The 72,089-nt window shown below is 39.5% G+C and overlaps 1 protein-coding gene across 2 annotated transcripts; it reads right to left on the reverse strand.

Moving 5' to 3' along the window:
- Window positions 1–14,077: 14,077 nt before the first annotated feature.
- CD34 (CD34 molecule) lies at window positions 14,078–59,296 on the reverse strand. 2 transcript variants are annotated; one of them, XM_044446866.1, is made up of 9 exons: window positions 59,285–59,296; window positions 55,851–56,134; window positions 37,643–37,903; window positions 34,469–34,656; window positions 32,090–32,173; window positions 25,453–25,582; window positions 24,005–24,057; window positions 19,262–19,426; window positions 14,078–15,953 (listed from the first exon to the last, which is right to left on the reverse strand). In XM_044446866.1, exons 2-9 carry the CDS (start codon window positions 55,924–55,926, stop codon window positions 15,765–15,767), a joined length of 1,146 nt encoding a protein of 381 aa, XP_044302801.1. In that variant the 5' UTR covers window positions 55,927–56,134; window positions 59,285–59,296; the 3' UTR covers window positions 14,078–15,764. The 2 variants fall into 2 exon arrangements, with proteins under 2 accessions (XP_044302801.1, XP_044302808.1); XM_044446873.1 differs by lacking the exon at window positions 14,078–15,953 and adding an exon at window positions 18,693–18,857.
- Window positions 59,297–72,089: the final 12,793 nt, after the last annotated feature.

Raw genomic sequence — 72,089 nt, forward strand, 5'->3', positions numbered from 1 at the left:
CCCATCCTAAGCTAATCAAGTAAACCCAATTATTATTTTTTAAATCTCTCTTTCTCTCTGTGTGTGTATGTATGATGATGTCAGACTGTTTATTATTATCATTTATATTTCTATACCACCCATTGCCAAAGCTCTCTACGTAGTTCACAACATTAATTCACCCATTAATTCACCCATTAGTTCACAACATTAATTCATCCTTTCAGCAAGACCTAACCTTGCTTAGATTCCAGGATTAAGTAGGATCAGGAACTTCAGGCTATCCAGAAGCTATATTTTTAAGAGGTTTAAGAAACCCAACACAATTCAGCTTGGTATGAATAGCAAAGTAATCAGGAAGTCAGCTTGAAGTGATTGACCTCAAATAGTGCTTCCTCTTCTCCATTTTGTCAAAAGATTTATTAATCAAAATAGTCCGTATTGATGTGAGTGACATGGCCTTGAAATTTATCGTTGCTCCCTCAACTCCCAAATCAGCCCTTAGAGAGAACCTTTGTCAATGTCACTTCAGTCATGTGGGGCACAGATACAAAATAGTAGATTCAGGGTCCAAATCTGGTTCTTCGAGGGTCCTAATCTGGCTCTCTGTGGGACCCCAGAAGGCTGTGCCTCCCAAAGTGTTGTGGGAATATTTCATTCCCTCAGTGACTCACCAAATCCCCGTGGGAATACCACAAGCAGCCCACAAGTTCAGGAGCGTCCCCTTGTGTCCCTCAGCAACTGATGCTCAACAGCACATTGCTTCTGATACTGAAGGTAATGTACTGCCATCATGACTAGTAGCCATTGATAGTTTTATCCTCCATGAATCTGTCTAATCCCCTTGTAAAGCAGTGAAACTGGCAGCCATCATTATGTCTTGTTGTAGTAAATTTTACAACTTAATTATATGCTGCATAAAATACTCCTTTTAGAAACTCCTGAATTTCCCACACTTGAGCATTGTTGGATGACCCTGGCTTTTAATATTAGGGAAGACAGAGATAGAGAGCAATTTTACTCATCCACCTTCTCCATGCTATACATTATTTAATATATCTCCAATCATGTCCTCTCCTTGCTTGCCTTTTTTTCTAGATATGGCAGCTATCCAGATATGGTAACTCTTCTTCCAATGGGATTTTTTCCAGTCTTTTGACCATTTTGATTTCTTTTTCTATTACTTTGTACCATTTTATGAAGGCATCATGATATTTCCAGTTTTATTTTCATTGCTTTTCTAATGATTGCCATCATTAAATTTGCTCTTTTCACAACAGCCACAGACATGGTTGACATTTTCACTGAGTAATCTACCATAATCTCAAAATCCTTCTTCTGGTCAGTTACTGCTACTTCAGTCCTCTTCAGTGTATGTACAAAGTCAGGATCCTTGGGGACCCTATTACTATTTATTTTTGTTTTAACTACCCTAAGGATAAAATCCAATGTGGATATCTGTCACCTTCCACACTTGGACAAGTAAGAACATCCTATGCATGGAGGCATCCTATGCTAAGCAAATCACCTTGATGGCCAGTTTTAGCTGTCTAAATGTGGCACTTCAGAGGGAAAGGAAAGGAGGTTGAGACACCACAAAGATGTGTCATACCTTGGCAGTGCTGGTCTTGACCCTTCCATGCCCCCAGGAACACCTCTTAAACCCTTCTTTGAGGTTGTACAATTTTGGAGAGACAGACCTCAGATACTGGAATCCAGGCTGTGTTTAGGGGCATGAGGACTGCTCTGTTAAGGGTCATTTGCAATCTTGATCATCTATAACTCTCGATCATTTAAGTTTAAAATCTGATCCTAATACAAATCCTTGGAGGATCCTGCTATTTCCATCTCTCTATTGTGGAAATCATCCATTTATTCCTACTCTTTGGTAATTGGTTATAGTACAAAAAACAATCCATAGGAGAACTCAACTTATTCTAGAAATTTCAGACTCTGTTTACTTCAATTTCTTAGACTCTGTTCTTGCAATGAGAGTTCACATGCTGGTATCTGTACTACCTCCTCCCCAGTGGAGACAGATATGGAGAACTGACTGACTCATTCAGCTTCTCTGCAATCATTCCTTTAGCACTCCTTTAACCCACCAGTTGTCTTCCAATTTCCTGCCTCTAAGGTTGTTTAAGGGCTGTTCCTGGGAGCAGGGAAGGGTCAAGAGCAGAACTGCCAAGATATGACACATCCTTGTGGTGTCCCAGCCTCCTTCCCTTTCCCTCTGAAGTGCCACATTTAGATAGCCAAAACTGGCAGTCAAGGTGCTAACCCGAATCCTCTCCCCCTCCCCACCTTGCTCCTCCTACACATATCCTAGGTGATACTGTAGGAGTACTGAGGTCTCCCTTTTCCCTTGCACTGCCATGGGCCATCCTGGGCTCACTGTGAATTGCCTTTTCCTTTTAAATTTTGGGGAGACTGTAAAAATGGGGTGTCGGGTCAGATGTTGCAATCCCCATTTGGGCAGCTATGAGCTTCCCCTCCAGTTTCCCTTAAGGTACCTTAGAGGGACTGCCTGTGCTTGCCCCCCCCCCATTTTTTTTTAAATCAGCCCATGCATAATTAAGCTCTTTCTTTTTAACCCACTGGATTTGCACAAAGCTGGCAGGGCAGGGCAGTGTTGCCAACTCTAGAAGGCACCCATCCTGTGTAGTGCCTAGCTCAAGCTGCAGGTATTTCACCCCCTTCACAAGCCTGCATCAGGTGTCAGATGCTGGCCTGTCAGAACTTGCAAAGCTCCAAGAGCAGCTTATCTGTGAACATTCCTTATTTCCTTTCCTATGAGGACCCTCAGGTGTTTTGTTTTTTTGGAGGAGAGCAAGTGTTTCTAGTGCTCTCAATTTTGAATGTGTTACCCCAATGCCAGTACTGACAAAACATTCAAAACTAGAGAGGATTCCCTCAGCAGGAGCTCTGAGTTTTAACACCTGTCAAATGGAAAGTTCTATTTTTGAAATTGGATTTCGAGGGACTTATTTTTTGACAGGGCAGTGTACAGGTATGTTGTTGTTCTATATCATCAAGTGACACTATGAATGAATGAAAGCCCTCTAGAATGTCCTTTCCATAAAATCATGGAATCATTTTACCTGTACACTTGCCTACCAAAACAGAATTTTATACCCTTTGTAAGCCTACCTTTGCAAACTGTCAACTCACATTTACTCCTGTGAATGGCAGTTGCCCTGCAGTTTTTCCAGGTCCCTGAGATGCTAGCAATTTAGAGTCAATTGCAGAACTGAGGAGACCATTGGGACATGTGAATCCCCTGAGCCCCCCCCCCCCCCCCACCAAGCATCCTGCTGGAAGGGGGATGAAATTGAGGGGCTAGTTCCAGATCACTCTTTTCTGCAAGATCCTTGGAGACTGGGGGTTGCTAAGTGTCCATGGGTTTCTTCACTTGCAAAAGCTATAGCAGTCCATATGGACATAAGCACCCGCCCCCAGACAAAAATTCTGCTGTGAAGGGTAATCAGGATCCTTTTGGGAGTACCACCTTCTTGCAAGGTGCTGGAAATTAGCCTTTTGGAAGATACATTATTTACATGTCAAAAAGCAATGTTTTTCATATGTACTACCCTGTTAGGAATTTGTGGAAACTCTGAAAAATCCTGGCTTAGCACTTGACTGACCATCAGGTATTAACAGTTGATCAGAGCCCTCCAAGTTAGCGATATAATCTGTGCATGTAATCTACATTATTTACAGATACCAATTTTCACTTACCACATTTCCTAGATGTGTCCCTTTCCCTCCCTTGTAGACTCAAATAAGAACATAATCCAATATAGCAAGCCCATCTAAATATTATATTTCAGGATTCATTTAAAGCCCCAAGCAGGAGGAATGTCTAACATGAACAAGCTATCAGTGATCAAGTCATCAATGCAGATATTTGATGAACTGTCGTGAGACAATGAGGAGTGTGGCTCTTAGGAGGTGATTGTTTAAGGAATGTGGTCTTCTGAGTCATTAGAAATTGACACCCTGAACATCTGACAGCTGGACTGGGCTCAATAATAGCAGCTAGTTTAGTAGCCCCTTCCTTCACACTAGTGCAAAAGGCAGTGGACTAACAGCATAGATCAGTAAGTACTTGGCACGTAGGGAATAGAGGAGGGGGTGCTATCATGCAGTTTACCGCAGTTTCAAACTAAATAAATGTCTTCACAGTGCACTCCTATTCATCTCTGCTCAGAAGTAAATCCCACTGAGTTTGATGAGACTTAATACCAGGGAAGTGAGAATAGCATTGCTGCAGCAGTATCTAGTTACACTTCTGCACTCCACTTGTGAAAGGTGAGAAATCTGGGGGAGTTCAACACCTCCCCAGACTTGAGTTTCCTGACAAGCTTGTGGAGTTTTTCAAAGGGTTATTTACCCAGAGATCAAGCTATCCAGAACAACACTGCTCTGGCACCCCCCTCAGCTGCCTACAGATTTTATCCTGAGATCCCAAGCCAGCTTTCTTCTTCCGCTCCCTTCATACTCTCCAGCTGACTACCTGCTGAGCCTCAAGCATAACAGAACAAAAGCTACGGATTCAAGAGCTACAGAGGTGAGAGGGAAGGAGGAATCCTGAATCACTGCATGATTAGAAGTACTGAGTTACAAGGAATCTCTGAAAGGCAATCTGGATGGCCGCCAAGCACACAATAATATTTTTACTAATATAATGTGATTGCTTATCCTCTTACTGCACAGTGTTAATATTTCCATTCAGCCTGTCTGTGTAAAATGTCTGTTATAGCTTTTGCAAAGCCTATAAACACTTGAGCCAAATGCAGCCAAGGATGGAAATTCAAATAAGAATTCCAGAGAAGTTTAAAATAATTTAGGTGTAACCATGTGGTCCCTTGAAGGTGTCCCAAGGGCTGTTGGATGCTGCACAGCTTTGTGGACAGAGAGGATAGCACATTGATAACTTTTCTGCTGCTGTGTCTTTCCCACCACTGAAGCCAAAAATGAGGTGCTTTTTTGGGTAGAAAAGTGTTTTGGGCTCTGAGGATCTGCCTCTGATACACCTCAAAAAGAGCCCAGACTATTCCTCCCTGACAGGTGGTTGAGTAAAAGGCTGTCAAGTCAAGGGAACAGCCACCTTCTTGCCCTGGCTGGTGTGAGCCAGCAGGGCTTAGAAAGTGGAAGTTCCTCTAACATGAACCCCTTTCCCACCATAAGGTCGCTCATCCCACTGATTCTCACGTATTTTATCAAACTATAAAGGTGATAGCCAAGAGCAGGCAGCAGATGGCAGTATTGTACTATACATCAACTGCAAGTCTGGCTGATTTTCCTTTATCAGACCATTATTGTAAGCAAATCTAAGCCTACCTTTGGAAAGAATGATGCTGATTATAATTGACTAAATTTGATACTTTGCTAAGACTCTCAGAAATTATGTTAAATGTAATGGGCCAGGGAGGTGATTCATGCTTCTGTATGAGAAGGAGTGGTCCTGGGCCACCCTGAAACAAGCAGTGATGAGACCACTCCTGAAGAAATCATCCCTAGACCCAGAACAACTCGATAATTTTAGACTGGTGGCAAATATCCTCTTCTGACTTGTTTTGTTTCTATGTTTCTATGCTGAAACAGTGCCTGGCTGTGACGATCGAGTGGATGAGAGTCGACAAACTGAAGCTTAGTCCAGACAAGGCTGAGATGCTCTTAGTGGGTGGTTCTTCTCACTGGATGGAGGGAATTCAACCTGTGGCAGATGGGACTGTGCTTCCCTTGAAAGAGCAGGTTTGCAGTATGGGGGTGCTCTTGAACCATCTTTGTCACTTGAGGCCCAAGTGGCTTCACTGACTTTGAGCCCCTCCCACCAAGGTTCAGCTGATGGGCCCTTGCTATGACCCTATCTGGACAGAGATTGTTTGCTATCAGTGATCTATGCTCTGGTAATCTCTAGGCTAGACTATTGCAATGAACTCTACAACCCTAATTCTAGAAAATTTCTTCTCTCTGATCAATGGTACAGACAGCCCTGCTTCAGCCTTCCAAATGCGACGTGTGATATGGTTAAAACCTAAGCCCAACTGATCACAGTGTGTCTTAAGTATGAGTAAATTCGGTTCTCATAATTTGTAAACCACACAGTGAGGAGCCACTATAAATTTGGCTTCCTGCAGAAGACACACTACTAAGCTATATATGAAACTGGTAAACACACTAAAGTTGCACATCACAGATATGAAAATCAACAATTTATGAGATGGTAAATTGCAGTTCAAAGCTGCCCTAATTTCCTCTGGGTTGTCAGTGCTCAAATCCTGTATTTGTGGCTCTGCTGTTGTTCTAATATTTATGGATCCATTGACTTCCAGCTCACATGGAGACTTAAATTCAATTATCCAATTCAAGTCTAGTCACAGTTTGTTCTAGTCTACATCTGCTGGGGGAAAATTCTTGAGCCCAGCCATGTACTTTATCATAAGTGCAGATGTGGTTCTAAAGATACAGCTCATTTTGTAGCTGAGCCAAGCTGTACAGAGGAAAATAGAATCGTGTACTCTTTAAAGGAAATCTCCCTTTCTCCAGTATTCTTTGTTTCAATATCTGAAATGTCCGGAAAGCAGAGGCAAAATCAATTTAGTATACCATGATCTCAGATAAAGACTGAGAGCACACCTGGCAGGAAAAGGGTTTGGTATTCCTTGTTAGTGGCTCATGTTTAATTAGCTTCTCTCCTCCTTCCACCCCACTGTGCCCCCTGTCTTAATAACAATGGGATATTATTCACTGCTGTGCTCCTGGACCACAAGCCTAACTCTGTCAGTTTATTTAGACAGAGAGCAATGACAGCCCCCTAACATACAGAACTTGCTCGGTAAAACTGAATTCCTGTGAGTTAGGCAGCTGTTAATGGCACAGGATCCCCACCAGAAAAACAAGATGGGCAGCCATATACAGCTCTCTCTAACAGCAAGGAAAATTGCAAAAATAAGGCCTCAGTTCCAAACACACCTACTGCAAAGAAAATCTCACTAAACTACACAGGACTTACTTTTGAATAAACACCTGTAAGATCTGCATGGTGGACTACAGTTCCCATTGATTATGGCCTATTGGCTATTGTGGCTAAAACTGATAGGAGTTGAGGCCAACAATATCTGGATGGCCACTGGTTTTCCATCCCTGCAGTTGTGCTGTAATATTAGTTAAGACAATAAGATCATCACAGCTCAAGTAAGATTTATATCTGAGTAAATATGAATAGGATTGGGTATAATTCTGTTCTCATAAGAAAATGTATACAGTACAGAGATACAAAATAGTTGCAGCTTAATGAGCCCATCTTATGGAAACATAGGCAATCCACTTGTTTTGTGTAAGAATTCCAGACTCCCTGTTCACACCAGCAAGGGGTGGAGTACTTGTGGCCTGCCAGAAAACACATTTTATGCATGAGTTCCAGGCTGGAAATGATTCTTTGGACAGTGTTATTAGCAGGCTCTCACAGACATTCAGTTACACCCAGCTGATGAACCTTAATAGCCTTCAGCCCCACCAATAATAAGGGCTATTGAGAGTTTCCAAAGAAACAACGAAATATGTTGTTAAGTGCTGTTCCAAACAGATTTTAAGTTGGATTCTATCAATTGGCATCAGGTTAAGACCATGTAGGCATTGGTCATTTATTCTTAAACTTTTTAGTACCTGGCAAGTTTCTGGATTTCACCATTCCTGGTTTCTCTATCAAGCTCTAGAACAGGTCAACATGTTGTACACTTACCTATAGAGTCTAATGGACTAATTCAAGTTATTCAGTGGATTTCCATTGTAGCTGCATGGATAATGCTCATTGAGCTACCCTATCAAGTACGGCCAAAGTTAATGGTTCTTGGTCAAGGTAAATGATACATTTCTCCTAAAACCAACAAAAGCATTATTTTAATAGATTGAAGAAGTAGCTGGAATCATCCTTATAAGGTAAGGATCCATGGCTGAGCTGTCAGTCAGATCAGCTTTTGGGGCGGACTGGCAGCAGAGAATTTGAGTGATTAATTTATACTAATTATATAGTATAATATAATTCTAGTGATTTAATTTGGAATTAACAAGATGGTCTAGAAACTATACAAAATTCCAATGATATAGCCACCAACTTATGAAGTAATAGCTGTGTATTTTGTTCACAATACTTTATGAGAAACCAAGTTCTTAAAGAAAAATATGCAAGCCACTGAATACTTCTCATACTACATATAAGGTACTGCCTTCTACTGACTCAGAAGATAAGCTTATTTAGATGAAAGTTATCCATTGTGATTGCAATTTACCAAAGAAATCAGAAATTTCTTCCCCAGCCCTGCTGTTTAAGATAATTTAGGTGGACATGCACACAACTCAGTATGGTATCCTCTCTATTTATCATCTCTGCTACTGAGTTCAAGGCCACCAAACCATTTTGGGGTTAATAGGCAAATCGGGCTTTTCAGGTAATATTTTGGGCACCTCCACAAAATGGCTGCTGCAGAAGGGGTTAGTCTTTTATAAAATGCTGCTATGATGGGTGTCACCAGTGACAAAACACCAATTTCCTAGAAGTATACTGGTGAAGCTAAAAGTAAAGTAACTTACACAAGAACAAGTTCAAGGCAGAAGTGGGGTCTGAAAGCCAGAACACAAAACCATTCCTTCCAGCCCACAATTTTCTGTGCCAGCAGATCAGAATCAGAGGCAAACAAGGTGGTGAAAAATGCTTCATGCTTCCCAGAGGCATTTTTGGAAATCAAGATCGTACTGGAGGCAGGTAATATTGCAGCATCCTAGCCGACCTCTCAGTTTCTCTGTGTCGGGGTAAAGATGTACCTCAGGAGGAGCTGAGAGCCTGCTTACATATCCATGTATGCCATGTTGGAGGCCTCCAACACAGGATAATGGAATAGTGTTTGAACTTTTAAAACCCATTTGATAAAAACAGTTCTTGGCTATTTTCCATGTACATAGCAATAGATACCACATTATTTTTTCACCTCATTTAAATGAGAAACTAGGCTCTTACAATTTAATAGAAGGGAGATTTTCAGAAATCCAAACATGATGTAGTGCTCTTTTGTGCTTGTTACTTTCCGTAGATGCTATAGAACTGTTAGAGATTTCGCAGGGTTAAACTGTTATCAGCATCCTGACTTTTAAAAGCAAGAGATTAAGGAGACATTTTTGCAGGAAAATGCGTGTAGGTTGATAAGGAAAGAGTAATAAGTGCATTCAGTTTCGCTCAAGCTGCACTGAGTATGTTTACTCACTTGGGGAAAACTTCCTGTAGCTATGAGCAGAGCCTTTCCGGCCTGGAGTTCTCTCATGTTCTGCACCTCTGCTGGCACCATGCTTGGTATTTCCTTTGGCTTCAGACAGTTTGGGAACAGCTTTTGTTTTCTTACGCCGCTACAGGTCAGGGCATATTTTTTCTTTGTCAAAGGGATTGTTTTAATTGTGAGGAAAAGTAATACAGCCTCCCAGGAATTCCCTTTATTTCCCTATACTTGCAGCCTAAAGTCATGGAAGAGGCTAGATTTGCCCATAGCAGCTCCTAAAAACCTTCACTAAGTGTCTGGCCTGTTGGGGGTATAATCTTTTCTCATTTCCCTTTTGATGATGTGTGCTGTTAGTGGGTGGATGTGTTGAACATGGAAACTGGGGGAGGACGAGGGCAAGAGTTCCACTGCCCTACTGGAACGGGGACCCTAGAGGTATACAGCATGCAGGAGAAACTTCAAGTTTTGCAAAGCACTTCACTTCTGCTCCACATAAACCAGACGGAGAGCATTGTGTCTAGATACTGAAGGCAGTGAGCAAGTGTCGGCTGTCAGCTAGCTGTGTATGTGAGTTCAGTTGAAGGGATGCAAGAGACCCGCATGCCAGTCCAATTTTTCCACAAAGCCTACTTTCTCTCTACTGAAAACTGTAGTGGCCACTTCCTGCCTTGAGCAAAGCTACCCCCAAGGCTAGCTCTGTGGGAATTAGATGGTCTAACTGTATTAGGTTAAATTAGGCTAGGTCAAATCTATATGAGTGATTGTTGCAGTTTGAATTTGTCACCCAAAACCTGTAAACGGGAGAGTAATTTACGTCCGCTATGAGTTTCTAAGTACTCATGAACAGTGAGGAAATATGATCATTTGTGTTGATTATGAAATAAAATCCATTAATACAATTTCCCTTTCTCTGGCACAAGATATATCAAGGCCCAGTGTCTCCCCATTTCTTTACTGAAATCATTCTAAGTAGGTCTAAAGCTTTCCATTATTCCCATTGTGTGGCTTACCCTTTGCCTTTACAACCTGAAGGATGCCCTGCTTTATATAGCCTCACATTCTGTCTTAACCTTTTCCTGGCAACCACTCCTTCTTGGCTTGGAAGACTGTAATTCCCAACCTCCTTCTCTTCTCTTCTCTTCTCTTCTCTTCTCTTCTCTTCTCTTCTCTATTGTTAATCTGCCAGTTCATATGCTACATTATTAGTATTCCAGTCAAGAATTATTTCCTTTCTGTAATTTTTTTTAATGGTAAGGATATCCTTTGGAAGCAATTGAATTGTGCTGATTGGGACAGTTTTGGGAGATTTCAAAGCAGACTGAGTCTGAATTTGAACACAGCTGAAGATGATGAATTCTGATACATTTCTTCTCAAGTTTTTTGTATAAAGAAACCAGCAGGATGGAGAAGGGACAGAACGGGGTGTAGTTTTGTGACTGACAAAAAACTTTTAATAACAAGTAAACAGTTTTATTAAGACTCTGCAATCTCAGTGCTCTTGGTGGAGGGATGATGAGGTGATATATTGCAGGACTGATCTAATGCTCTTTGCTAGTTCTTTCCTCTGGTAACAGGTATATGGAAACAGGGTTTGCAGAATCTGGGAGGGTGCTTTGCTGGAAAATGTTGGGTGTTCAAGCCCTTTCGTTGCTATCATTAGATGCTTCACATACATCATTCAGCCACATCCTGTTGCACATTGTGACTTTGGTGTCAGTTGCGTATGAAAAGGAAGAATTCTCTAATCACCTTTCAGTTGTCACTCTGGATCTCCTTCATCAAATGTTTTCACATTTTGTAGGTTCGTGCTTAAGGGCACCTTTATGACATATCATTTTCATACAAATTGCCACTCCATCCCAAATTTGAGCACTCCTGTTCCACAGAAAGTGCTGCATCTGCCCTTTCAAAAATGTCCAAGTTTCTTACCTAGGATCATGACTAAACTATAGGGTTGGGGTTAAAATTGCCCACAAAAATCATAGGGTGATAACATGCAATATTTTTGAACTCTCTTAACTTTGTTCTGGCAGAAGGCTTGCTGAACCTATTTGTCTTAAACTTGGCATGCTTGATCCCTTCAAAAGGCACAACAATTTCATAAAATTCTGTCAAGAAATTTGAGAAGTTATTGGCAGTTTCCCTTAAAAAAACCCCCTCAACATATGAAAATAAATAGCACACACTTCTTCATCTATTTGTCTGAAATCTGGAAGGCATAATTCCCTCATAAAATACAACAATGCATACAAATCTAGTGCAGTTCTGTCAGCTTCAGAAAAAAGTTATAGACATTTGTTGATAGCCAGCAGGAGGCATGAAAATTTGGATTTCCAAACTGAGATTTGAATTTGGTCCTCAGCTGAAGTGGACAGCCTCTAAACCACTCTGAGCCAAATCCCGTTTACTAAATCTTGGTCTGAACCAGAACTTGTGGTTGGTGTACACCCCAATTTGTGATATACAGCATATAGGGGAACCTTGCATTTTTTGCAAGATACCTCATCACCACGCCACATAAAGCTGAGGGAGAGCAAATTCCTATTGAAGTGAATGGCATTTGGTTTCAGGGAATGTGGTATAGGGTTACAGCCTGAGTATTTGTGAGTGCCATGGGACTTCCCATTTAAAGGATGAATTACTGTATGTAATGGTACTATACTATAGTAATTACTATAGTAATTCCCAACATATCACACCATTGTAACAGACCTTCACATGTTAAACAATAGATTTCAGGTCTCTTGAAGATGTAGGCTTCAAACCAAAATGTGTATAGAACAATAAGGAAAAGAAAGCATCAAATTTCTACCACTTAAAATTCATGTTACAATTGATTCTTATACATACTGACATATACTGGGATCCTCCAGATCTACAAAAGATTCTCCAATTACAGCCCTAATATTTTACAGAAAACTCAAAATTGATAATGCTTATAATGGGGATGCAGATGACATTAAGTTTCTCATGAATGGATGTGCCATTGATCAATATTTAGAAAACTTACATATCTCCATTCCACAGAAGTCGCCTAAGACCAGGGTTTTGGCTTGTGCACTTGAGGTATAAAAAGTGTCTGCAATGACAGCCACAACTAAAGATGTATTATATCTGGTCCTAACTACACTCAAACAGGAAAGACTGAATAGATGCGTAATCCTATACAAGTTTACCTAGAAAAAAAGCCTGCAATTCCCAACATGCCACAAACCCACCATAGCTGCAATGTTATAGGCCTTTATCTCTGTCTAAACTTTCACAGGATTGTGTTCCTTCTAAAGAGACATTAGGCTAGTTTACACATTCAGACAGAGCATGGTGACTTAAATAAACCTACAGTAGGTTATTGGTCATTTGAGGGTTGTTTCCTCTTCAAACAGGCTACACCTCTGACTTTCTCTGACATAACACATGTCCAGGTGTGTAATTAGAAATATAGTGGCTTATACACACTACAGATCACATCAAGCCATGGTGGCTTAATTTGGTCATGTGGACATGGTCATAGTGTTAAGTTTCCAAATGCCTAAGATTGACTAGGATTATCAAAAATGATGGGGATTATCTGAAAAAAAAAAAAAAAAAAGATAGCTTAGACACCATTCATTCTTATGTTAACATAGCTCTCCATCCTCAGGATCTTAGCCCCCAAAATAGCTTCTACAGTTTCTATTCAACTCATTCCACCATAAATTTAGTTTCAGTTTGAACTGAATTTGAGTTTGATATTGCAGATTAACCCATGTAACCTAGCAGAAAAGTTTGGATCACAATTAAGTGGCCAATATTTCTGGTCTTCAAAGACTATGAGAAGAATGAGTGACATACAAGAATTGAGAAAGCCATTCTGAGTAAAATAGTTTTGTTCCTCTTGTCCAGAAATACTCTTGCAGAAAAAAACACAAAGGTCAAATGAACTAAAGTAAAGGAACAGGAGTTCTTGTAAACTAGCAAGTTACTTATTTTAAAATAAATCCGTTGGTCTACTTTCATTTTCAATACCTTAAGTCAGTACCCACCTCTAACAGGATACTGTTGTGATTCTTTCTACATTGGTAGATGCCCAAGTCAGTTTGTGCTTCATTGTTTATTCTACATTTAACATGTAGATAGAGGAAACCCTGACATATTAATGACATCAGAGGAGGAGAATCCCAGAGCCCACTATTGACTTTTTGTGTAAATAAATTATAGTTTTCTTGAGTTACAAAGCCAGAAGAAGCTGGGAATATCTGGGAATATCCTTTATCTATCTGGAACTACCATTTGACTTTGCTCAAGTGGGGTTTAACCCAGAACTGTATGAAATTTCTATTTTCTTTGTAGAAGGATTAGAAAGTCCTTCACTCTTGTCTTCAAATCCCAGGGGAGGTTCTCTTTGCCTTTCTATACATTCTTTTACACAACAGAAGATGGTGCTGTGGTATAGAACAGAATTGCTAAAATATATCAGCCTTCTTTAGCAAATAATGATGCCATTCAGGAAAATATGTCCATACTGATTGACAAAAGGAACAAAAAAAAAAAAGAAAAAAAAAGAAAAGAATTCATTTCAAATCCTGGGTGTGTTTTGCACTGTATTCTACATTCTAAATTATATTTACAAAGTCAGCAAATTCCAGGGTGGCACAGGACATGGGAGGCGGGGGCAGGGAGAGTAAAGCACCAAGTGGAGAAACAATTTTCTAGCATTTGGGCAAAGAGAAAAGAAGTACTAGCATATGGCATGAGACCAAGCCTAGCTAATTGAAACACCTGATGTGATTGAGCTTCTATTCACAATATATTCTAAAATATGAATTTTAAAAATTAGATCCGAAGGCTCCAGTCCAAAGGCACTTTATTTAAGTTACGGCACACTCTGTACACATCTATGTAGAAGTAATTCCAATTGAATTTACGTTCTGAGTACGTGCTTATAGAATTGCATCTTTAGATGACTGACAATAGTGATAATAGTGCCATTATTGTGAATGTGCTCATTGATTTCAAGAGGACTTTGTTAGACAGGATTGAGGACAATGGTGCCATCCAAGATTGTGCTAGTGGGAGTTCTAGGAAGTGAACTTCCCTGCCTCCTCCTGCTCTTAGCAGCCTTTGGAAGCGCTAATAATGCTTCACAGATGGGTTTGTGGCCCTGCTGAATGGGTTGGGCTTTGGCCCAGTGGCTGAGGGAAAATCACAGATCCTTGAAAATATAGCAGAGGCATTGTATGTGAAGAAGTGTCAGTTGCATATGAGGCCCCTACCCAATTTGGGGGGTCCCCAATTCCCCCTCAAGTCTCTTCTACCACAGCCCACTTCATTCAAGAATGTCTGTGTAGCCTGTGGGTATGTGGGGTTCTGGGGATTGCTGGGGAAGATGGTGGCATGATAGTTAAGCACCTGGAAACTCCCTTCCACGAGTATGGTGATGGATATCATCCCAAGTTTCTAGTGTTTGTTTTCTGTTTTATCACCAATAATTAATTGCTCTATGGTTTCGATTCCATTTTCTCATTATATGACTATGGAAGACAGAATCCTCAAAGAGAGATGTTGCATCAATGGAACACATGAACAACATCTGTCATTCAAGCCCAGTTGCCTATTTTACTTCTAGACTGATTATGAAAGCTGTCTTTCCATATTTTATCTTGGTTTCTAAATTGAAAGTACACCATTTTTTCTGTGGGAAAGCAAGCTAAAACAGAATTTAATCCATATTGTTTAGTGGGATTACTGAATGGTGTTTCAGAAGGTTTAGGATAGGTTGCAGACTTACTGTCACTCAGTGTTAAGGGCAATGCAGCGCAAAGCAGAGAGGTGGGGAGGGGTGTCTGAGTTGGATGTAGAATCCAACCAAAGAAATAAGTTTGGGAGTGCTCTGTGTTTTGATACACATTTTTTCAAACACCCAGTTGGTATTTTTAGTAATTTTGGCATGGTGAACAGATCTAAGAAATGCACTACAATATCCTCCAAAGGGAATTATTTATATCTTGAAAAATTAAGAATGTGGCTTCAAATTGAATTGGACCAGTCACTCTAATGGCCATGTATTTGAGCATTCACATAACTGATTTCACTGACGAAAATCTCCCACCATTCATTGACATTGCACATCTTTACAGTAAAATCGCCCTCCCTTCCCCACAACACTATGTGGACCTGTAAAATGATTGTCTAACAATGACAAATCTCTAAATTTCAAAACAACATCCCTGTCGTTTCCCTGGATGAATTGTTGTGAAGGCTGGTCACATCTCATTTTGATCTGAAACAAAGTGCGATAAGTTACCGAGAACATGCCCAATCCCACTGAAGCAGCTTGCTAAGCAGAACAAAACTTGAACACAGCTAACTCCTGTGGCAGCTCTTGGAAAATGTATGCTTTAGGGTGGGACTTTGAGCTCTTTGTAAAAATAAAAAGGATTATGATTCCATTTGTGATACTCTTGCATCCCATCTCCTCTATATTTTCATTCTGGATTTGCAAACCATATGAAAAAGGCTTTGGGCCACAGCCTTTCACAGCTCAGTGTCAGCAATGTGAGGCTGGCCTGACTGTCCGTTTTTTGAGCTTGCCTGGCCAGTCCCATTTTCCCGAGCCCCTCCGTTGATATTTGGTTTTTCCTGCAGGTCGGAGTGTTCATGAGAGGCCACAGAGCTCACAGGGTTGCCATGGCTATCATTTTCTGTGTAATATGGATCTTCCCCCTAAATGGGTGATACAATAACAAAATAGAGAGTTAGACAAGGGCATCACATGGGCAACAAACTGGTCTAGAATCCACATGGAAGAAATGGCGTTTCTCCTTCCAATCATTTAATCTACTAGGTAGTAATATTGATTTCTGTGAACAGGAAGACACAGGAACTTGGTTTAGAAGAGGAATAACTTGCAGTAGCCTCTGAATCATGGTAGTCAGACTAAACTGAATGCAGTAAGAGTAATAAAGTGGGGCTGACCTTGAAAACTGTTCAGAAGCTGCAGTTTGTGCAAAATATGATAACTGGGACCAGACTAATAATTGGGACCAGAAGGTCAGAACACGTAACACCAATTCTGGTCCGTTTGCACTGGCTGTCTATGTAAGTGCTTTCAAGCCCTATTCAAGGTCCTCTTTTCAAACTATGAAGCAGTTTGTGGCTCAGGACTGCAATATCTGCTGAAGGACCTCTCCCAACCAGAACTGACTCAGATTCTCTGCTCAGCATCTGAGGCCTTCTTCCAAGTGCCCCTCCAAGGGAACCTCAGTTGACAGCAACACAGAGAGGACCTTTTCTGTGGCAGCCTCCTGATCTCCCCACTGAGGCCCACCTGGAACCTTTTTGCACCAGCTCTGAATAGCACACAAGGGGATTCATCTCAGCTGCCCTTAGCAGACCAAGTTGCATGACCTTGTCTTAATTATTTAAGTTGTGCAATGTTCTTTTAATTTTATGATGTTTTAATGTTATTTTTACATTGTATCTTATGAATGTTGTATAGTGCCCAGAGAGCTTTTGGCTATTGGGCAGTATAGAAATAAAATAGGAATAGGAATGGAGAGCTGTCCTATACTGGACTATTTGTCCGGCTAGTCTAGTATTACCTACTCCAGCTGGCAGTAGTTTCAGGGTCTCAGGCAGAGAAATTCTTTCCAGCACCTGTTTCCTGATCTGTTTTAGCTGCAAATGCCATGAACTGAATCAGGGACTTTCTGCTTCCAAAGTAGGTACTCTGACCATGGAGTTGTAGTCTTTTCCCTGGAGCTGGAAGAAGTCTAACTTAAATTCTTTGTCTTTCATGCACAATGCTACAGGCATGTTTATATGCATGACAAATATGCATGACATGCACAACAGGCATTGGCAATCCTTACGTGTGGTACTAAAAGGATGAATTCATTAAGGCCACAATCTTATATATGTTCAGACAGAAACACATCTTGCAACTCCCAGCATAGCTGGCTAGGGCATGCTGGGAGAAGTAGGGCTGTCTAAGCATACATAGGACTGCATCCTATTTCTCTAGGCTGCCTAATGCTATAACTGACCTCATATGGGTGTGAGAACTCATTTAAAACTTGTGGGGTATTGAACACTTGAAGAGGAGTATGTTTTTCAGCTTTCCAGTAGAAACATTTCTGCTCCAAGATCTGCTTTTATACATGTATACAATGTTTCGGGGTGGTCAGAAAAGTGGGCAATGATCTGACACTATTTATTTTTAAAAATTTTAACATAGGTACTAACTCAATAAATGGACAGCAGCCCATCCTCTAGGTTTGTGATACCACTGGCAGCCAACCAATCAAAGGTTTATGACAGAGATGGGGAGCCTCCAGTCTTCAGGCCATATGTGGACCATGAGTATTCTCAATCAGCCTGCAGATTTATTTTGCTCTTATCTCCAGCCAGTGAACAGTGATCCAGTGAGAGGTCATTAAAAGATCCTGAGTTGATTGTTTTACAAGTATAGAGGTGGTTGCACTGGGCCTTGTTCATTTGGCCTCATCTATCACTGGAATGTGGCTCCCAAGAAATGCTCCAAAATAGAATCTGGCTCTGAAGCTGAATACATTTCATCCCTGCTGGTTTATATTATTCAGAAAGGGGATTTAGTCCAGGTCCATGGATGTGGTATCATATGTAAATTGGCCCTTATTCAGGTAGGATACTATTTTGTTCCAGAAAACAAAATTTCGGTAAGTAAAATAAATATGTAAATACAGTGTTAAAGGCCCTTTGTGGACCATTCCCTCAATGTCCCTTATTAGGAATAGATCATGTTACACATATTTAGGTTTTCTGATGATCCATAGAGATCACGTTCTGATCAGCTCAAGCTTTTCATTTGCCATCCAAGAATGAGCAGGGGATTAAAGAAATTCAGTTTGTCATATCTCTGTGAGAGATTTCTTTGCTGAAGGTACCTGTTCAGCAGGTTTAGCTTGAAGGACAAATCCTTCTCATTTAAAAAATGGTTTAAGGAAGGAAGCTTAAATGAAAAAGCAGTGGGCAAGGAAAGGAAAACAGCTTTCCCATTATATTCCCACCCTATATTATGCTTGCCAGAAGTTTTGTTCCCAAGAACAGGGATGGATGATTTGTGGCCCTCCAGATGTTTTAGCCTTGCATCCCTCTTCAACATTGGCCATGCTGGCTGGGGTTGATGGAAACTGTAGGCTAAAACATCTGGGGGTTACACATTTCCTATTGCTTCCTTAGAAGCAATCTTTGTCATTGTTTTACATGCAAACATGTTTAATGTGTATTTAAGCAGATTAAACCCTCCATTTTCTGAGTTTGTGTAGTAATGTTTGCACATCTCAAAATGATGAAATGTATCCACATTTTTTACAATTACAATTCTAACTGTTAAGATTAGAAACTGGAAGTTTTCAGAAGGGTGCAAACAGCCATAAATGGGGAACATATAAAAATTAGAAGTCAACAAAGGTATCAAAAATATCATCTTTCTTCATGTCCTTTATTGTCATAATTTGTTAGCTGAATGGTAGGGAGCAGTCCTTAGTACAGCCAATACACAAGTTGAATTTAACTTGAATTTAAAACAATGATGTGCAGAAAAATATAATTCACTCTTGAAGGGTGTTTGCGACTTATGAATTCTTACTGTTGAGCAAAAAGCACATATTATAGTTAGTAGTAATATTAGTGAAATAGATTTTCTATAACTAAAAACATCACCTATATTATCAGTAGTGTAAAAACATGAAGGTCTCATTAATTCAAAACCTGGAATGTAGAGTGCTTGAATAACCACAAGTGCCTCAACCTTTATATTTCCCTGCCTTAACAAGATGGATTCATTGATAGACAAAAGCTATGCTAATCAGTTCTGTGGAAAAGATGCTTTGGTCTTTTCATCATTATCCATTTCCAGTAGAACCTACATACAGGGATTGTTATTAATGCTTGTAAGACTTAGATTTAGCTTTCTAGAAAGCTTCTGGCATTCTCTCCTTCACATGAATTTAGAGTTCCATCTACTTGTTTTGCCAGCTATAAGCACTAACCAGCCTCTCTCCCATGGAACTCCAGCTCCGTCGTTTCATGAAGTGATATGCAGCCAATCCCAGAAATGCCAGCAACAAACCAGAGGTGACTAAGGCAATAAGTGTCTTCCGAGAATAGTCCTTGTGACTCTCAATGTTCTCCTTTTTATAGGTTTTTATTCCTAGCTGGAAACATACAAAACAGAGCCAAAAATGTCATAAACAGGAAACATATCACATTCACAGGCTCTTCTATTTACACCAAAATGCTTTGTTCAGGGTAAGGTTAAGGAGCGAAGGGAGAGGAGATAAGAACTGTGGCCAGAATTTCCAGAAGCGTTTGTCACCTCATTCTCACTCCAGTCTTGTCCCATGGATTTCCAAACCTACATTCCATATAAAAGTACTAAGGACTACAGCCTAAGTGACTTATAGTCACACAGATAACATTTTCAGTTTAAAAATGAAAATCAGTGGAACACAGTACTCTTACTCCTGGGACTTCTATAAAGATAGACACTTACTTGGGGCTATGTGCAATATAACACAATGCACCTTTTAAACTTGTTTTCTTCCTTCATGAGTGCATTTGCATATTTGAATGCACACAAACATCTTTTCTAAGTACCAGTCTAGTTCCGAAAGAGTCTTAGGCTAGTTTAATGGCTTCTGTCTACTTCCTTAACTATGGTACCAGTCTTAAGTGTCCTGTCTTGGATAAATTCTCATACCTGGATTAATATGAATGTGGAATATAAAGTGGGACCTGCAAGGAAATCCCAGATCACACCTTGCCCTGATATTCAGTTCAACAAATATCTGGAACTCCTAAATGAGATCTGAGTTTTGGAAAAACTGTACCTCATACTGATTTAAATGCCTCTTATATATGAGTGTCCACAGGAGTTTTCCAGGTGTCAGGCAATACTGCAAGGTGGTATGTTAATTGTGCATACTTGGGAGTATTTTGCTTAGAGTCACATTTCATGACAACGGAAGCCTACACAGAGTAGAATCAAAGCCTGTGAATTTGACTGCACTAGAGGAAAAAAGTGATAATTTTAACTTCACTCAAGAAACATCAAAAAATCCAACAAAACTTTCAAGGAATAATAAACCAAAAACCTCATAGCAAGAAAGAGAAGATTCATAAACACAGTGCAGCAGTCTTGAAAGGGCCACACTGGGCATTTTCTGGCATTATTGTCCTTTCTATAACACTGGTCAGCAATGGAGTCCCCTTTTCCACAATAACCTCTTTCATCTTGGAAACAGTGGTGGCACACTGGACAACACCACCGAATCTTTGGCAGTGCAGAGGAAAGAGTACGCTTGAGCCGCTTGAGCAAGGCTTGGGGTTCTAGAGGCATCTTGACTACTCAGTCTACTTTTTACAGCCCCTCTTTACATCAGCTCATGTAACACAGTTTTTTGTGTTACTTAGATTTTGGACTGTACACCTGTTTGTTTGGAACATTTATCTCAAACTGCACTATTTGTGCCTGGTTGCGCATAAGTCCATCCCACTTCTGGATGTTCAGAACAGGTCTATTGCTTCTGGTAGATCTGCTGGCCAAACTGTGACAAAGTCTAGGAAGCAGGTCTGACCATACAGGTGGGCCTAGTTTTTGCAAAATGTGTGCATTAGGTCTATCTGTTGTTTCTTGACAATGGGACAATGGTCAACCACAGCCGACACTTTCCATTCTTTCCTTTGATTGTTTAATTCCTGAAAGGGTTTTCATATAATAATGCTACATCTCCCACTCAGCAAAACAAAAATACTAACACGGAGCTACTTTACAAGGGCTGGCAAAATCCACACTCTCAGCCACAGCTGTGCATGTGCTGTAACAGACTGTACCTGCATCCACTGGCAAGCTAATGTTTAAAATATCATTTGTCATTCTCATATAACACTGGTCCTCTATCAGCTCCACTGGCTCATGATTGAAGTCCAAGCCCAATTTAAGGTGCTGGTGTTAACCTATAAAGCCCTAAATGGCTTGGGACCAGGATTCCTGAAGGAACTTTATATTCCTTCCGGTGCCAGGTAAAAAACTTTTTATTTACCCATCATTTTAAGAATTTGAAATTGTAATTGGTTTTAACATCCACAGTCACTTTTTGTTTTTGCTTTCACTTTTGCTTTGGACTTTTGCTGATATTATGTTTTTGTTGTTTGTGGTGGTTATTTGTTGTTTTTACTAATTGTTATATTTTTTGTTATTATTTCTTGTTGTTCTTAGTTGTTATAATTTTGTAGGCCATCCTGGGGTGTTTTTCTCATGTAGGATGGGATATAAATGTTTTAGATAGATAGATAGATAAATAAATAAATAAATTCAGACTCAAAAAACATTTATTATTATTTCTCTAGACACTAATTGTCATAAGATTATTCACTGCCTAAAAACCCTAAAACACTGAAGTAGGGAAATTCTCAGAAGATGATAATACTTCTTTTAAGCATGGAAGGGATCTGATGAGGTCCTGCAACACCCCAAGAGACCAGTTTCCCTGCCAACATCTAATTTCCAATAGTTATCTTGAGTGACCGCTGCCCTGCAGTAGACTTTGCTGGAAACAATACACTGGATGCCTCCCACTTTCTCTGGTACCATGAACTTACTGGAACTTGTTCTGTGTGCTGAACCTGAGGAAATCTGGGTCTTTTGTTGTGATGCTTATGAACTGATTCCTGACTAGCAACTTTGTTGTGCTCTGTTAACTGCCATTTTATTGGGACTTTAATGGGTTGTAGCTAATTACTGGAATTACTGCAATAAAAGGTTTTATTAAGACACATGCCTCTGCTGCAAGAAGTCAGGTTCTAACATCCATTGCCTTCCACTCTAACCCTCCCAGGTCACCTCTGAAGTCTATTTTCTATCAGATGGGTTTTGGATATTTGAAGTGAACCCTGCTTGGGAAAGATCAATGCTTAGACTGAGATCATGATTCTAAGGAGCCTAGTTATTTCCTTCCCCCCATATTTTCCTGATGAAAATTGCCCTTCTTGAACCTTCTCTTTGCCCTTTGGGGAAAAATTTAGATATACGAATTGGGGGCATTCTGGCAGACTTTTACATGCTTTTTACATAGTTGTAAAGAAAGAAAATCTAGTTATGGGCTTGAAACATCTTATCTAGTTTGGTACTAAATGTAGGAATGGTGCTGCTACAGAGCCTGGTAATAGAAGAGTACATGTATGTTTTTCTTTGTCAAAAAACTTTAGCATTGGAGGCAAAGGGAAAATTAGATCTATTGAAATGGTTTATGGGGAATGGTTAAAGTTCCTTTCCAAGCACTCTGGCTCAAATCCGTTACCCTGGTAAGTTCTTTTAACTTAAAAAGAAATACATGAGTCGTGAATTTCCTGGGCTACATTTAGTTTAATCTGCAGTCATTACAAATACTGAAAATGTTACAGCTCTCAAACCAGTCTTTAGTACCAGTTTATTTTAATCTTCCAACAGTGATTTTCTCTTTTGAACATTGGGTCAGTGTGAAAAATGGAAGTTGGGCATTGTTAAATGTGCAGCCTTGCTTATTTTAAAGTTAATTTTCCCTATCTCTGTCTTGGGCTTTGTAATCTCTCCCTGCCAAGCTGACACCCTTATGTGCAGAAGGCCCTTATGGATTGCATCCTGTTATTTCCTGAATCAGACCCAATTTTTAACAAGTTATTTTTCACCCATGACAAGAGCCCTGCTTCCCTGAGATTTACGGCATAGCAGCTGCAACGGCTATGGGCACATTTAGCTGTTCAAGTGCTATTTTTACAGGTGCCTGGAGTCCAACTTTACAAGCAGAGAGCTGCCTCGCTGGGGAATAGAGAGGATTAATTAATTAATGTATTATCATGCTTTGAAGATGTAAAGTGCCAAAAAAGTGTTATGAATTACTACTGAGGTTCCTGATTAGAAATACTTTAGCAGTGCAGGCTAGCAATATAATTGGGCAAACTCCTATGGCACATTCTTATACAGTATTTTTTAATCTGATCAACCCAATGATGATGACTTCACAATACTGAAGCACATCTTTCTGAATATGTTTTCATACTGTTCATCTGTAAAACAGGAATAATCTGTAAGCGAATATCTCAATGGGCAAGTATTCTATGGTGTCATTCTGCTAATCCAAATTTCCTGTTCCATAATAAGTGGCTGATAGCACCTTAGAAAGAGTGTTAGTTTGTGCTGGAGGGCCCTTACACTACAGCAACATAATGTGCATTGGCAGAATGAGACCATATGATACTGTCCAGTATATATAAGGAAATACTGTGCAGTCATGTGTAGGGTATCTTGTGTCTGGTGTGTCCATATGTGAGATACAGAAAAAGAATGATAGAGAAGACTGTTCGAATGTTCAGTAAATGTGCTGAAAATTTGCTTTTAATTTGTTTCAAATTGCACCTCCACCCAATTGTATAGAGACCTTTGGTTGTTGGATGGTATAGAAATTAAATACTAAATAAATAAAATTATTCATCCACCAGGAAAACATGCAATTATGGCCAATCTATTTTCTATAAATAGTGTTGTTTTATCTAGGATAAATTTAATCTGAATACTGAACATTAAGCCTGCATTCCTCAAAACACAACAAACAACCTCCCCCAACATATCCCAATACATTTATATGATTTCCACAACCCGCACTCAGAACATTTTATTCAGATTTTAAAATACTTGTAGATATTATAGTTTCTTACTACATGTAAACTCCATATGTAAATATTCAGAAATTTTTTACCTTAGTCAATGCAGACTTGTAATTTGCAAGAATATCTTGTAAAGCATCTGTACCTGCAGTTTCCCAAATCAAAAAAAAACAAAAACAAAAACAAAAAAACCCCAAACAAAGAAAAAAGCAAAAACAAAACCAGGAAACACCCAAAAAACAAAGTAAGATGAATTACATAACAGAACTTGTGTACATTTGTAATTTTTCTTTGGTATCTATTATTATAAAACTGGAAAATGCTATTTGGACATTAAGCTTTTTCATGCATACAGCTTCAATAACCTTTGCATTTTATTTAGGCTGTTTATCAGACTGATGAAAAAAGAAAAGAAGCATTTGTATTGCAACTGAGCATTTTGAACAACTCCAGATACACACTGCTATTATTAAGCAATTAAAGTGAGGACTGCCATTAGAGAAAAAGCCTGTTGCTTTTCTTTCACAGGGCCAGTATACTTTCAAGGAGGAACTGGACGGGCTGTCAAAGGAGTTCGCTCGTAACATTCACAGCCATCACTCATCTGCTAATACACACAATTTTAGATGAATATTAGAATGCTTTTGCAATATATGATATGCAAAGAGATACTGGTTGGACTATAGTTGTGGAGAGATTCAGGGCCAGATTAACATTTTTCAAATGCAGCATAGCAGAAAATAGTATGTGCACTCATTTTACTTCTGTGTACATTCTGTGTAAGTACACATGGTTCCTATTTGGACTACTACTGTATCCCTCTGGGAAGTGTGATAACCTTTCTTCCCTGTCTTTTCGCTCAGAAGTCCATCACTACCTGAAGGGGCAGATAAAAAAGCTGGGAGTGGAAATTTCCATTTGAGTCCATGGAGCCCCCCCCCCCCCCAACTCCCCAGTTTATTTTCCTGCAATGGGGGATGTTCCATTTCAAGGGAAAGACTCCCTGCCATTCATACAGAAACTCGGGTGTGCTTTCAGATGAGGATATTATTGCACAAATGCCCTGCCTCACTTATTATATTGTCCAGGATGTTCAGATATTGACCCTATTTGCACAATCTAAACAGACCAAGTAAATAAATAAATACAATTATTTTAAATAAATACACCCACTGCGGCTTAAATCCTGGATGCATGCTAAACATCTAGCCATATGAAACAACTTTCACATAACATACAGTCCCTGAATTCAGACGATATAGCAAGCTGTAGCTATGGCTTGAATATCATAATGGCTTAAATAAGCCATGATGGGCTGTTCAAAGACACGGTAGGCTGAGTATGTGAGCTGGCCCACTGTTTGTAATCATTCCCCTTTCTTTGGGATTTCCTTTGTATTTTTCTTAAGGAAAATTATTTAAGAAAATGAACAACTGCACAGTGCCTTCTGATTAATAAGGCTAGAAGCTATCTGTCTGAAGTGCCCTCAGTAGCCCATAGCTTGTTGCTTATGAAAGTTAAGTAAATTAGCTCAATTCACCTTTTCCATTAACTCCAACAAACAGGTTACAGCCATGATGCTCATTGGTTTCTGCCAGTTTGATGTGGCATGCCTGCTTTTCACAAAACATCTCTTCTAGGACATTTCTTTTCATCACTACATAATCTTGCTGGAAAGGGCCAAGGGAAAAAAGACAAACAGACATCAAGCACTTTCTCTTTAGCTTTTCAGCTTTAATTTATACTATATCAATAGCAGTTGGTAAGATAGGGATTGTCACCTTCCGTAATGCTGAGCATCTTCTGAAGATGAAAGGGTGCCCAGGCTAAGACCTTTTTATTCAAACAATATTTTAACAACATATAATATTTATAGGTTTTAATTGTGCAGCCAGGGTGTTTCCGGGTTTTATCTGTATTTGTATTATATTTATTTATTTGTGTGAGCTGTCCCGAGGCTATATAGTAAGGGGACAGCAGACAAAAGCTTTAAATAAATAAATAAAATAAATAAGGGTTCAGTGCTTCACACAGTTCCAATAGTTTGTGGACCTCATGGCCAGAGGATTGTGTGAGTTAGAGGTTGGCAGTGGGACACCAGAAACAATTATCTTAAGGAACTGATGAGAGTTAGGGACAGCAGCTTACAACCCATGTTCCTGGCTAAGGATTTTCAGCTCAACTACAATAGTATAATCTGCCTCAAGCATGCAAAGGAATGTTACATCATCATGTACTAGTGAATGTTTGGTGCCTACTTTGTGTGATGGGTTATTCTTAGCAGAAAGTGAGGGTATGACTAAAGGGGCTTAGGAGGACCAAGCTTTACACCATGGATGGACAATTTGCAGCCTTCTAGAGGTTTAAGCCTAACACATTATACTTGCATTTATAAGGGAATTCTTACTGATCTAATTATAAAAAGGGTAAAGGTTTCCCCTTGACGTTAAGTCAAGTCATGCCTGACTGTAGGGGGCAGTGCTCATCTCCGTTTCCTAGCCGAGGGAGCCAGCGTTTGTCTGCACACAGTCTCCGTGGTCATGTGGCTGGCATGACTACATACCGAAGTGCATGGAATGCTGTTTACCTTCCCACCGAAGTGGTGCCTTTTTATCTATTTTCATTTGCATGCTTTCGAACTGCAAGGTTGGCAGGAACTGGGATGGAGCAATGGGAACTCACCCCATTGTGCAGATTCGAACCGGTGACCTTTTGAACAACCAGCACAGCAGCACAGCAGTTTAAACCACTGTGCCACCTGCATCCTTGATCTAATTATGAGTTGCTGCTAATTATAATCAATGGCATTTTAACATTTCATAATAAATGTTAAATAAATAAATGTTAAATAAAATAAATTCAATTTAGGAGTGTCCTCTTTAAGCCTTGAAATTACAAGAAGCCAAGACAGCTCTTATTGTTTTGAAATAATGAACACCATCTCCTTTTTCATTGTCACCAGGGAAGAGATGAGGGAAATCACAAACAAACATTTGGCCTTCCTGTTTCAGAAATGCCTTGAGTAGTTTGGATGACTCCTTGTTCACATGTTTCACAAGGGATAAAATCTTCCCACACAAGAGATTGAAATAAAGTGATACTTCTTCTCCTAAACAATTGTAACTCTTAGGTGGGAGGAGATGGGGGAGACATTATGGTGTTGCAGCTTTTTCCTCCTCTTGGTCAATGTGTGCGTCAAACAGGATGGAGCTTCTGGAATTCAATATATACATGTCCTGAGGGTTGGGATCAGGGCCAGACACTTGTAAATCAGAGCCAAAAATAAATATTCTAAAATAACACAATGTTCTAGTCTAGGCAGGTTTGGTGGATGGGAAGGCTTAGCTTGAGCTTTGTGACTTCAGTTGAATGTTGGGTTTTTCCATGTCTGCTACAAATTCAGACAAGGCAAGCTATAAATTGAAACTACAGCCATCACTGGTCAGAAACTTAGGATCCCCACCCACAGATTCTTTAAAAAAATTACAGTCCTTGCATGATATCTCCATGTGTAGGTATTATCTGGACCAGCAAGTGATTAGTAAGTTATATCTGAAGTAGTCCCTAAATAACTTTCTATTGACCAAGGAACCAATTTCCTGGAACATACTTACTCCAAGAGAAGCAGAACATTAGGGAAAGATAGGAAATATAAAGGAATATCATGAGTAAGACTGTAACAGTATTCTCTTTTTTCAGTGTTAAATCTTGTTCATCCTGTTGCAGAAAGGGAAGGAGGTACTTTGGATAACACATTGAATGAATAGCTTGTTATAAGTCAAAACAATGTTGTAATCCTTTAACTAAAAATCCAGAAGTGTCTGAAACAGACCATTTGGTTAGACAGATAATTGTTTTGATTGGGAAAGTCCATTCTCTGTGGACACATCTTATCTAGACTAGAGGAACTTCCTCCCTTCTGTACTTCCTTTTTCCAGCTGATTTCTGATTTAGCTTTCACTAATTTTGTTTCACCGTTGTGAGCAACTGACTCCTTAAATCCACACACTGGCCATTATACTCTTTCTTCATAATCTTCATCAACCCTCATCCTTCGTACCCCTTTCATCCCTCTCTCAATTCTATATTTTTCTGCTCTTCTTACCTGCTTTATTCCATGATGCTTCCTATTTCAAGAACAGACTCCCTTCACTATTTATCAAGGGACTCCCCTGTCCACCTTGCGCTATTAAGCCCAATTTCACTCATCCTGCATAGCTGCTAACCATGATGTCAGAAATACTGATATGGGCAGAATATTTGGCACTTACTAGGCTAGAATAGGAGCAACCATAGAGGCGGCAGTTAGCATAAAAAAGAGCTCTTATTTATAATAAATAAATAAGTAAAGGATCTTATTGCAAAGGGGGATATTTACTTGGCATTTGCTTTCCCTGACAGCTTGCATTTTGGCAGCTGTCATGAGAAAGCGATGTATGTATGTATGTATGTATGTATGTATGTATGTATAAATAAATCTCTTTACAGCCTCTCTGGAACAATGTCCAAGGAGGGTACTTGCTGCACTTTGCCAACATGTATGCCCCAGGACATTGCCCAGTTGAGGCTGCACATTTTGGATCCACAGAAGTGCACACTTGTGCAACTCTAATTAGTTTTAATTACAAACAATATTACATGCACTTGAGGAACAAAACCAAGGTGACCGAGCAGTGACACCCCTCCAATCTGCCACTTGGGCACTTTGGAGTGGCTATTGCTGGCTGTCAGTTCAGAGATGATCATCTGTAGTCTCTAAAAGCAATGGGAAGAGATGGGGGAAAGCCATGTTGAGCTGAAAAGGAATAACTATCATGGTGGGAGGCACCAAGCCAGTGGCAAGAGGGATTTGCTACTCTGGCCAAATGACTTGCTTGCTGCTTCCCTGCACCCATGATGGGATAAATTGCTCAAGTAGATCAATTGCTCAATATGACAGCCTATCATAAGTACAACACTGCTAGAACAAGGCATGGATTGTCAGGGAGGCTTGTTGCCCAGCAACTAGACACCCAGGGGGAATTCACACAGTGGAGCAACCTACTTGGCTTGTTAATCATGATGGGTTGTTGTGTTGTATGAAATTGCTTAGTAGTTTGCCTAAGGCCAGCTCATGAAAAACCCAAAATCAGACGTTTGGATTTCTATTACAATACAATAGCTCAGTGTACTAACTTCATATATGATATCCCTGATTTGTGCTTTTTGCATTACTCTCCTGCCTTTTTAAAGTATGCTAAGCTTCATTCCCATTATGCTTTCTGTGAATGGTTCCTGAGAGAAGAACAAAAATATTTCTCCTAAGCATCCACCAGGGAAGTTACAACATGGAAAACACATCTGTTTCTGAAGAGATTAAGTCATCTGATGAATATCCTTATTCCATTTTTTCCATTCAAGTTCAGAATCTAGATTTCAATCTCCAAACAAAACAAGAGAATGTTGGTATTTGCCAGTCAACAGCAGAGCTGGTACCCACAATGAAAGAGTGCAACTTTTTTTTTTAAATAGAGTTGGTCTGTGGGAATTTTTTATTAATATTTGGCCTGTCAAACCAACTGGATTTGTAAATTCTTGCTACCAGGATAGTACCTGTGAATTGCACAGATGAGTCAAATACTTCCCATTCTAGAGGGGATAGCACTCCCCCTAACCACTCAGGTTTGTCATTTGGGGATGCTTCAGGTCTGGCATTGCCACTAGAAACACAAATAGATATGGTGACACAGAGCACCTTCTGCCAGCTTAAGCTGATATGCCAACTATCTGGACAAGTAAAACCTACCTGCAGTTCTGTTAATCTCTCCACTGGGTTCCTCTAAGATACTACACTGGAGGCTACCTTTGAAAATGATCCAGAAGCTTCAGCTGATCATAAACAGGGTCTGGCCCATGTAATCATATTGTGCCTGGCCAATTCAAAGTGATAGTATTACCATTCAAAGCCCTAAATGGCTTGGGACAGGTTACCTGAAGGATTCCCTCCTCTAATTTATACTTGGCCAGATGCTACAATCACCCTCAACATCCATCAGCAGGACCTGCACCAAAGGAAGTAATGTGGATAGATATTAAGAAGAGGGACTTTTGCAGCACCCTGGCTATGAAACAAGCTTCTCAGGCAGGCTTGCTTAGTGCCTGCATTGCATTCTTTTCTGGCCTCAGCTGAAACTCTTCCTATTTTGGGGCATTTTAGTCTTTCAGTTTCAGTTTTAGATCTGTATTTTAAATATTTGTCTTGTTGCCAAGAATTTCCTTTGTTTTTCACATCTATATTGTAGTATAATTTCAAATGTGTATATTGTATTTTATGTTGTATTTTATGTATTTGGTTGTTGTGGCTATTTACAGCGCTTTGGCTATTCAGTGGCATAGAAACAAACAAACAAACAAACAAACAAACAACACCTCAGGCCTAGGTGTCCCAGCCCGGGACTCTGACGGTCTCAGGATGGAACACACTTTTCTTTGCTCCACACCTTTCCCCCAGCTACTAATTGGCTGGTAGCATCTTGGCTTTGATGCACTTTTTGCTGGATTTCAAAAGGTTGAAATGCCTCCCCTCTGGCTTAGATAGTGGTAGTGCGAGCTTTAAATTAACCCATGCTGGAATTTTGGTACTTTGACCCCTGTGCATTTAGCTTTGGGCCCTACCCTTTTGCCTTCAGACCTGCTCACAGCTGGAGTGGAGGCATCCAAGAGCTTCTCAGAAGAGTAGCTGGCCCTTGAGCTAAAAGAATTTCTCAATTTATGTTTAGCTGAGTTCCTTATAACTCCCTATAACTGCAGACAGCTTTTGAAAAATCATGGCCCTGTGACATAAGTTAAGCACACACAAACTCTACCCAGCTCACAGTGTTATCACAGAATGCTTTATGTCTGTGAAAATGGAAGTTTCAGAGTAAAATCTGGTAAAACTGTTCCCACAGACTTTGCATGGCAAATGGGAGGGAAAACACTTGCATGTACTTTTTTCTTTGCTGTGGAAAGAATTCTTGAGAGAACATCAGAGTTTCCTTTATACTGATCAGAGATATAAACCCACTTACTGGCAAATGCCAACAGGAAAAGAAAGAAGCAGCTCAGGCCAATCTGTATACTGGAAACTGAGACACAATTATCAATTTTCTTAAAAATAGCAGTTAAGACAACATGAGACGCAAAGAGTTTGTTTCTACCGTGTAAAGATTAGTTAAGAGAAAAGTTTGAAAACTTTGTTTGTTTAGAACACTTTTTAATTACAGAATGCAATGCAATAATGCGTGGTAACTCTGTTTTAATTTACAGCATTGGTGAGAAAGATCTTGAGAAGCAAATGCCACTCCTAAATACACATACTCTAAGCTAAGGCCCACTGAAATAAATAAGATGGGCAACATGATCCTATGCATGCTTCTTTGGAAATAAACACATGCTTCCAAGTAAGTGTTCAGTCCTTCTCACAGGATTAAGAAATAACCAGGCTGCTATAAATAAATTTGAATAAGACAAATTTAAGCATACATTGCATCTGGAACTTTATGGGATTGATTTTGCATAACATAATACAGTCTACTCTTGAATTTTTCAATTTCAAATTAGAAAAAGCCAGATATATCATTCAGCTATGAATTTTATTTCCACTTGTGTGTTTCAATAATTAAATACTTAATTATTAAATCTTTCCTAAGGCATAGTCATGATCATCAAAAACTGTTCAGTTTTATGAAATTCAATGGACTGTATTTTATGTAATTTTATGTATTTTATGTAATATTGTTGCAATCTGCTTACAGATTCTTCAGGCTAGTTACAACAGAATATAAGTTTAACAACTGAATAAATAAATTTTTGTTGTAATCTATGAAAATCCCTATTTGTGAGAGCACATCTATGTTTGCACAACACAAGAACCTATGGTGAGCAACAAGCCACAGTGAGTTGTCATGTTGAATGAACGCAGACCATTTCCCACCTTCAAAAGTGATTTAGAAATTATAACTGGTCTGACATGCAACTCTCAGAGATCAGATAGTATAAATCCTGAAAGTGGCACTTGCCTTAGTTGCCTGTTTCTGAGCAGATTTCAAGCTACTGATTAATAAAATCCTAAATACTATGGGAGTCAGGTATCTGAAGAGATGTCTCTCGCAGCACCAGCCAGCCATTCCATACTGTTGGATCTGCCTGTTACTTACACATGTTTGGGTCTCATTGAACGCCAGGCATATCGCGTTAGAGTGGGCAGTCACTTCCTTGATCTTCACACATTCGATACTGCTCTAAACAAACAAACAAATAAAAGGTCAAAAGAGAACTGGTATTGTGCCAAGAAGCAGATGAGGCCCTGTGTCTGGTGCTATTTATTTGTTTGTCACATTTGGATCACCACTCATCAACCTACGCTCTCTGAGCTGCTCACAGAACAAAGTACAAAATACAGCATTGACATACAAAATTTAATAATTCAAATGCAACAACAGTAAATACAGTCTTAGAACTCCTTCCTAGCAGAGATAAGTAAAACCACATTTGCACCTCAGATTAATAAGGCCCAATAAAACCTTTGGGAGTTTCCCTATTTTTAAGAAAATGCAAGCTATTCCACCTGGGTAAATAAAAATAAAACTGGTTTTGAAAAGCCCATAAGTAAGGCAAAGGGCGAGCCTCTGGGCATGGCTATTCTATAGGTACCACCACCAAAAGGCTTTCTCCCTAGAAGCCATGTGTTTGACTTGGTGCGGGCACACTGAGTAGGACCTCTGAGGAGAATCTTAAGGATTGGGTTGGAGTATGAGGGAGAAGATAAACTTCCAGAGAGCCAACATGACTGACAGAAGGAATATCCAATTCCAGACAGCAATCTTGTGGCCCTATACTGTTTAAAACCTTCTATTATTGTATCCCAGTAGAGATGTTACAAATGGTACCCCATCCAACCAGCCCTACTTTGATAGAGCCAGCCTTGCTGAGCCAACTCTATTCCGCAGCCTGAACCAGTAAGGAAGATACTGCAATTCTCAAAGTTCTCTGGATGGGAAAACTGCATACGCTGCTATCAGGTAACTTACATTCACATAGTAAGGAGTGTGCCTGAATATAGATAGAACTGTAATGGAGAACCAAAGCCAAAACACTAGCTGAGGTGCAAATTCATTCATCAGGAATAATAACTGGGGATGTGTTGAAAATGCAGATATGACTATTTTTAGCATAAAAGGAATACTTTATATGGAAAAGGAAATATTTCCCCCAGTACTCCCAGTCATTTTGTACAACTTCACAATGTCTCCATAATCCTAACAGGCAGCCGTCGTGATGCATCTTTATTTAAAATGTATTTCCTGTTGTAGGAAAATCAAGTTGTTGCACTGCTCAGAGTTGCTTATGGGTTCTTTAGATGACATTGCGATCCTCCAGTGTGGCTGTTCTTAAAGAGTATGTCTGGCAAGTTATTTCACAGCTGGGAAAATGCAGTATGTTTTGAAAGCAAAAGAGAACATTTTCTCCACCTGTGTTTTTGTGCTATTCCGCTACTCCACAGTGCTACCAAAAGGTTATATAGCAGAAAAGTAGGAAAGGAAATGCTATTTGTGAAGCACTCAGATCTCGATTCAGTGACATAACTGGAAGCAGATACACCAGATGTCTTGTGTAGAAAAATGACATTATAAACCTCCAGTTTGCTTCTGTTTTTAAGAGCACTTTCCTGGTTTGTTTTGTTTATAGTGGGGAGAATTGATCTATGAAAGGGAAATTTTCTTCTTGTGTAGTTGCTTTATTCTGCTATACCACAGAGCCAACTAGCAGTTGCATAGCAGAAAAGCAAGAAAGGAAATACTAGACAGAGCTTGGATGTGAGTTCTGTATTGCAACCAAGAGTAGATATCTCAGATAAATAGCTTTGTGCAGACTGGCTGTGTGCCACTGAGGGCAGACAATGCTAATTCTGTGTAAGAGTACTGCCTGTGCTAGAAGCAATCATTACTCTGAATTACTCTGCATGATCATCCTTATTTTCCATCTCTGTGTGTGCGCACACATGTGCATTTCTTTTTAACAGTGGTACAATAGTAGCCAGTCCAGACCAGGGAGATACTCTGGAACATTGCTGCCACTGTGTTACCACTTGGAACCAAGCGCTGTGAAGACCTGAATATCAGAGGAGGGAAGCTGTGACTGGGGAATGCTGGGAAATGTAGTTCAATACAACAGAAGCACAACTGGGAGTTAGGGAAGACTGCTGTGGACACTTAAGTATCACCTGAGGTGAGATGAGCTGGGGTGTGTGCGTGTGCGCACATGCTGGTGAGGAGTCTACAGGCTATGAGGCAGGAGACCATAATGGAATTGAGAACAAAATAAGGTATGAAGTATAGAGTTGCAATCCACAGATGCATAAAAGAGCTTTGGCTAATTAGTTGGATGAACTAATTAATGGCTTGATCACTAATTTAAAACAAGACTTCTGATAGTCTTGTTCCCCAATGTCATTGCATGCAATCTAAATTCTTCACTTTTCTTACCTTCTTACAGCTATCACTGGCATTGGCTGTGGAAAAGAAATTAGATTTTACCTGCTTAGACGGACTAGATGTCCAAAGTTCTGCTGAAGTCTTGGTCTGAGTTGTACTGCTGGGAGTACCTGATTTACTTGTCAGTAGATGACTTGGCGCCTCTGTTGTATTCAGCGAAGTGTCGTTTTTCGGGTTGCTGGTGATGCTTGAGTCATTTATTGTTTTATTAGTTGTTGCTTCTGATGGTACTAGATGAAAAAAGAAAAACACACAGAGTTGCACATAAATGCTAGAAATGTTTCCAAATGAACCCATACCAGTAATTGGAATTTGATGTGGCATAAATGGCACGAGGTTTGTGGCATGTCTCCAGAGGCAAGGTGGATGTTCTCCCCAGTAATCTAAGTTTGTAGTCCTCCTTACTGTAATGCTCCTGAACAAAATTTAAACTTTGGTCTATAGCTCCATGGTAGAGTGCATGCTTTTCTTGCACAAGTTTCTACACTCTGGGTGTGTTCACACACAACACACTAAACATGCTGCATGGTATCTTATCTTGTGTTCTGTGTTCACACAGTTTCTATGCAGGCATGGTTTCTGTCCTTTTCCACGTTTGCTCCAAATGGTGGCATGTCTCAGATCAGCCACCGTGGCTGAAAATAAGGCCTAGGTGCACTGCTCCGGCCTGCCTTACTTGCCTCTCCCTCCTTGGCCCACAGACTCCCCTGTGCAAGGCCTCGGCTGGCTGCCTTTCTTGGGGTGTTTGAAAGGGACTTGCTGTTTCTCTGAAAACCAATGGCCCACTCATTAGAGTAGCACTGTTGCTCTAGAGGAGCACTGCATGAATCTCCTTGCTGCTGCCCTGCAGTACTAACACACAAACACACCCACCTTTCTCCACTCTCTCACGGCACATGTCCCCATGCACAGGTCTTACACATGCTGCCAGGGGGATACCTCCCCCTGCTCCCAGGCACATGGAGGGCATCTGTGAAGGCAGGCCATGCCCAGGACAGAGGCACCGTGTCCTATTCCAAAGACTTTTCCAGGGTTGCCTGGGAAAATTTTCCAGCTGGTTGCAAGGAATGTGCATGCAATGGAGGCTTGTTGACAGTCCTCAGGAATGCAGGCACAAGATAGGAGTGGTGAGGAGGGTGATGGAGATGCCTTCTCGTGAGGAAAACGCGGGCTTTCCAAGTCAAACATATATCCATTTAGAAGTGCTACTCCAGAAAAGAAAAGCAACCAGACTGGAGTGCCAAGCATGGCTTCCTCCTTGGTTGCTGCTGCTGGAGGTGGTGTGGTGTGATGCCATGGTGCCACTGATGTGCCAGAGCTGCAGCTGGGCTTCAGGGAGGCAGTGTGTGGGGCAGAGGAAAAAGTAGCATGAGGCAGCCATTCCTAGTTACTTGGAATGACAGGACAGGAACAAAGGGAGGGTGGGGCATTTTCTGCTGCTGTGGCTGCTCTTGCTGCCAAACTCAATGGCAGAAATATGGAAACCATGATAAAACATTGTAACTGGATTCACACATAACAACAAGCAATGGTGACACGTGGAAACCTTGCAACAAAGTGTTGATTCTCTGAGGGGAATCATGGAAACTGAACATGCCACACTTCAGCACGGATGCTGAGTTCACACATAATGACAAGCTGTGCCTGCGCAGGTTGCAACATGACCTGTCATTATGTGTGGGCACACTTTCAGTTTCTGGTGTCTCCAGCTGGAAGTGCAGATGAAAGGTCTCCACTTAGGAGCAAAGTTTGTTGGTGAAAATCCAGATAGAAGATGCTCAGCCTTCCTCAGTCTAGGATTCTTGAGATATGTTGGATTCTATCCCATTATCCCCAGTATTCACAATAAGAGTTGTAATAAAATGCAGGTTGGGAAAATTTGATCTCCTGGCAAAAGATAACTTCCTATGGGTTCAAATGACTTCAGCCTATAAAACCAACATAACAGGCAATAGTAGGTTTCTCAAGTGCAGACTCTAAGAACAGTTGGATTCAGGTGTTCATTTCTAAGATGCCCTACAATTCTTTTGAGAGACAACTTCAAAAAGAAAAACCATCATTGGTTCTCCTATATATATATATATATATATATATATATATATATATATATATATATGAATGATATGTATGTATTATATATATTCAGAGCAGTCCTCTGATGTGCCTACATTTTCCCTCATGGAGTAAAAAGCAGCTGTGCATGAGAGGGAAAACTAAAAATGATGCAGAGGAAAAGCTTAAACACACCCTGTTCTGCCCCCAAGAGCTTCCATGAATTAATAATATGGGAAATTCCATCACAATCTCTTAGTGTCTCATCTAATTTGGTCTCATCAGACTCACTTGGATAAAGCTTGCTATGTCTTTGTGATTTTCAGGAAATAAATCTATGCAAAGAAGATGATGACTGGAAAACTCCTTGGACTATTAATCAGTGCTTGTCTGCTACAAGCTACAAGTGGATTTGCAATTGACTTTTACCACTGGAGTTATTATCTCATTCTCTGTGTGTGCATGTGTGTGCATTCCACCAACTTCTATCCACACCAACAGATGTAACTTAGCAGATGAGACAGGTCCAATTCACCTGTATGGCCATGAAGGATGGTCAGGTAGACCATCCAACTGATCTTTAAAAACCAGCTCAAATTAGCACTAAAGCCCTTTTAAGAGTGACTGACCAATTACTGCCCAGAAAATGTCAAGGAGAAAAATATTTGCTTTGAATTGGAAGTATAGTTCAGATGTTTTTCCATTAAGAAAGCTGCTAAAAGGATGCTGACTGGAAAAGCAGAGTTTTTAATAAAAGCATTACTATTAAAGCCCTATAACAGTTTCATTTACACACTATTTAAACATTATAGCCAGAAAAGCATGTTAGCATAAAGCATAAATTAAAAACCTATAGAGTGATAAACAGCCAAGTTAAACTGGAATAGTGTTGGCAAATGGTTCACCTGCCCATATATTTCTGCACATGTGGAAACGATACCATTTGGGCAGGTGGGAGTAGTGATAAAAGCCACCCATAGCACTGCAGACAAAACTGCTATTACATTTTTCTTCTTATAATTCAGATTTTATATGATCTGAGAAGAAATGGAAAAAGCTCTAGAAAAATATAGTAGGGCAACAGTTTGATGATCAAGTCGTGTGGCTGGCCCTACATTATTAAATGAGGCCAAGTTATACCAATATGAAATATCTAGTGTTTACCTATTGATGGTATAGTTGCAGTTTTGTTGTTATCTTCCCCATAACTTGTATTTGTGCTGGCATTTGTCACAGGTTGACTCGTGCTGGCATTTTCCTGAGTGGTGTTTGTGCTGTATACCAAAGGTTGACTTGTACTTTTATGTTGAGTATTGTTAGAAGAGATACTAGCTGATGTTGGTTGAAATGTTTTTGATTCAGTGGCAGAAATGTTCACATGAGAAGATTCTAGAGTAGATGTGTCATCACTGGAAACTTTATATTCTGGAAAAAGAAAGGAAAGAAAAAGGGTTTAGAATGCAACAACACAGAAAGACTATGTACAAGAGTTTCTGGTGGGACTTAGATAAGACATATCTGAGAGTCAGTGTGGCGTAGTGGTTAAGCGCATGGGACTGGAACTCAGGCGATCTGGGTTCTAGTCCCCGCTCAGCCATGGAGCCAACTGGATGACTTTGGGCCAGTCACAGACTCTCAGGCCAACCTACCTCACAGGGTTGTTGTTGTGGGGATAAGATGGAGGAAGAGAATTATGTAAGCTGCCTTGAGCCCTTTGTAGGAAAAAGGCAGGATATCAATTGCAATATAAATAAATAAATAAATAAAATACCAAGGCCAATGCAGCCCAATGCATCATCTATGTCATTTCTATATTGCCCAGCAGCTGAAGCTCTCTGGACAGTACCTGATACATAGATTCATAGATACATGCTCATTACTTAATACAAGTGATAACATGCACATATGGAAGAACCATCACAGTTTAGATACTACAAACAGAAGGTTTTTTTGTACCCAAGAAACAATTCTTGAAAATGGATGGTGGGCAGGCAAGGGGATGGATTTGAAAGTATCTTGTGCAGAAGTACACATGGCAGAGAGATTTAAGGAGAGAGAATCACATGGTGCCAGAGAGCTGTGGAAATGAACTTTGCAAATCACAGTAATTAATAAAAGTCAGTACTGATTAATAGGATAGCCTAAATGAGGCCTAAATGAGAGGTAGCAGCATGGGCTAGCTGAAGAATGGCTAACTAAAGGAACTAAGGCAAAGAGCAAGAAGTGTGGGGGTCAGGCAGGGAGACTTTTTGTGCTTAGCAGACATCAGCAGAAATCCATTGTAAGATAACCATGCAATGAAGAGTGATTGAATATTAAATCAATTTCCTTATTTTATAAGAACCTCTCCTTTTTATGCTCACAAAGAACCTTTGTATGACTCTAAACTTTGCTCTGTTTTCTCAACTATAAAAAGTCTGTGTGAGACATGGAAGGATAGACATCTTCCTGTTGGAAAACTCAAAGGAGATATTTCCCACAGCACTGTCAGGTACTTTTCAAAAAAAGGACTGAACCTGCTGAGCAGATTTCCCCATCATTTTAATGTTTAATTGATTTTAACTGGGGTTTTATTATCTCAGATTGTCAGCTGCTGTGGTGTTTTGTTTTATTTTACTAGTTTTTTTTTTTATTGTAAGCCGTCTCGAGATGCTACTGGTGGATGGTTAGAAAAGTGTTCAATAAATATATAAATCTCAATCATTTGTTTGGGTTTCTATTTTATGGAATTGTTTTCTTCCACTGAGGTGAGTAATTTTGGTAGCAAAGTGCTGGAGGGCTGTGGGCAGATGAAAGTAAGACAGTGGGCAACCCACTCTGCCAATAAGCCATGATGCATCGGCTGCTGTGCAAACTTATTGTGAGCCCAACAGACACGTGGGCTCACCAAGGATTGCTGGCTGCCTTCTGCTGGGGAACACCATGCAGGAATAAAGCACCTTGTCCTGATTGCTTCCACAGCTTTGTTCCCATGGGGACAGGGAGACTCCTATTTTGGCAACACAAGCTGTCAGATGGGCTGCCTATGGTTGCCAACATGTATTTCCTTTTGTGTAAAAAAGTTGTGCTCAAAATATTTTGAATTAGCTGTCCTTAGGCAACTGAGAACCTTCATAGTTGTGCACTATAGTGTAGAGATCTGAAACCTCTGGGCAACAAGTGCCAACCCTGGACATTGTTCCGAAGAGGCTCCCAATACATTTTCCCCTCTAGTTTTTTCTTATTCTTGAAGACTGCCAGAAGGTGACCTGTCAAGAAAAATGAAAGGCACAAGCAGTCTTTAGGTGCAAAAAGTTTTTAGGGCAATGATTTCAATCCTCTTTGCAGCAAGAGTCTCAATTCTTTCCCAGTTTGGTTCCCACAAAGATGTACATTTTGATTTTTCCTCTGTGCATTTAGGTGTTCAGTAAAGGGGAAAAGTGCCCTTTACCTACTTTTTCTTGGGAAAAGGGAGTTGTGATGTATTTGCCAACTAGCTGTCAAACTCTGGGCCCCTTTAAAAAGGGGGGGTTGAAATGGAAAATGTGTAGTTCTGGCCTGGGACATAGGAGTGTATGCATCACAGTCCAAAACCCCAATTTCCCAAGTGTGATTTGGGCACTATGGGGTAACTGGCACAGGTTAGCCCAGTGGAAAAAGCATTAAGTTTTTCTTTCTGATGTTACCAGATGGCTCACTGACCAAGTCTGACTGACACAGCATCCCACTGCAGGTAGAACAAGCTCCAAAACAACCCTGGAGGAACTGGTCTGGGTCTACGTGACACAGCAACCTGGGATTATGTAGAAACTTGCATAAATAGTACATGGCAATCTGGAACTAGTATGTGCAGAAGCAACATGATCTGGTAATAGAAATAGGTAACTGAATACAGGTGATGTGGGGAGGAGAAAAAAGAGGGGTTGATTTTAACCAAGCCAATTGGTGATATTGTTAATGGATAGTGACAATGAATGGGGCAGGCTTAAAAGTTTAGAAGGTGCTGTGGCACAATTCGGTAGCATACAAATGTTTTAAATAAATAAATAAATAAAGTTTACAATTGGACACGTTATGCTTGAGACAATGATGAAGTCTGTATAAATGGATGTATAAGAGAGAAACCCAGAAATGCAGGGTAGAAGGGAGCGAGATATTTTTGGGGTAGAGAAGAAAAGTTGGGTGCTATCAGCAGAGGGAGTAATGAAAGCCATGGGATCTGATAGGGTCACACAAGGACTCTGCATGTGTATGTGAGCAAGTGCAAACATACAGGGCTTTTTTGTCATAGAACGCACCGGAACAGCGTTCCGGCACCTTTTTTTGACGGATTTTTCCACGTGATTGTGAATCACCCTGTTGGGCGTAGCAGTTCGGCGGCAGAAATCATTAACATAGTGCCTGCGTGCTGCTTGTGTGTAACCACACAAGCAGGTATTCTCGGTGCTGATTGTCAGCGCTGATTGTGAGGGTGCTGCTCAGCTTGGGATGCTGCTCGGCTTGGGATCGGCGACCATTGTGTAAAAGTGTGACCCCAAGACGTGAGTTCCGGCACATTTATTTTTTTTCTACAAAAAAACCACTGCACATATATGTATGTGATAGCAGGCAACCAAAATCAGAGAAAGCAGGTTCAATTTTAACACCGAAGGAGACAAAATATTGAGCAGGGAGTAAGGAGGCTAGAACATGTCTTGGCAAGATGTTTGGCAGATCATATTCATTGGCACATCTAGTGAAGTTCTGGCTTTTCAAACTAGCAATTAATTTTTTTTTCACTTTGCTATTTGAATGTTCCTTATTCACAGCCCCAAATGCAAATGGAAGCCTAATTTTGGAAAAAAAATGTTTGCACATACTCAGACCCATGATCATATTTGAAAAAATGCATAATGCATATTTATAACATACTCTAATATACTAGAAAACAGGTTGTGAATTAAAATAGGAATGAACAGAAATGACCAGTAAAATCCAGAAAATTTTGGTAAGATTGAGCATCCCTGGTCCTCCCTATTGTCAAGGGCTTTCTCCAAATCCTTCTATTGATATCCTTTGGATAAGTTTTTAAACTTAGGATCTTCTCCATAAAACCCATAGATATTACTACACAAATAGTGTGCAGTTTGTCAGTAGAACATCCTCCATTTTAGTGCTTAGGAAATAATTAAATGTTGGTGTGAATGGGCTAAAGTTGCAGATCCCAAACCCTTTAACAAATTCCTGGGTTTGGGATTTGCTTCCTTGAAGTGTTTTCATATTTCTTTATGTCTCTTTGCTTTGATTCATTTCTTGGCAAAAAAATGAGCTGCTTACCCAGAGTTTAAATTCCAGTAAGATTATTTCAATTGGGCAGTTTTGTTTTATTTTCTTGTCTGTCTTATTTGGCCATTTCCTTTTTGAATATCTGCAAGAACACAGCTTGCAAAATAAAAAGTAAAAGCTCTATCTTCTCACCTTCCTCTTCAGTTCTGTTGGCTGCTACCCACCTGGTACATTCTGCTCTCTGTTCATATTGTATTACACCTTGTAAATGCTTCAACTATTTGCATGATTTTGCTTTTCCGTATCTTTTCTTCCCCTCTGCTCTTTCCTGGATCCCTATGGAGTGCCCCTAACTAATCTCTCAAACATTTATTTGAAAAAGTGATAGCCAGTAGAGTACAACACTGAAGGGGCAAAGGCTAATGATGTAATATTGTATCATACATTTTTTTCAACTGCAAATTACTGAGAGAGAGAGAGAGAGAGAGAGAGAGAGAGAGAGAGAGAGAGAGAGATCAGCTGTTGCGAAGAACTGTTGGAATCTATGAACAGCTGTTCTATGTGATGAGCGACTAACAGCGAGTGGCAGCTTTTCCGTGAAGTATGATCAACTTCTGGACTATAAGAGGGCTTCCAGTTGAGCTTTGCTTGAATAAGAAAGGTTTGCTGTGCTGCTGTATCTTTGGTGGGTTTTGTTCCTGATTTCTAGTTTGGTCCTTGATCCTGCCTCTTGTTGAAGCCTTCCAGTTTTGACATGACTTTCAGTCTGACTTGAACCCCATTAGCAGCATCCACATGTATCTCCATCAAGTGTTGTCTGGGCTCAAGACTACCAAAACTATTATTATTTTTTATTATTATTATAACATTTCTATGCCGCCCCTTGCCGAAACCTCGGGGCGGCTTACAACATGATAAAATACATTGAAATACAATAGTACATAATAAATTACCATTAAATATAAAAATACAAAAAATACATTGATTTACAAATACAAAATTAAAATTATCAGTATAAAATAAAAATATAGGAGGAGAAAGAGAAGGAAGAAGAAGTTGCCCAGGCCAGATCATATGTTCCTTGCCTGTGTTGCATTTTTTTCTGCAACTGTACAGTGGAATTGCTTTTCACACATCATTCAGCTGTCCTTCATTATTGTTACATTATCAAAACCAAACTCCTGAAGAGTATCTTTTCACTCTGGCTATTTCTGACTGAGATTTCTTTAATTTTTTTTTTTTAAAACTGTCATCCCTTCAAGGTCTTCCTAATACATTTTGTCTTATAGCTGGAAGCTCCCACCCAACCTCAACAAAACAGGTCCTTGTTGCCTTGGGGTATTTGGATTGGAAAACATCATGGTGGGGGTTAAACATTTTCTTCCCTGTACTTTTGCACCAATTAAATTGACTGTCTCCTGCAGTTTCAATTTCCTAAAAAATTGCTGTGAGAGTTAATTACACAGAATTTGTAATTTACTCCTTAGGTTGTAATTGTGAGGCAAATTTTAATTAGAGGTTTGTGTGCGCGCGCGCGTGCATGCATGTAGAGGTATTTGTATGTATGCACACTTCCTTAGGTCAAAAAACTAGAAAGAGCACAAGGAATCAATTATTTCTTAGTGTTTTAGTTACTTCTTTCTATCTACCAAACTTATTGTAAGAACATTTTGTTTTGCAAAATGATATGCCCCTTCTGCCAAAAATTCTGGATTATCTTATAATTAATCTAGAACAAATATTCAGCATGAAGTGCCTGGAACAGTATGATTGATGTTACACGTGACGCTATTCAGGATGTGTGTATTTCATATCACTTCAGATTTACCATAATCCTGGTCAGACGTGAATTTGTATCCCGAGACTGAATGTGGATACATGCATACAAATAGTTGTAAGGAGAAAGAACACAAACTCATACCCAAGTGCTTGCGTAAGAGAAAACTTGAATAAATCCGGAGCTGGTGATCATCTAGTCAACTCAATGTATATTCACTGTATGCCTGATTCACACAACTAAATGTAAACCAGGTTTTCAATAATGTGCATAAAAGTGAATATGCAATCACCAGCTTTTGAATTATTCATTTTTTCTCACTGTGTATTTGTTTAGTAGCATAATATCTGACACTGGTGTGTCCTGAAAATGTTTCATTTTTAAAAAAGTTACAAATCTGTAATGCACACAGCATTACTGCTGTGTACTCAAGGACCCTCTTTCACTTTTGGCTGCAAATTCATATTGTTAGTCTTTAAAATGAAGAGATCAAAACCAAATGAAGCGTGGCACTCAGGGGCACTTATTTCCTGGAGTAAAAGGCTGCACCTTTATGCAATCCAGTGCTATAATGGTGCAGGAACCAAACAAATGGAAAGTACTATTTGCACATTTTAACACACTGTTACAGAATATACACTATGAGCTAAAGTAGCTGAGATGGTGTCTAGACCATGATCAGGTCTTCCACAGTGGTTTAAAGGGCAAAAGTATCTGTGATATGCACAAGTCAGATTGAGGCCATGTCACAGAAGACGGAATAGTCAACCCTTTCCCCTTGCACCATTTCTTGAAATCAAATTGCTCCTCTTATTATTATTATTATTACTGTTATTTAGTCTGCTGGGCAAACAAAACAGGTAATTGTATAATACTTTTTCTCTTGTGGGACAAATATTTCACAGGAGTGGAGTAAGACACAATTCAAATTGGAAAAATGACCCAAGGAAAAAGAGTTCAACCCACTCTGAGCATGGCAGCCTGAAGCTGAATCAGATCCACCCACAGCTGCATTTGTACTTTTAAAGGATTTCTTTCCATCTCATCTAGTTGCGCCCTATAAAACAATATTATTATGTGCTACATGTTCAAGGACAAATAAACTTGCACTAAATAATAGCTGTCATTGCCCACAGGGCTTTCCTCCAGTGAAAATAATGTGTGCACTTACTTGGAGGATTTGCTCCAAGGACAGCTGCCATGTTTTCTTTAGGCAGCAGTGACTTCATCCAGTGACTGTAAGACTCTTTTTGGCATGAACATCATGAGAAATAGTGCAAATATGGCTGTAGCTCAGCACAGGTACCTTTCTCAGGGAGCACAATCATAGGAGTGGTGTCTTTCAGCACTTTGGGGACAGACCAGAATGTTATATGAAGGATCTGCTAAAGAAGGGCCCTGGGCCAAATCCACTTTGGGTGGAAATGAGGAAGAGAGAGTGGCAGCTGCACTACTGGATGGGAAGATGTATTTCCACAATATTTCCAAGAAACAAAAGTATGCCAAGGGTCTTACAGCTTACATCGATGCCAGCCTGAGACCTGGCTCCCAACTCTGGACTTTGCATAGGTTTAAAATCAAAACAGCACCATGGGACTAGATCCATGTGTTAAGTAGAGAGCATAAAGAAAACCTTAGCTGACAAGGTCTGTTGGGGGAAAGAAATTGTTTAGAAACAGCTTCTGCCAACTGCATGAGTGCAATTGCTTTTGAGTGAAGCAGGAGTTTAATCATGAGAAAGGCCTGTGATATACTGGCTAAAGTAGGGCCTGTAAATTCTGTTCTTGACACAACCGAAAGAAACAGGACCTTTCTATAATGTGACAGGCTTCCTCCAACCAGTAGAAATGTGTAAGAGTCAATTAGCTAATGGTTGTTCTCTATGTTCACTCCATGAGTTAAACTATGGAAGTGGGCAGCCTCCAACCAACCAACCAACCAACCAACCAACCCAGACTATCAGTTTAGTTTGACCTGTCAGTATATTTATGTAAGTGGGTATGCAAGTGGCAGCAAGTAAGCCAGCCAGCCAGTGATAGCCCATTGTCTAAGCTAGATAGGGACGATTTTTGATACTTTTGGAAAAAGTATGTACAGAAACTGACACCAGAAATCTTGCACAGTGTTTTCTTACTATGAAAGGTATGCTTGGCAGTCATGAGTTTAAGCATCTTCGTTGTGGTAGCACCTAGATTGGGAAGCAGCCGCTGGGTAGATTGGCTGGACTCCTCTTTTCTCACATTCAAGTGGGCACTGACGATCTACCTGTTCAAGCAGGTTTTCAATCTCTGGTGTTCTTTTTCTAAATATTTTATGAGTAGCAGATATATTTTTCTATTCTTTTGTTGCAATGCTTTCATGTTATATCTTCCATTTACATTAAATATTTATTTTATTATTGTTTTTAAAATTTGAATCTTAGCTACTATAAGCATGTAACAGAGAAAAGGGGCTATAAAAGAACTGAAATAATTGCATTCTACCTAACAATCATTCATACAAAATTGTATGCCATCCTGATTATGTTGTTTTATATTAGCTACAATTCCATTAACGTAAGAGAGATTGAAATGAGAGAAGCAACTAGTTAGAGCTCTACTAGTAAAGTTATCAATTAGTACTAAAAATCACAGTGAAGAATAAAAAGGAAAATGTAGCACCTTGAAATGAATGTTACTGGAATTAAATTAAATTATATTAAGGGAAGAAAGTAAGGTTTAAAAGAGTAGCATTGTAAATAAACTCTGAAAATGGAATTATGTCTCCTAAAAATAGAGTAGGCAGATTTATCCAAATATAAGTGCACTGAATACTGTGAATAGTAATTGTAACTCAGAATACAATGAAATGAACAAGGATTACATAAGAGAAGTTGCTTGTCTCTGTAAGCCTAATACAATGGCCACTACCAGATGTGCTTATATTCATATAATTGTTCATATTTCATGACAGCTTCACCATGCTGGAGAATAAAAATTTGAAAAACTCTACATTCTATACCAACTCCTTGATTATGCAAGAAATTTTCAATACATTTGAAAAGGGACCCCTGAATCAATCCGCAACGTCTATTCAGTCTGAAACTGAAAATGCATCCCACAATATGTTTACCAAAAATTTTCATTGCTTTCACTTCTTTCCCCAGTAACAAATTTGTTCAAATAAAAAACAGGAGCATGGTTCTGTGGCAAAGGATAAGTGGAACAGTCAACTTCATATGCCACTTTTATACTCTTTCTCTGTTTATTTACATAGACATCAGTATAAAACCTTATGTCATTACAACAGTATGATTCTTCACACTTGGCCTCCCCAAGTACCATAAACACCTAAACAAAAGATTTCTGAGATTGTCCAGATGGTTTAAAAATCACCAGGGCTCATTGACAGATATTTTCTCCCACCATGCTCTGAAAAACAAAATCTTGATTGTTTCTTCATGGTAGTTTGCCTTGGTCCTTCTCCAGCTCCCTACTTTCACACCTTATATATAAAGTATCAAATTGTCTGTTGTGTCGCATGCCAAGGGATCCCTAATGAGGCAGATAGGCACTTATATACCATCCCTACATGCTGTTTGTCTAAATAGTCACAACATCCTGCACAGCTTATTTTCATTAGTTTTGGAAACTTTGTATATGTTTACCGGCAGAGTCTCTGTGTTGCAATAGACATGAAACAACTGCTGTCTGAGAGCCAACTCATGGGAAAGTTCCACTACAAACACTCTTATTCATATCAACCAGCTATTTGATCCGAAGAGAAATCAACTAGTTATTGGAGAGGGAGGAGAACTGTGTTAGCATTTTCCAAGTGTTAATGTTATCCACATTCTACAAGCTGTAGCAAACTACCATTCATTTAAATGACAGAACAAATTGTCTCAAATCAAATTGTTCCCGAGTAACATACACACTCATAAACTAATCTGTCCTCACAGAGTCAAATGGAAGTCCTACTGAGATATCTGTCTCCACAGAGATAAATGGAAAAAGTTTAACCTTTATTGGGTAGAACTTGTTCACCTTCAGGCTAACAAAGAAAAGTTTTGTGTATTTAGCTTTCTCTGTATAACCAGTCTTGATTTCATATTTTTCATGTTCCCTGAGAGTGTAATGGAAGAGGCTCAGGGGCTGACAGTGCAATCCTTCCTCAATATATCTACTCAGAAGTAAGTTCCAAGGAGTGCAATGGAGCGTATGCCTTGGTATATGGGGACAGGATTGCAGCCTCGGTCCTGTCCCCAGAGCAGTCCTAAGCATGCCCAATGGAAAAAAGTTCTACAACTCCCAGCATGCCTGGGTGGGGGATACTGGGACTTTTGCTTTTACTGTTTTGCTGGAAGAGAAGACTATGGCTACTGCTGTGGAAATAAAGAGTTAAAGTGGCACTGATAGTCGATGCAATACAATCACAGTCCTTATTATATGCAATCACATAAGATTATCGGAGAGCAGATAAAAATTGGGTGATTTGGGAATCCCACCTCATAATTTCTCTGCATCCAGTGACCTGGCTTCCTATGCTGCCACCCTCACACTTGTTCCTAGCTACCAGTAGTAAAGCTGTGAACATTTCACAGGAATGATCTCTGACAGCTGTCTAGCTAAGCTGGCCACTCCTTGCCCAGTCCTTCCACCCATTAGCTGCCTACAAGCATCTTGTTTCCTCTGAGGGAGGCTCCTCTGTTCCTTTGGTACCAGCAGGACAAGAGTATAGATCCAGTACATAGACCTTACATCTCCCTTCTTAAGCTTACTGCCTCACTTGCATGGTTGTTGTGAAAAAAACAAGGCGTGCTGCATAAGACAACCTAACACTGTTATTTCACAGTAGACAAAAAAATGTCCATGCCCAAGCCAATCTCGGTGGTTTATAGAGCTTCCATATAGCTTGATCCCACCTAATCTTGGAAGCTTAGGGTCATTCCTGGTTGAAAACCAGATGGGTGACTTAATGTTGTGAACCACCCCAAGAGCTTCAGCGATGGGTGGTATAGAAAAGGAATGAATGAACGGATGATAATGATGATGATATTCCTTTCCATTCCTTTGAAAAAAATGACCAGAGCCCTTGGAAAAACCAGACAAGATAGGGAAGGTGAGGTGTTTGATTTGCCAGGCAGAAATGGAGGACAGAAGGCATTCAGTGATGCTTTTTATAGCCTTTCCTCAAGTCTTGCCTGGAAATTCCATGACAGGGCTGAAATCCTTAAAAGTAAACTTTTAAACATACATAAATAATTGTTGCTGTATTGAATCAGGTTTTTGTTCCTCAGCTTGTTTTATTTTGAGTGGGAGTATAGAAAAGCTATAGCTGACTGGGGCATTCTATACAGACAGCTTACCTAATTGCTAACCTCTTTCTTCATAGCAGCCATTTAGAATAACTGTCTTTGAAGAAGAAGGAGAGGAAAAGAAGTGAGCAAGGTGGTGACCTATCACTAAACTCATCTTTGCTACTTCTTCTCTAACCATTGTTTCAGGCATGGTAGCTTGCTCTGATTGTGTGAATGCATGCTTATACTCATGGGAATTAGAATTTGGACACAGAAAAATTGTGAGACATAAAATGTACAGGTCTATCGCTAAGATAAAATCCATAAACCCTGTAATCAGTTTCTGATAATTTGCTGTCAACAATCATACTTGTTGAAGAATTTTCATATTTCTATGTTTTCCCATACTTTGCAAAGACGTGCAGCTGTCCCAGGTCACTTGGAACTTGACAAACCATTGTTACAAATAGTCTTCGGTCCATGACCTTTTAAACTGTAGATCCACTTACTTGATTTGTCCAATTATAAAACCGAATGCTATACTCAAAGAGTATATTGAATGTATGAAGCTATGGTGAACACATTAGTTAGCACTTGGCCTCCTGCTGCCAAATAATATCACACTGATAATGCAGTATGCTGGCAATGATGAGGCTCATATCCAGAAATTCATTTGGTGGATGGAATGGGAAGTAACTGAAACGGAGAGGCTGGGATTTTACGTCCATCAGTATTCAGTATTTATATTATGCTCTGCCAACACTCATAATGAACACCACCTTTGGGGACTTGGAGCTACATTACTCATGAATCTTTAATTTGCTCCTCTCTAGCATGTGGCAGGAATTCAAAAGGGTGGAGCACCCTTCCCTCTGGAAATATCTGATAAATTCTACCCCCTTCCCCCTCCCCAGCCCTTTTTCCTTTGCCACTTGGCCTCAGACAGGATAAGGGTGTGGGCTTCTATAGCCACAAACAATGCAAAGAAAAGGACAAAGAAGAACGTGGGAAGGAGAGGATGACAGCTTAAAGCATTACATCATCCTGCTAAGGAACAAGCATGCTCACCTAATCAACACTCAGTCCTGCTCAGATGCAACTTATTAAGAGATTTTTGCTTTGGCTGGTAGACTGCTATGGCAACAGTTTATCTTTAAGCCAATGGATAATCTGTAAAGTGAAAAATCTGTGTTTCATAGTTTTGGCAATGGTGACTCTGAAAAACCATAGGTGATTTATAGTACTTAAAAAAAAAGTTCACTTGCATGTGGCTGCTTATTAACCATTTTCATTAAATCTAAAATGATTGATGACTTTATACATTGTCTGTTCTAGGCTGAATAAACATTCAGCTGAATGAATACATACATTTAAGTCCACACATTTCAAATAAAATTATTTTTAAACATCAAAATTTAGCATTGAAATTGCATGCTTGGTCATGAATTTCAGGTTCAGGCTATAAAAATAGTTTGCTAATCATGCTGAAGTTTTTGTGACATGGTAATGCCAACCTCCATTAGGCATCATTTATGAGACCTTAGTACCATCAAACATATATCACTACTGAAAAGATGTAATTTGCTTCCACATTAATATAATGTTCTAAATAATGTGTTGACATTATCTGCTATGAAAGCAATATTATTTATAAGTACTTCTCTATAACTATGAAAAGGCCTGGTCTCAGAAACTAAGAAAACAACAACACCAGACCGACATCCTGAAAGTTGGGTCTATTGCAAAGTGACTAATGTATATCAAAAGCATTTCTCTTCAGAATAAATGTGTGTTAGGTCAGTATATGTGACAATTTACATGCAGTTCACATTATTTTCCTATGTAGAGGTTATTTTGTATTTCTATGTAGGAGCCTTTTCTCTTGGTGCTGCTTTACATATTACACAGTGGCAACCATGTATTAGTTATGTATTAGAAACAGGTGCTATAGGCAAACAACATAAAAACAGTTTGCCATGTTAAATATAGTGGGCTGGAACACCTGTTGTGCAACTGGAAAGAGTCTGTGCAACAAAATTTCTGCTCATACAGCAGGGTAGCCTTGACTTCTGTTTCCCCCAAAACCAGGTTCCCTCAAGCCTCTGGAGCAGATTTGGGGGTCACACGGGTGGCTGTGAGAAGGAAGAGAAATCTATTACACAAGTTGTTCATTTGTTTGTTTTACCATATAGATACAGTGGGATTCATTCCAGTTTATGAATGGAGTTTTACACTGAATTTTCAGTGCTGTTTTTAAGATATAATGTAAGGACAATCCTTTCACAATGTATAGCCTCTCAAAAACACACACAACTTGGGAATTGAGAGCCATGCCAAGGATCATATTCTCAATGAGCTGAGAATTTCAGTTTTCTCTCAGAATCTTGACAGAATCAGGTCAATGTAACTCTTGATTCCTCTAAATTTAAAAGGGAACAAAAAGCTGCATAAGTGGGGCATTTCCTATTGAAAGCAACTGAACTAAAAGCTGCTTCATATTTTTCTGTTGGAGTGGAAAGCATGTAAAGTGAGAAAGAAGATAGGAATCACCATAGAACTGTTGATGTGAGGAAACATGTGCTTCAAATAGATCATTGGAAGCAATTCTTCAGTATACATCCACTGCATGTTTGAGGCACATAATTCATTTTTGCAATGCACAGAATAAAATACCAGTGTAGCCATGGCAAGCACAATTAATTTTGAAAAAACAGGCCCATAGTCTGGGAAGTACTTCTGGATCAAACTCTTGCTGGAATTTCAAGGCTGGGAGCACCTTTTACTAGCCCCAGCTAGTATTTCAACTTTGGATGCCCTCCTTTATCAACTGCTGTGATCACTGAGACCATCAGGATGAGGTGCTCCTGGGGGTTTTGCAAAGACTACAGACTGTTTAGAATCTACTTCAAGTAGAACTTTCTGTATACCGGCTCCCCTGTGAAATTCTTTGCCAGCTGATGGTGGAGAACATAACTTTGCTTGTCTTTCAGTGTCTGCTTAAGATTTTTTTTAAACTTTCCAGAATGATGAACACTTTTAATAGAGCTTGATTTTAAATATCTGCCTTCCTCTGTATGTTCTTTCCCCACCGCTTTTACTATCCACTGCTCATGAATCTTTTTACATATTGAGATTTCTATCTAATTGTAAATAAGTGCAATAAATATATTCCAACTAGAATTTGGTAAGAAGTTGACTGTTACATCAACAAAATTACATTTTTTTTGTTACGTGCTGTCAAGACCTTTCCATGTAATGCCATCCAAAGTGTCCTGCCCTTGGTAGCCCTGTTCAGCTCTTGTAAACTCAAGCCTGAAGCTTATTTTTTGGAATTGATTCATCTCATAGCTAGTCTTCCTCTCCTTCTGTCTTCAACTTTCTCTGGCATGATTGTCTTCTTCAGTGAGTCTTGCCTCCTCATTATGTGCCTGAAGTACAGTATCCTCAATTTTGTCAGTTTTGGTTCCATACAATCATAGAATGGTAGAATTGGAAGGGGTCCTAGGGCCACTGTGTCCAACCGCCTGCTCAGTGCAGGATTCCAAGATAAACCATTCCTCTCAGATGGCTGTCCAGTTGCATCCTGAATGCCTCTAGTATGAGAACCCACAACCTCCCTAGGTAATTGGTTTCATTGTTGTACTGCTCTATCAGTCAGGAAATTCTTGATGTTCAGCTGGAAACTTCCAGGGCAAGTTCTAACTTAATTTGTTCTAGGACTTGTTTGTCAGTCCAAGGTATTCACAAAGCTCTCCTCTATCACCATGTTTCAAATGCATCCATTTTCTCCTCTCAGCTTTCTTTACTGTTCAGCTTTCACACCCATTTCACACAGAGTGAAATTGCATTTTTAGCCACCTAAAAATGACATCTTGCTTTGTATATAAAGGTGCCTCAAACAGGCTTTCTTCAACAGTTTAGTTCTACTTGGCAGTATGCCAGGTGGTGATGCATTCTGTATCATTGCAGGAGAAAACACTTCTTGAAATACTAGTTTCTGACTCACATTTTTACATCTGAAGGGATATGGCTGTAAATCACTCCATTTCTTAAGTGTTAAGAAAGAGGACTACTTCAGAGAAATAAATGGATTTCTCTTTTGCTCCATCTCCAGCAATTTTATAATTTTTCTCAGAGGTGATAGATTCTGATAGATCAGAAGATCAGATTCTGATCTTTCCAGAGTGATGAAAGTCTTAGGGCCCTGAAATCTTGCATGTTTGTAGCTCAAGGCTGAGGCTTACTTATCAAAAAACAAACCCAACAAATGCAGCCATATTGATGAGGTTATATAAGTAGTCATGCAAAACAATTTGTGTGTTTGCATTCCATCACAGCTTTAGCTATGACATATTGCTTCTCATGCTCACATATCTAGGAAATACGCCAAAGGCAAAGTCTTATTTGAGAAGACGCCAATACATACAAGTGTAAAATAACCCTGAAAATAGTTTCTAAGTGCAAACAGAAACCAAAACTTACAAAACTTCTAAATGGTAAGAAAATGAACTTGTTGAATGGCATCTCTAATCTCAGCTCTAGGTTACACAAAATGACCAGGTTGGCATGTCACAACAATTCAAGGCTTTAAAAAGCTTGTGTGTTTTTAACACGAACACATTCTGATATAGACTGTCTGATTATGCCCATTGCAAGCCTAAAGTGCTGGATTGTTGTGTCATGCAAGCCAGGCCAATGAGGAGTCTTTGATGGATTTTTCATCAACACTGCAAGTTGCATTCATCCTTGCAGTGGAACGTGAATGTGATCTGTAACGCAGATTCAGTGTGCCTCTAGTTGTTCATCTTCTTCATGGGCCCTGCACCTACATCTAAGTTTTTCTCCCTGTTGAATCCACACAATGGAGTGGATTGAGGTCTGTATTTTGGGATAGGTTTTAAATGAATGGAGAAATAAGCTGCTCTTCCAGTAGCAAGATAAACTTCCAAAGGTTCTAGTAAAGCCCAATGCAGCACTTGCAGATATTGCAACAGCAGTAGCAAGTTTACAAATGATGGAGAAATTGGGTGGGCGGGTGGTTTAGGGTGAGGGTAGCCATATGTTCACACTGATTATCTGGAGATTAGAAAGTCAGCTGTGCTACCATTTTCACAGAAGTACATATGAACCTGTTCATCAATTTATATACCACATTTGAGTGCTCTTACTGCAAGAATACAAACGAGAAATCAAATTTAAATTGTTGGCAATTATGCTTTTTTTTTTTTTGGCACAAATAGATCAATTTATCCTGCAATTAATGCATGTCTTTAATGTGACTCACTACCTTAGATCATTCTATCTTAGATCATGTGTCATTCTAAATGTGTCAGACTATAACTTCCATAAACCTTGACCACTGGGCATCATGGCTGGGGCTTACAAACATTGTAGTCTACATCTAGAGGGAACACAAATTGGGGAAGGCTACCTTAGATCATATACCTGATCAATTATGCATTTTTTCTACAGAGTTAATGGAAAAGCAGTATCTTTGGAACTTTTCTTTTCTTTTATGCAAAGCATATAAAGCTAATGAGACAGCTTCAGACTGTCTGCTACACCATCTGTAAATATGTGCACTTTTGACAAACTAGTGCTGAACATTGTCAGTTCTTGTGTGCCAGGGGAATGCTGTTTCCTATCTTTTCACAAGGATGGACATGTTAGTTGGTTATTTCCAAGTTAGTGCATAAAGATGGATGAATCCAGTTGACACTTCCTGCATTATATTGGCTTATTTCCAAATTTCATTACGGTTAGTTTTTTGCTCTCAATTTACAAATTGCTGATTTGTAAATCTGAATGCATAAAACTACACAAGAGCAACTTAGTTTTCCTGAAAGAGCTGATGAACAAACTATTTGATAGATGACTTCAGCCACTAATACATGCAAATTGTAAAGCAGAGATGTGAATTTCCACACATCTCTGGACATCTATCAGGAAGTCATGGCCAACTCCAGATTCCTAGCATTTGCTTACTAAATTTTTCTAAGTATCTGTAGATGCACCTCTTTCATTATCATTAGATGTAAGTAGGTGGCAAACACAACTATGATGTGAATTGTGACATGGCTAAGATCAGAAGATGTCATTGGTAAAAGTGAAATGTTGCAAAATACAGAAGACCATGTCAGCTTCAGTGAAGGATGAACAAGATGCTTTGGAGGTACTAAAAAGAGCAACAAGCATGAAAAGACAGGAACACACCACAGCGAATCATCCAGGAGGACCTACCATTTCACAGGCTAGTGGCTGAAGAGAAACTGAAGTAGCCTGGCCACTTTATAAAGGTTTGGATATTATTCTCACACAATATACAGTATGTTCCACTGAAGAAATACCTACCATACCAATTTACCATTATATGCTAAAAAAACATGCTTAGAAAAATACTGCATAGGGAGTGGTTTTAATAAATTGAGGTGGTGTTATAAAAGAGAAAATTGATTTGATATGTATTTGTAAATGACCGGTTTTTAGAACAGTAGAATCAAAAGCAGTCAATTTGGTCAGCCACTATTACCTAGCAGTTTCCTAACAGTTTCTCTGGCCCACTAGAATGGCAAGGTTATCATCTATACAACCTATTAAACTGTTTTGTTTTCAGTTACCAAGTCTGGCGTTTTATGTGTAATGAGAAAGAAAGCATGCTGGTTTCAGGGGTGCTGCTAAAAATCCTTGTGAATGTCTAATATGGATCATTGCAAATCAATAAACTGTGTGAAGACCATACACTTCTATATACCACTTCTGCTATATACTCACCCCCCATGCAGCTAAGAAACCTGTAGATTTTCTTTTATACCAGTAAAATAGGATTTTGTGTTGTATGTATGGTTCATTCCTTTACATGCTATACATTCTTTTTACTGCATTGATTATTACAATGTTCTCACCTTCAAACTCTCTAATGAAGTTATATTGCAAAACATGAACTTCCCTCAGTATTTCAAGAGTATATAGAACATGAAGGATAAGATTCATGATTTCTCTCTTTTCTGTGCAAAATGCAGTGAGCAGTTGCAAGGTTTCCCCCCTCTCCCCCGGCCTCGATATTGAATACTCACCCAGAAGGCTCAAAGCACAGAATGCTGTCCAGAAAAGTTGCCTCTCCTTCACAGTTTTAAAACTCCAGAGTAACATCTTTCACAATGGTGAGCAGTTAAGCAGTGCCTATGAATAAAATGGAATGTTTCTCTGTGTTTCTCTCCGGTTTTAGTTTTTATGCACTGCTGTTGAGGTTTCAGTGTTGCTTCCTTTTAGCTCGAGCTTTTCGGAGGTCAGTACATTGTGGGATGGGATTCCCTTCGAAAAGATGTGCTTGTGACTCAAGATGGTGAGGTGGAGTTTTCTGAAGTCTGCTCTCATAGCTTTATAGAGTTGAGAACAGTCTCTCAACATCACATTGTTAAACTTCCCCCCTACAGCTTAACTCTTTCCTGGAAACTGCTTTCTCCCTCTGAAGACAGGGCATCCCTAGAATTCAAAACCATGTAAACAAGTGTGAGCAAACTCCTTCAATGTGGACACTTTATTTGCATATTTCTTGCATACCACAGAAATATGCTTCATTGCATTTTAAAAACAATGCACCATGAACAATTATGGGAATTCTGAGAAAAATGAACTATCAAGAATTCAATCCTGGCTCTTAGTACAGGAAAGAGAGAGAAGTAAAAACAGACAAAAACACAAAGAATGAATAACTTCATGTGAACTAACAGCACATTAACACAGTGAGGGGATGTTGTCTGTAGCTGGAAACGTTGTGAGACTGAAGCATTTGAAATGAGCATCCTGCAAGCAAAACATTATGTATGAAGCCATTGGAGAGGTCCTGTTTGTTTGGGTTTTGCATAGGGGACAATGTATCATCACTGTCTTTGGATTCTTCCTGTTCTTGACTAAATAAGGTTAAGGACATTGGAAACATTGTTCACCTCTGAACAACCATTCTTTAAGTAAATTGTACTTTTTAAAAGTTTCATGTTTAGAGGACACACACTGGAAGGAGAATGAGATCAGGGATCACATATGAACTTAGGAAGCTGCCTTAAGGAATGGTTCTCCTAACCCAGTGCTGTTTACTGTGACTGGTAGCAGCTGTCCAAGATCCCAAGCAAGGCATATTCCATCAGCTGATGCCTCATTCTTTTAATTAGGAATACCAGATAGAACTAGGGACTTTCTGCATGGAGTAAGTTGTAGCCTCATCTCTGACCTACATGCATTCAACATTTCTTAGCAGATCCTATGCAGAAAATGTGTAAGTGTATATAGTCTATAGGCTGTACACACACCTTGCAGAAAGAAGAATGATGTTTTGATTGTTCAGAGATTGTTCAGCCTATGTGTAGAACTTGTATGCAGAAGTTCTGCTGAATGCACTGAAGACAGACATGCTGTAGTTCTTCCTTTCCCCTTATGAGCAGGGCCAGCCTTACCGTGAGGCAATTGTCTCACACAGCAGATCCCTGGGGATAAGGACAGGCAGCAAGCTCTTGGATGCTGCAGCTGTATGTGTCTCTGTCCTGCATCCCCTAAGGTACCTGTTTCCTTGTATGCAATAGAAAAAGCCAGAGATGAAGTACAAGTCAACTACCTGTCTTCTGTACATGTAATTGCAGGAGGGGAGAGCATGGAACCATTGTGTCCTTCAGCTCAGGCTGAATCATTTCCTGAGCCAGATCCACTTCTGAACCAAAAGGATCTTGGTTTACCTTGTGCCATGAAGTCATCTCCAACTTATGCCAACCCTATGAATGCATGCCTTCAAAATGGCCTGTCCATGATAGTCTTGCTCAACTCTTGTAAACTCAAGGTTGTCACTTTTTCCAAGGATTTGACCCATCTCATAGCTAGTCTTCTTTCCCTTCTGCCTTCAACTTCTCTAGTACAATTATCTTCCTTAGTGAGACTTGCCTTCTCATGATGTGCCAAAGTACAACAGTCTCCATTCATTTTTATGATTTTAGCTTCCAGGAAAAGTTCTGACTTGATTTGATCTAGGTTTCATTTATTCATCTTTCTGTTGGTTCAGGGTATTTGTAAAGCTCTCCTCCAGCACCATGTTTCAAAAGCATCAGTTTCTTTCCTGTCAGCTTCCTTCACTGTTCAGCTTTCACACCTATACACAATTATTGGGAATATAATAGCACAGATGGTCTTGCCCTTGATCTCCAGTAAAAGTCTTTATGCCTGATGATGTTTTCTAGTTACTTCATTGTGGCCCTTCCAAGTCTCAGTTTTCTAATTTCTTGGCTCCACTCTTTCTTTGAGTTGATGACTGAGCCAAGATATGCAAAATCTTCCATAACTTCAATGTCTTCTTTGTTGACCTCAAACATTTATCTGGTGAACCATCCTGGAAGTATATCCTGAAGGTCTATATATATATTTATACAATAAAACACAGTAAAATATCTATAATTTCTTGACTCTTGTAGGTTATCACCAAAGAAGCATTTAGTTGGTAGTTGGTAGTACTGATCTCTTTTAACTTCAGCCTGGGAATTAACTAATAGTAGAGTCAAAGGATCTTTCCTGATTTTCAGTAGTTTGGCACAGGACTACCTAGCTGTTGTATGTAGCTACAGTTCAAAATGACAAACCTTCATCTATCTTCCCTTCCCTTCTGAAAGGTGTAGTAGAACGTATTTGTACGGCCTGGTCTGATGACTGTAATAATAGGATGAACTAAAGTGTTCTAAGAGTAGCTTTCAGATGAGGCATGTATGGTGTGATGCTTTTCCTACCTTTACAGAAGTTTACAGAGTAACCAGTCAACAATACCTTATGACTCTTCTACACTTGCTTATGACTTCTTCCACCTTTTATTTACTCACAGAAAGCTTGTTAAAAGGAAAAATATGGAGCAGCTGCATCATGCTTTCTGGAGACTTGAAGCACCCAGGATAGTTCCCTACTCCCTTAAACTGTGGAAACAGCTCTATATTCACATTTCTTTACTGTAAGAGGGGGCTAGTGAAAGAAGAGGTTTTTGACTGTAGAAACTTCCACATTTGAAGGAAATCATTAGGGTAGGGCACAGATCTTTTCAGGATTTTTTCCTTCACCTTGTAATATAAAAAAATCCAAAGCTAAAATTACTTGGCAGTCCTAAAACTTATGCAAGAAGTCCTATCCATGTAAAATGTTCAGAAGCAGGTTGTAAGTTTTCTAATAATTAATCAATCCAAGGAAATGAATAGACTTAAAGAATAATTTTGAAAATTATTAGTGACTATGTTCCCAGTTATACTTAAGCAACTGGAAATCAATTCCACCAATTCCTAGCTTTTATTAGAGGACATCACCAAGAACCAAAAACTTGCATTAACAAAAGATATGTCTAGATTTCTCAAAAGAACAACACCTAGTATATATTTTTCTTGCATTTTAGCTTTTTAGCAAATTGATGAAAAGAAAGGAAACATTTCCCAGGGAAGTAAAACCCAGTCTGTAGCAGAATGCTTAATGTTACACCTACAGTTGAAATGACAAAACTGTGATGCTCCAACTTAGTCAGTTTCTAATTCTAGAAAAAGATACAGAACAAATACATCTGATAAAGTAGGCTGTTTCCTGTGAAAGGAACCAGTCACATCCGAATCCGGTTGTGCTGCAATGCATATTTGGAACTCCTGCCTCAGGGTGTGAGGTTTAATCAGTTTGTGTGTACAAAAGAATGCACAGACAGATTGGCTCTGTCACTTATAATGAATAGAAGTGCCTGTATCAAGCACAAACAGCTGGATCAGGGTGTTACTATCTAAGATGTTAAAACATCCATTGTCCAATAATCCATTCTGAAATGAAACATGAATACACAGATTAAAGAAATGGCAATATACCATTCACTGTCACTGAAAATATGTTTAGGCTATGTTCAAACCACAGCCAGAATTACTCAGAATGCTGGCTTATTAGTGGGAGTGACCAACCTGACTAGAAATGAAGCAACAAAAACTTTACCTTACATTCAAACATGGACCCTTGGGGCTAATCCACACAGGGGTTTTACTGGTATTGTAATGCCCGGCTCACTGGCATGTCACACCATGCACACCTCAAACCATTTTCGCTACACTATTTCTCCCTCAATGTTCTGTTGTTTTCCAAACTAACTTCATGATGCCTTTTCCTGCTGTTTGCAGTTTCCACACACTACAAACAGGTGTGATCCAGCAACTCTTACTAGCAGAAGTAGCATTAAAGTGATTCCTCCCCTATCCCTGTTTCTCTCCTCCTTGTTTGCTCTCTGCTGTTTCCCTACACTGATTTGCTTGGGGTTTGAGGGAGGACCCGCACCCCCTGTCAAATGTTCCCTTCCTTTCTCATGCACTCTAGCATGGCTGGATGGAAAGAGGAGGAGAGACACACAGGGTTGGGTAGCAGTAAAAGCAAGAGGTTGTTTTTCTGAATGCTGCTGTGCAAGAGTAAATGAGAAGACGAAATGGCACTGGGGGTGAGTCTAGGCCTTTGCCAGTTGTTGAAGGTATGATCAGAAGAAAAGGAGGTGAGAAAAGGAGAAAAGGTTTTTCTATCATTACTCAACCTCCCACCCAAACAGAAAACAAGGAAACAAAATGACCACAATAGCACACCCAGATAATGTGTGCTATTATATATATATATTGCTGTTTAAAAAGGCTTTCATAGATTTAAAATGTCAAAATTCATGTGTGTGTGCATATGTGCGTGACTTAAAAGTGTGAAACTTTTCAGTATAAAACACTGGCTTCAGTCACCAGGCTTTCCATCATTATAAAGCTCTCTTTATCAGTACTGCATGTGATGTTTTCCCTAATCCATTTTCTCATGCTATTTCAGCTCTTTTAGTCCAGAATTCCTGAGACTGAGTTCAGTGGCATGAAATATGTACATTTCTGAGTTTTCAGTATGCTTTGTGGATTGTCAAAAATGCTTTCAACAGCATGTGTACATTGAAAATGAAAAAGTGCATGAAAAGTGTAGTTTTGAAAAAGGTGCACAAATATGCTTTATTTAATAGGATAATATATACATTTCAAAGATGCATCCAGTTGATGCTTAGTATTAGAAAAAAATATGCACAAAATATGCCCAGATTTTCATGAAAAAAATCTTGCATTCTGATAAGAACTGGAACTGGATTTGGAGAATTTTGATGAGCTTGAGTTTTGTTGATTGGTGCATCCATACAGATTCTGACTTCATTTTTTCTGACCCAGCGAAATCCAAATTTTAATGGAAAACCGGAAAGCTATTTTTGTTACTAGATATCAGTGTGAAAATTCATTTGAATCTATTTAGGATTTATATTTGGAATAGGTAGAATGTATAGTTTTTGTTTAGTTGATATAAATTACACAGATAAAACCCTGTATATTTACTTATTATATTAAACTTAAATTTTAACAACTGGCTCCAAGAAGCATGAAAGTATGGGATTTTTATTTTTCTGTTTATATTGCTTTGCCTAAAAAGTATTCTACCTAAAAATACAGGCTCTTTAAGGTTTGATTCATAGATACTTTCTTGAAATTAAGAGAATGGGTGTATGACTCTAAACATGAAGGAAAAAAATAACTTATTTTATGTAAACAAGGAAACTGTGTAGTGCATTTTAGAATTTATATTTATTTAACAGTATAATGCTTTAATTTTAGCTTAGGACCAGAAACTAGCACTGCAGGGGAAACATCTGTTGCTATGATATTTTGCTTCGACTTTTAATATATAGTATCTTTATACTACTTTATACTTTTAAACCCAGCTGGCATGGTTCTGCAACAGGTATAAATACCCCAAAACATAGATGTCAGTGAAATATCATTTAGAAATAAAAAAGTGAGAGCTCTGTTCTCAGGATAGCTTTCAAATACCTGTTGCTAGGAAAATTCTAGCTTCTATCCAAATTTTAGAAAAAGATGAACAGGTTTGATTTTCATCTGATTTTCTCTACCCTCTTTCATTCATCTGCTACGAGGAAGGGAGAGGGAGTTTTAATATACCCTTATGCCCTGTCCAGTGGTACCCAGTGCAAAGAAGCTATGCATGGAGGCAACAGTGGGACTGCACTGCTGGTCTTGGCCCTGATAGCATGTGTGTCCCTGTCTGCATGTCCAGGGAGATGCCAGAGGGGAGATGCCAGAGCTGCACATATCACAGGAAGAATCAGCAGCACAGTTCTCTTGTGTGCCTTCTGTTACATGCATGGACAGAACAGCCAGTGTGGCGTAGTGCTTAAGAGCCTGGGACTGGGACTCAGATGACCTGGGTTCTAGTCCCTGCTCAGCCATGGAGCCAACTGGGTGACTCTGGGCCAGTCACAGACTCTCAGCCCAACCTACCTCACAGGGTTGTTGTTGTGCGGAGGAGGAGGAGGAGGAGGAGGAGGAGGAGATGTAAGCTGCCTTGAGCCCTTCGCAGGAAAAAGGCAGGATATAAATCCAAAAATGAAATAAAAATAAAATAAAATGGAGAGCCACTGGACAGGGCTTTACTTAGACATAGGATGAATGTCACAAAATCGGTGGACTGAAAGAGATTGGAAAGTCATGTTGGTCAGCAATTTGCCTTATGGCCCACACCTCTCATTTATATCTTGTGTATCAATTCTGCACTATACTATTCAACTACTTGCACCAGTTGTTTCTCCTTCAACTCACTACCTAATCGATTCACTATTCTACCTCTACAATTCACTATTCAATTCAACTATTTCTACCTAATTAATTAATTTTATTTGTACCCCGCCTTTCTACCAAGAAAGTGGCTCCTAAGGCTGCTTATCGGTATAAATAAAACTTGAGTAATACAATAGTAAAACACACACATGAGAACAGAATTAAAAACACAACAATAGCATAATAAAAGCCAGCATCCAAACCAAAAGACTAGCATATACAACAAAAACTTGCTTGAATAAAAGAGCCTTTGTCTGAAAGCAGAAGAACATCACAAAGGCAATGAACCTCAGTAGGAAGTCTGGGAACAACCACTGAGAGGGTCCTTTTTTGTGTTGCTACCGGATATGCCTTCGGAAACTCATATCTCACTCATATGCTAACATGCTAACGAAGACTCATATGCTAACATGGCAGAAACAGAACACTGAGGGACATGGCTGCATTGAACATGAATTGCTAAACTCCTCTTTCTAGGTTGCCCCTCCAAAAGAGACCAGAACCCCTGTAGAACAGTACCTCCCAGTCTCATCTCAGACCGATGCCTCAGAAGAATAGCATGGTGAGTGACACCGAGTTCTCCAAAGAATCCCAACAGCACCAAAAAGAACATATTCCTCACATAGGACGTTTAAGTTTTAAATGAGCAATGCAATACACAAGTCTGTTTCTGAAAGAATTGTCATGTAGGGTAAACTTTAGGAAGCAGTCTGTGTTATATTTTCCATATGGCTTTTTTTTACTGTCTTAATAAATACTCCAACATTTTATACAAACAAGCCTCAATTGATACAGGATAGAATCATCTAGTTTCAGCCTAAAGGTACTGAAATGTTCTTTCTTTTCTTTCTTTATTACATTTATACACTGCCTTTTTTCCTTTCAGGGAACTCAAAGTGGTGTACATAATTCTCCCCTCAATCTTATCCTAACAACAACCCTGTAAGGTAGGATGGACTGAGAGTCTGTCACTGACCCAAAATCACTCAGTTAACTCCATGGATTAGTGGAGACTAGAACCCACTTCTCATGAGCCCCAGTCCCATACTTTCAGCCAATATACTACACTGGCTCTCTTTTCCATTTGGTATATTCTAGGACATCTGAGCTTAAACAGAAGGCCTTTCTCCGCTCAGTGAATAACCACAACTTGACTCCTCTCATTCCAAGCTGACAGGCAAGCTTGGATCTATCTAATACCATACCCTTTTCAGAAATTAAGCACTTCATGCAAGTGATACACAGACCCTAAATAGTATAGAGGCACGAACTCTTGCAAGAGTTGGTGTGTACTCATTCCAACAGGGAAGAAGAATAATCTTACAGTAACATAAGAGATATTTGAGAGCCTCACCAGTAATCCCACTGATTTCATAACTGTAAAGTAACAACATCCCTGTGTCTTACAAACTGTTTTGGTAGCTTACATAAAATTACTGCCCACATAGTCATTCATTGGTATTTGTGTGAAACATGTCACCATTACATTAGTAATATTATAAAAGCATATAAAGCAAATCTTTAAACCACCCACAACACAAATGCAAGACTCTTCCACCCTAAGAATTTTATAGTCTTCCTGTTTTTGTACTGTGGAAGCAGGAGGGGAATTGGATTCAAGAAAGGCTATTAGAATTCTCTTTCTCACAGTCTGTCAGCACACAGAGCAGACATGCTTATGAGCTTTGGTACATGCCAGGCTTGTCCTCCACATTATCAGCTGCAACCTGTGACATTGGTTTCCAGCATAAAACATGAAGCCAGCTACAGCTCAATAATTTAAACCAGTTTATTAACAAAACAGCACAAGCTAAGAGGGTCAGCCAACAGAGCTCTATCTGCAAATCACTGAAGGCCATTCTGGTGATACTCCAAGTGTTCTTCCTGTTTGGCTTTGCAGTGCACCTCGGACAATAAAGCTTTCATGCTCTGATTAGTGATTCTCAACATAAAATTTTATTATACTCCAGCCGAGTTTTGACATAGCAAAGTGAGAAAGATAAGATTTGTTTATATCTATGGAAGATTCTAGAAGGCCTAGGAAAGCATCAGATCTTCACCTTTAAAGAATGAGCAAGAATCTGCTGAACTGGGCATAGTTTATAACTGGAACTTACAGCTCCAGATCCTGAAAAGGGTTAGAAAAATTCTACCAAGTGTGGCTTGTATGCATGAGGCAGGTTTTTAAATAGCATTAAAAGCTTTGAAAACAGGCTGAGGTCACAAGATGTCCCTCTCAAAAGTGTAATTCACCAGTCATATACTTATTATTAAATGTAAATACTGGGGAAACATCTGTCGAACTGCTGCAAAGCTAAGCCAATGATCCCATCTCAAAAACTTGAATGCCAATTATCAAGCATTTCCACTCAAACTTTCAGGATGATATGTGTTTTCACATACAAACACAATTCCAGTTGAGACAGTAGACACAACAGAAAACTACTGGCCATGTAGGCAGAAAAAGCCCTGTGCCCTGGCCTCATCTTGAAGAACAGTGCATTTATATGCATTCCATATTACTTTGAACCATTCTTCTGCAGCAGATGTTACTTTTCATAGAATTTTGTCCATTTCTGAGAGATTTAAAAAGAATTATTTTGATTCTTATTACCTATTTTAAATTCATAAGTTTCAACTTAATGATGAAGGGAAAAGCTATAGTAAGACCTCATTTATCCTACTTTTTTCTTAATCAAATATTTGTTATTCAGCACAAAAGCATGAGAGGTATCAAAATCATTAGCATTCTACTTCATAACCATGGAATGTGAGATCTGAGTCAAATGCAGTCTGATATGCTGATTACAAAAAGAACCCAAAGAGGGATATTTCTATGCCTCTGCCTTGAAATAGGGAACATGAAGGGTGTCCCCAAATAGTTAACATTTGCAGCTATATAGAAAAGCTTCCCTTTTCTGATTAGACAGCTAAAGCCTCATTAGTTTATCAATTACCAATTAATAAAACCACACTACATAAATGGACTTTGTTATGATATGAATCCATACATATAACTAATTAGTCCTTCATATCCAGGTCAAATTTGGGACTGAAGGAGAATTTACCAGCGACAGCAGAATGTGTGCACACATGTGCAACAATGAACTTCCAGACCGCTTAACACTACTTGCCAGGCAACAAATAAACTGGTGATCATCACAGAGAGCAAACCCAGAGAAATTTTCACAGCATTTAGCATAATATTCTAGAGCTTTTCATTATGCCGCTTGATTATGTCCTTATCATCACAGAAAATATCCCTATAGCATCCTCTGCTGAAACATTTCATGCATGAGGCTTTTCCTTCCTCTTTTGCATAGTTCATTTACATCAGTCTCTGCTGTTAAAGCATCTCAGTCTCAGTGACGCAGCATCAGGGTAAGCAGGTGAACAAGGCGAAAAGGCCAGACAAGCAATCCCCACCCCATGCACACGCACTGTGAAGTTGTGTGTGCTTGATGCAATGAGCTGCTGTCTTCTGCTTTTTGATCTTATAAATTCCAAAGTTTAAGTAATCAAGTCCAAGAAACAAACAAGAAAGCAAAAAATTAGGAAAGCAGAAAGCAAGCAGGGAGGTGCTGGCTATCCAGCATATTCTGTAGAGCATCATGTGTACAACTAACTGCCTACTGGCTATCAGTCCAAGGAAGAACATCACTGCAAGAAGGTGACTATCCTAGTCCCACACATTAGCCAGAGAGGCAGCATCTGCATGGAGCTCACGTCATCCTTCTTTACACACAGCTTCGCTGAAAGTTGTCTGAGACTGCAGACTCATTGCTCATCCATTGACCAGAGAGGCAAGCGCAGCTGGGCACCCCTGGCTCCTGGGATAAACACAACAACAAAAGGTAAACTAACGTTTATAGCCATACTTCAGCTATAAAAGGAGCAGCTGCTGCATCTTTTCTTGCCAGAAATAAAACCTAAAAAGAATATTGACAATAGGAACTAGTACCTGAATGACTTTTTCACCCTTCCCTCCCAATCGCCTTTCCTTTTGTGCTGTGCCTTTTAGATTATACACTGGAGGGCAGGGATTACCTCATTATTAATCATGGGCAGATGTGGTGAGAGGCTTTTTGGACTGAAGACCAGGCCAAAAATACTGCCAGTAAACAAGTTTGTTCCCTTGAGGCAAAGCTAGCTGACCTGGAAAAGCTGAAAGTGACAGAGAGATTTGTGGGCAGGACCTTGTAGGACATGCTAGCAGCCTCTGACTCCTAGAAGGACAGCTCCTTTGCCATCACTGAGAATGAGAGGCTTCGGAAATGACGGCATCACTCCAAGAAAAGGGGACATTATCCCTTAAAAGGAAATGTGTCAGTTATATACCTCTTGGACTGGAGGGTCTCCTCTTAGTGGTCAGTTCTCACAAAGGAGAAATGTAGCGCAAGTTCCCCAGGGATCTGCAGTGTGACTGGTGCTGGAACTGTGATGAATAGCACAATAGAAACATCGACCAACAGCTGTGAAAATGGCAGATACTACTATTCTGGGAACAATTAGGTAAAAGAATGTCAATATTGCAATATCACTGTACATCTAAAAACTGAAGATAAATTCATGTCTTATCAAGAAAACTAAATGCAAAAGAACTTCATATGCATGGTGTAAAATATAGAAAAAATACTGTTGTATGCATGACTTACAAAGCTATGTGACTGTAACATGCAAAGATAATGCCATGAGATGCCAACCAGAGTTTTACTCTTGTTGAGGCTTATTAGAAAAATAGTATTAGGAAAACTATTAGGTATTCAAATGAAAAAGCTAAGGCACAGAAAAGTTATAATAGGCAAAACTAACAGCAGTTTGGTTGTTGATGGAAATGCCCTCTAATACAAACTAGTTAAATGCACTTCTTAAAGCTTATGAATATATACCAATGTAGTCCAAATATTTAGGAAAAAGGAAAATGAAAAGAATGTACCTATTCTAGACAGACATCTGAGGAACAGATTCCTTTAGACTCAGAAGAAAAAAAAAAAAAAAACAGAGGAGAACTCTTCCAAAGTCCAAGGTACAGTTCTCAGCAAAGTACAGATATGAAAATTAAACCAGTTAAGAAGTGAAGAAACTTTTTAAAATTAAAAAGGTGGTAAAGCCTGAGCCTCACCAGTGCATAAAACAGATTGAGTAAGACTGAACTTATTCCAATTTATTCAGGACCCCAAGTTTTGTCTCAGGAAAAAGCTAGTTCAGAAACAATGTCCATCCACAGCTTTAAATACTGAAGGAGATACATCAAAGTAAAACAAAAAACAAAGAACTCCTCTTTCTCCCAAAGAACACAAACATGTAAATTCAGGCCTGAAAGGTCCCCAAGCAAGTAAACAACTGTAAGCATTTCTGCTTAAACTGTTAGCATTTATGATTATGTTTAAAGATATGCAATAATAAAAAGATAAGTAAGCAAATACAATCACTTTTTTGTTGTTTTATGACTTTGCTGAACCTTTCTGCTTTCTGATTAACTGTTTTCTTTTTCCCAGTTACCAATTCAAAACTTGATGTCGGATTGGTGAAAGATATATCGAGTGGGTAGAAAAGTGTACAGTCTTTCCATCACTTTAGGCAGCTGATGTTACCTTGCTCAGGCACACTCCAGACTTATGGAGCCATTACCTGTGAAGAGTAGCAGTGCTGTAACATTTTTTCCTGCACTAGTTCACTGTTCCAGAGCCTGACTACAGATTTATTTTATAATTTGGAATCCAGGCAGGAGATAGGTCTGTCTGTGAACCAGTGTTTTTTTTTTTTCTATTCCTCTCCATGGCTTCCAAATAAGTTCTTTGTTCCCAATACCTTAGTTTAAAAGGGGGCTTATAGAATCATAGATTAGTAGAGTTGGAAGGGGCCCTTAAGGCCATTGAGTCCAACTCCCTGCTCAATGTAGGACCACAAGTAAAAGCAAAACTGACAGATGGCTGTTGAACTGCCTCTTGAATGCCTCCACTGTGGAGCGCCCACAAACTCTCTAGGTCATTGGTTCCAGTGTTATACTAACAGTCAGGAAATGTTTCCTGATATCTAGCCAGAACCTGGCTTCCTGTAATGTAAGTCCATTTTTCTGTATCCTGCACTCTGGGATGATATACTGAATAAACTGAAGCTCAATCCAGACAAGACGGAGGTCCTGTTGGTTGGTGGATCAGGCTTCGGAGCGGGTGAATTGAACTTAGTCCTGAATGGGGTTGCACTCCCTCTTAGGGACAAGGTCTGCAGCCTGGGAGTGCTCCTCGACCCAGAGCTTTCATTGGAAGCTCAGGTGACAGCAGTGGCGAGGAGCGCCTTCCTTCAGCTTCGGCTGATCCATCAGCTGCGCCCCTACCTGGAGTACGACTGCCTGGCGACAGAGACACACGTGCTGGTGACTTCCCGCCTTGACTTCTGTAATGCGCTCTACGTGGGGCTACCCTTGAAGACGGTCCGGATACTTCATTTGGTTCAAAATAGAGCTGCCAGGCTGCTGACGGGGACTGGGCATTATGTTCACATAACTCCAGTCCTCCGTCAGCTTCACTGGCTTCCCATTGAAGTCCGGGCCCAATTCAAGGTGTTGGTGATGACCTATAAAGCCCTAAATAGCTTGGGTCCTGGTTACCTGAAGGAGCGCTTACATCCATATATGCCCTCCCACCCCTTGAGATCTGCGGGAGAGGCCCTTCTCTGGGAATCCTCCGTGAAAGAAATTAGGAGGGTAGGTACTCGGAGGAGGGCTTTCTCTGCGGTGGCGCCCAATCTATGGAATGCGCTCCCCAGAGAGGTCCGCCTGGCGCCGTCATTATTTGTTTTTTGGCGCCAGGCGAAGACCTTTTTATTTAAACATCATTTTAATTTATAATATTATTTGCTTATTTTATCTGGCCAGGGCGACTTATTTTATATTGTTAATTGTTTTATATTTTTAATGTATTATATTTTAATTTATGTTGTGAGCCGCCCCGAGGCTTCGGCGAATGGGGCGGTATAGAAATGTTTTAAATAGATAAATAAATGATAGAGAAGAGATCCTGGCCCTCTTCTGTGTGACACCTTGCAAGTATTTGAAAAGTGCTATCATATCTCCACTCAGTCTTCGCTTCTCAAGACTAAAAATGCCCAGTGTTTTCAATCTTTTCTCATAGGATTTTGTTTCCAGTCCCCTGATCAACTTTGTTGCCCTTCTCTGCACTTTTCCCAGACTTGAGTAACAACATCTGTGCGAGGAAATATGTGTGGAGAACATGGATAGTATTTTTTCTTCCTCTCTCATAATGCTATAATTTGGGACCATCTGGATGGAACTGAATAGTGGTAAATTCAGGACAAAAAGAAATATTCTTCACATAGCGCATGAGTATACAATGATATTTGCCACAAGATGTGGTGATGGCTACCAGTGTCGGTCACTTCAGAAGTGGATTAAATAAATCCATTTGGGATAGAACCATCAATGGCTGCTAGTTGTGAGGTTATATGCTGTTTTATAGATCAGATGTAGCATGCTCTCATACCAGTCAATAAGAATAATGAATGTCCTATGTCTTATGTCCTACTTGTGAGCTTCTCATAGGCATCTGGCTAACCATTTTGGGAACAGAATAGATAGGCCCTTGTTCTTGTCAGGGCACCTTAAAATACTATTGTATGAATTTGTTTTATTAGTGATGCCTATATTTATATAAAGCACATATTGTATTGCTTTACTTATCTCTCTCCATTAATGATCTGCCATTTCTTACAGCTAACTCATGAGCTAGGTAGCAGCCAAGGGTAAATATTTCATTTCTGTAGAGTCTTAGAAGGTCAATGTATCTTGGTGAACCTTGAATTTTGCTAAGATTGTTACTTAAATTATTTTATTGAAAACTCACATGTACTGAGGAAAATTGAAGGAATTATCTGATTATTGCTGTGGAATTTGCAGGAGATTGCATAGGGTTTAGGAAAAGAGTTACAGAGACAGGTTTTAGGAAAGGATGAGCTGTGTTTCAACCCTTCACATCTAATTTCTAACCATTATTTATTGTTTATGTTTGTAGACTTCATTGGAAGGTGGATTTGTTCCTTATAAATACAGATCATAACTGGAAAAAAGTATCTCACTAGTATTGATCTCTGTGTTGCTCCTGCTATCATAAAGTCTGCATATTTATTTTTTTATTTTTCAATTTATATCCTGCCTTTTTCCTACAAAGGGCTCAAGGCAGCTTACAACATTCTCCTTCTCCATCTTATCCCCACAACAACAACCCTGTGAGGTAGGTTGGGCTGAGAGTCTGACTGGCCCAAAGTCACCCAGTTGGCTCCATGGCTGAGCAGGGACTAGAACCCAGATCGCCTGAGTCCCAGTCCCATGCGCTTAACCACTATGCCACACTGGCATACTCACAATGCGGCTAGTTTAGAGATCAGAATATCCAGTACTTCTGGTTAAAAATATCCAGAAATTTCTCCCCTTAAACCTTGTCCAGGGAGTTGTAACATTTATTTAAAATGTCTTATCAGGGTTTATTTATTCACCCTGAACACAGCTCATCGCATTCCAGGCTGTATCCAAACTGAGTGTGTGGGCCTGCACCAGCAATGGGGTTTTTTTTTCCAGTGTAGATCTGGCCCAAAATATTTTTTTGTCTGAGCAAATAGTACCTCCAACACCAAGTCAAATACACAGTGCCCAAGACTGACCAAAATATATGGACATCTAAGCCAGAAACTTACACAAGTTCTCCTCCTCCTGCCTGGCACAAATATGCAATAATAATACATTTAGGGCAATGCCCTATGAATGTTGAGACAGAAATAAGTCCTAAAAATCCCAGTGTTTCCAAACCAACATGTTGAGGACTTATTCCTGTAAAAACATGCAAAGGATTAATCCTAAATTACTATTTGCTACACTTCATGATAATAACGACAACGAGCCGCCTAATGGCCGGGCTGCTCCTAACTCTTGGTGATAGCTCTCTCTCCATATTATAGGTCAGACTAGCCTTACCAGAGGATAAGCTTTGCACATGTCTTTTCAACAGTCCTTTTTAAAAATGGAACAGTCCTACATTTGATTTATAACCAGCTACCTCCATGATAGTCACTTTCCAAATCTGTGGTTCCTAAAGCTGTGAATAATGCAAGTTAATTACATCAATAAAAAGATATCATAAGTACAATGATAAAACAGAAAAAAGAGAGCCCAGAGTAAAGCAAGTAGAATCAAAAATATATACACGCTATCACTACATTTGTCCCACTGCCCATCTGAAGAAATCATTCCTTTGTTTCTCTTCTTATGATCCTGGAGAACAGCCACCTACCAATATAAACTAGATTTTTGTGTACAATGGGTAGTGTGCAGAAAATAAGCTTCAAGAATTATTTTTCTTTTGGTCAGATTAAATGAGGTAATATATACTGAATTAATAGAATGAGGAGAAAGCCCGGTTGGAAAACCTCTGCAGGAGAAGGAAGGGGGGGATAATAATTGATTGTGTATAAAGGAAAGGTTTAAAGAAGAAAATGATTCACCAAAAATTCTAGAATCAAAACAATAGCATGTCGCATATAGACTAAGAGCAAATTTACCATTCATGGGGAAGCATCTTAAGGACCATAGAATGGCTCAGAAAAACCCTCTGAAGGTCAAAGACA

The sequence above is a fragment of the Varanus komodoensis genome, unplaced genomic scaffold (assembly GCF_004798865.1).
Source record: "Varanus komodoensis strain SLA01 unplaced genomic scaffold, ASM479886v1 scaffold1, whole genome shotgun sequence".
Lineage (NCBI taxonomy): Eukaryota > Metazoa > Chordata > Lepidosauria > Squamata > Varanidae > Varanus > Varanus komodoensis.

Excerpts from the sequence above, each read along its gene's own strand:
- CD34 (XM_044446866.1), bottom strand. The coding sequence starts at position 55,926 with ATGTTACTCTGGAGTTTTAAAACTGTGAAGGAGAGGCAACTTTTCTGG. Across the intron at positions 32,174-34,468 it reads CATCTAGTCCGTCTAAGCAG|AGCAGTATCGAATGTGTGAA; the intron begins GTAAAATCTAAT and ends TTGTTTGTTTAG. Across the intron at positions 15,954-19,261 it reads GTTCCATGGGAGAGAGGCTG|GGGGAAGATCCATATTACAC; the intron begins GTTAGTGCTTAT and ends TCACCCATTTAG.